This window comes from Bradysia coprophila (assembly GCF_014529535.1).
Source record: "Bradysia coprophila strain Holo2 chromosome X unlocalized genomic scaffold, BU_Bcop_v1 contig_35, whole genome shotgun sequence".
Taxonomy (NCBI): Eukaryota; Metazoa; Arthropoda; class Insecta; order Diptera; family Sciaridae; genus Bradysia; species Bradysia coprophila.
In genome coordinates this window covers 2645008-2714100 of record NW_023503325.1, presented here as the reverse complement: position 1 = coordinate 2714100, position 69093 = coordinate 2645008, and the positions used below count along the sequence as shown (strand labels likewise).

At 37.7% G+C, this 69093-nt stretch overlaps 9 protein-coding genes and 1 long non-coding RNA gene across 15 annotated transcripts in view; 5 read left to right on the top strand and 5 right to left on the bottom strand.

Annotated features, from left to right (window-relative positions):
* The window catches only part of LOC119069538 (WD repeat-containing protein 44), an 8952-nt gene extending 718 nt beyond the window's left edge, over positions 1-8234 (bottom strand). Inside the window, exons 1-6 of one of the 2 annotated variants that reach the window (XM_037173614.1) lie at positions 8039-8234; positions 7533-7677; positions 2791-2880; positions 2304-2628; positions 664-2229; positions 1-433 (exon numbers count right to left, since the gene is read on the bottom strand). The exon at positions 1-433 is cut by the window's left edge and continues 214 nt beyond it. In XM_037173614.1, coding sequence (XP_037029509.1) covers positions 1-433; positions 664-2229; positions 2304-2628; positions 2791-2880; positions 7533-7677; positions 8039-8109 — 2630 coding nt within the window. In that variant the 5' untranslated portion in view covers positions 8110-8234. The remainder of the gene's footprint in view (positions 434-663; positions 2230-2303; positions 2629-2790; positions 2881-7532; positions 7678-8038) is intronic. The other variant, XM_037173615.1, reaches the window with a different exon arrangement.
* Positions 8235-10730: 2496 nt separating this feature from the next.
* On the top strand, positions 10731-19182 carry LOC119069537. Its single transcript, XM_037173613.1, has 8 exons — positions 10731-10879; positions 11154-12523; positions 13755-15128; positions 15214-15347; positions 15420-16016; positions 16089-16171; positions 16239-16944; positions 17012-19182. The coding sequence occupies exons 2-8, from the start codon at positions 11366-11368 to the stop codon at positions 17115-17117; spliced, it is 4158 nt and encodes a 1385-aa protein (XP_037029508.1). The 5' UTR covers positions 10731-10879; positions 11154-11365; the 3' UTR covers positions 17118-19182.
* Positions 19183-22980: 3798 nt separating this feature from the next.
* LOC119069536 (interferon-related developmental regulator 2-like) lies at positions 22981-24813 on the top strand. Of its 2 annotated transcripts, XR_005086351.1 has the most exons (3): positions 22981-23144; positions 23213-24326; positions 24388-24813. XR_005086351.1 is itself a non-coding variant. In XM_037173612.1 (2 exons), exons 1-2 carry the CDS (start codon positions 23901-23903, stop codon positions 24682-24684), a joined length of 723 nt encoding a protein of 240 aa, XP_037029507.1. In that variant the 5' UTR covers positions 23696-23900; the 3' UTR covers positions 24685-24813. The 2 variants fall into 2 exon arrangements, 1 of the variants encoding a protein (XP_037029507.1); XM_037173612.1 differs by lacking the exon at positions 22981-23144 and having other exon boundaries at positions 23696-24326.
* A 1257-nt stretch (positions 24814-26070) lies between these two features.
* LOC119069535 lies at positions 26071-43543 on the top strand. The gene is made up of 3 exons (XR_005086350.1): positions 26071-26136; positions 30197-30198; positions 43531-43543. It is a non-coding gene; the product is annotated as an uncharacterized LOC119069535 (long non-coding RNA).
* On the bottom strand, positions 26680-39252 carry LOC119069526 (ankyrin-1-like). The gene is made up of 27 exons (XM_037173600.1): positions 38238-39252; positions 35541-35559; positions 35426-35466; positions 34833-34931; positions 34663-34761; positions 34381-34602; positions 34035-34148; positions 33817-33918; positions 33659-33760; positions 33492-33590; positions 33332-33430; positions 33103-33204; positions 32933-33034; positions 32757-32867; positions 32596-32694; positions 32325-32531; positions 32135-32233; positions 31934-32065; positions 31768-31866; positions 29876-29974; positions 29720-29818; positions 29393-29437; positions 28993-29327; positions 28811-28910; positions 27554-27894; positions 27249-27457; positions 26680-27035 (listed from the first exon to the last, which is right to left on the bottom strand). Exons 1-27 carry the CDS (start codon positions 38299-38301, stop codon positions 26945-26947), a joined length of 3330 nt encoding a protein of 1109 aa, XP_037029495.1. The 5' UTR covers positions 38302-39252; the 3' UTR covers positions 26680-26944.
* On the bottom strand, positions 40184-46308 carry LOC119069529 (transient receptor potential cation channel protein painless-like). Its single transcript, XM_037173604.1, has 5 exons — positions 46020-46308; positions 44135-45930; positions 42986-43511; positions 42256-42911; positions 40184-40213 (listed from the first exon to the last, which is right to left on the bottom strand). Exons 1-3 carry the CDS (start codon positions 46206-46208, stop codon positions 43034-43036), a joined length of 2463 nt encoding a protein of 820 aa, XP_037029499.1. The 5' UTR covers positions 46209-46308; the 3' UTR covers positions 40184-40213; positions 42256-42911; positions 42986-43033.
* A 3900-nt stretch (positions 46309-50208) lies between these two features.
* On the top strand, positions 50209-51807 carry LOC119069534 (trypsin beta-like). Its single transcript, XM_037173610.1, has 4 exons — positions 50209-50343; positions 50409-50978; positions 51034-51077; positions 51622-51807. Exons 1-4 carry the CDS (start codon positions 50295-50297, stop codon positions 51766-51768), a joined length of 810 nt encoding a protein of 269 aa, XP_037029505.1. The 5' UTR covers positions 50209-50294; the 3' UTR covers positions 51769-51807.
* A 1599-nt stretch (positions 51808-53406) lies between these two features.
* LOC119069527 (protein aubergine-like) lies at positions 53407-57778 on the bottom strand. The gene is made up of 10 exons (XM_037173601.1): positions 57680-57778; positions 56939-57090; positions 56727-56865; positions 56111-56625; positions 55562-56043; positions 55286-55489; positions 54943-55128; positions 54128-54871; positions 53912-54060; positions 53407-53848 (listed from the first exon to the last, which is right to left on the bottom strand). Exons 2-10 carry the CDS (start codon positions 57053-57055, stop codon positions 53733-53735), a joined length of 2652 nt encoding a protein of 883 aa, XP_037029496.1. The 5' UTR covers positions 57056-57090; positions 57680-57778; the 3' UTR covers positions 53407-53732.
* A 2559-nt stretch (positions 57779-60337) lies between these two features.
* LOC119069530 (histone-lysine N-methyltransferase SMYD3-like) lies at positions 60338-63903 on the bottom strand. 4 transcript variants are annotated; one of them, XM_037173607.1, is made up of 4 exons: positions 63728-63903; positions 62359-62496; positions 60815-61421; positions 60338-60682 (listed from the first exon to the last, which is right to left on the bottom strand). In XM_037173607.1, the coding sequence occupies exons 2-4, from the start codon at positions 62390-62392 to the stop codon at positions 60376-60378; spliced, it is 948 nt and encodes a 315-aa protein (XP_037029502.1). In that variant the 5' UTR covers positions 62393-62496; positions 63728-63903; the 3' UTR covers positions 60338-60375. The 4 variants fall into 4 exon arrangements, 3 of the variants coding, with proteins under 3 accessions (XP_037029502.1, XP_037029501.1, XP_037029500.1); XM_037173606.1 differs by lacking the exon at positions 63728-63903 and adding an exon at positions 63552-63696; XM_037173605.1 differs by lacking the exon at positions 63728-63903 and adding an exon at positions 62589-63443.
* Positions 63904-65169: 1266 nt separating this feature from the next.
* Positions 65170-68775, top strand: LOC119069533 (N-acetylglucosamine-6-phosphate deacetylase). Its single transcript, XM_037173609.1, has 5 exons — positions 65170-66173; positions 67532-67806; positions 67869-68087; positions 68159-68480; positions 68543-68775. Exons 1-5 carry the CDS (start codon positions 65972-65974, stop codon positions 68722-68724), a joined length of 1200 nt encoding a protein of 399 aa, XP_037029504.1. The 5' UTR covers positions 65170-65971; the 3' UTR covers positions 68725-68775.
* Positions 68776-69093: the final 318 nt, after the last annotated feature.

Here is a 69093-nt window from a genome sequence, read left to right as displayed (position 1 = left end):
CCCGGCATCGGTTCAATGCCACTGATTTTGCGGCCCGTTTTATTGCGACCTCGCGTCGATCGTACATGGATTTGTGTGTGATACTTCAACTGATCGGTATTGTAAAACAAGCAACGACCGTCGTACGATCCGACCACAGCGAATTTTCCATTCTGACAAAAGTTAGCTGCCGTTATTAGTTTTGTTTGTCCGTCCACCTCGTTCCACAGTGCGACCTTCTTGTCCGGTATATTCCATAACCGTAATTTACCATCGAGACTTCCGCTCAAAAAGTAACGATCGTCACGCGGATGAAATGCTATGGCTGTTACAAAATCAATGTGCTGGAAACAGCATAAGCATTCACGGCGAGAAATGTGCCACAAACGTACGGTTTTATCCATTGAGCTTGACAGGATGAAATAGTTCTTCGACCACGACACATCGAGTAAGTCTGGAAAACAAAAATGGAAAATTACAGTAAGGGGCCGTTCATAAATTACGTAACGCAAAAATCAACATTTTTCAGACCCCCCCCGGGTCTGTAACGCTAAAAGGGTCAAGTTTGACCCAATTTTGTTAGAACCGTAACGCTTGCCTCATACCCCCCCCTCCCCCCTCTAGCGTTACGTAATTTATGAACGGCCCCTAACAACCGTGGGAAGCAAAAAAAATTTCACAAACCAGATGTGTGCCCGGTGTACGAGCAAAAAGCTTTTGGCATAAACGGTCCGGATGATTGGTCGGCGGCCGTCTGTAACGCAATTGCTTCTTCCGCCGAATTGTGTGACACGAGCGATTCTTGTGAGGGCGTCGGTGACGCCTTTTGATCAGCATTGTATTTGTTGCGCATGTCTTGGAAAAACGGATAGGCGTCTTTGAGTACCCAAATTCGTAAAACCCGATCCTGACCGGCCGTAGCCAACAATCGTCCGCACGAGCTAAATTTCATGCACCACACAGCGCCGGTGTGTTCACCGGAGAGGTCTTGAACGTGTTGCAATTTCGTGAATTCATACGGTCCCTTATTTGTGCTGGACGCTTTGATTTTAATGTTTTGTTCTGGATTGACCACATCGATAATATCGGCCACATCTTCCTTATGTCGTGCATGCGATACCTCCGACGCAATGGACTTGGCTTTGTCAACGGTTTTTCTCATTGTTGACCCAATGAATCGCTTTAGTCGAGCAGTTTTCTTTCTCAATCTGCCGCCATCTTCATTGTCCCCTTCGTCCTCATCCATTTGAGGCGGTTCAGTTTCGGGTGGTATGCCAATAACACTTTCTTCATCCGATTCTTTTTCCAATGGTGGCTCCAAGTGACTAGTCAATTTATGGATGTGCAAAGACAGTGGATTCCATCCGTCTGGTGGTGGTGGCGGTTTAACGGCTGACAACGGAATCTTTTCGCCAGTATCTAAATTCTTAACCGGCACTTGTTCGAGTATTTCAAAGTCTGTCAACTGTTTTCCAGAATCGGTTCGAGTTCGCACATAAATATTCAGTTGCTTTAGTATATCTTCGTCGCCTGCAGATTTTCGTCTCTCTTTAGCTTGCTGGAAACTAGAAATAATTGGTGCATATCGCATACCACTGCCAAGACTATTCGTTCCCGTTCCAGCGAAATTTAACCGCTCCTTAGAATTCGTACCGAGTATTTCGGCTCGAATACGATCAATTCGTTCCATTTCTTCTTTTGATGGTCCTTCTGCCTTATTTGCTGCATCATCCTGTGGCTTGACCACATATTGGCCCCTGGTCGCCTTATACAGATTCAAACCTTGATTCGGATCAATTGTGCTAGCTACTCTGCCCGGCGCTGAATTACTCTTGGAGCTATTTGATGGGCTGGGTTTCGAGTAAACGGAAGTGGACGAATTCCCCAGCGAGTGAGAAATTCGACCCATCGATCCACTGGACTGACTTTTCAGCGAAAGTGTTGCCTCGGTGAAAGAATTTTCAATTTCGCGTGTCAGCGATTCAATTGCCGCTGTTGCCGGACTAACGAGCGAAGTAGTTTCAGTTGTATTGGATGCGTCATATTTGGTAGGTAATTGTACGACGAGTTTCTCTTGATTATCTACTGGGGGCAGTTTGAATCCTTCGTTTATATTAAACTGTTCCGATGAACTGGTGGATAGCTTGCGCGTTTTCTTCTTCCGACGTGGTGGAGCAATAGGACCCGCCGACGTCAAACTGTCAGTGGTTTTCGAATGAGCTAATTTTGTGCTGGCTATAACGTCCGGTTCTGAAAAGTTGAACGAAAGGAATGGTGTTTAGACAAGTCTTGTTCGTCCAGCCGATGCAAAAGCTTTTTTTTACCTTGAAATACTATGTTATTACTATCGACGGCTAATGGTACGGGTGAATCACGATTATCTTCTTTCGTCGCATTGTCATCCGGTTTCTTGGCTTCAGGTGAATTTGAACCGGTTGACGGATTCATTGACTGTGGTGCGTTTGACGATGCTGTTGACTGAGAGGATTCCTTTTCAATGCTAATATTGGACACATCCACACTTCCGGCTAGAATACGACCGACGCGACCCAACGATGTCATGCTGTGAATACTGATTGCATCATTTTCGATTATACGAAATGGATGTGTCGGTCTGGGTTGCGTGAATACACCTTCAACTGAGCTGTTCTAGAGGAGAAAAGTAAACAATGGACCAGGTGAAGTTTTGACGAGATAGTAAAAGTTTCATCGAAACGAGAAATGAAAATTTAATTTTTTTTTTGTTAAAATTTGTAAAGCAGCGCGCGCATTTCATTAACTAAACCTATAAAATGAAATCAAATCAAATACCTGCGAGTCAGGCGTCAACGTATTTCCAGGATTTTCATCCTCATCATTTTGCATGCATTGACGTAAGTCACGAAAACGTTGTCTACCGGACTAAAGATTTGAAAATTTTTTCTTGTTATAATCGACATAAAAACAAAACAAATAATCACACAACATAAGTATATAAAACAACAAAAAAACAAAAATATTTGGACTAAAATGTTAAACGTGCAATTTGGACTGTGGACGGTACATGAATGAAAAATGAATTGAACAAGAGTCTGTAACACAACAGAGCATAGAAGTTATAAAGCGTGAAAAACAAAATTGTTTATGTTTTATGAATATTCTGCATGCATATGCTACATATACGCGCGGTAATAGAAATTGGAACAAATGGAGAGTATACGGTTTTGCATTATATGACTTTAAAGTGATATTGTTATGGTAATGAGCCGTTCATTCAGATCTACAGATTGCATAGTTGTATGTATGATTGCAGAGCGAATAAATTTATTTTTATTAAAAATATATCCACCGCAGATCGCAATAACTCACGAGATATCCCTTGATATGAACCGAGTATGGTATGAACGCAAGAAAGAAAATCGAAGAAAATTCAAATTGCGAATTAGAAATTCTGTAGAAAAGAATAATCAACTGCGAATGCCACCGAATTGTATACACACAAAAAAAAACCTCTGGTTACTTACAGTGATTCGTTTTTGTTCTGTTCCTATGTTGAAAGCAGAGAGATTTCTGATCGCAAAGGCGGAAATCATAAATCATACGAGCATCATATAAATGCGAGCACAGAGGTTAATTACATCAAATGGTAAGTGAGAGATGGTTTGTATTTTAGTAACTGGAGATCCGACAGTGTTAAACAATACGGAAAATGGATGATTTTCAAACCGTTATGGATAGAACGCTTCACACAGCCGATCACGAAATCGCAGAATCAATCAGCGAGAATATTGACTCTGGAGAAGATAGAATTGTTGCTGATAGGGAATGGGAAATCAGAATTTTACAAAGTGTTTTTAATCGACGACAAAGATTATTCTACGTGAAAAATGATTCTACGGTATGTGTCCGGACTCGGAACAGGTCAGGTAGCCTTGAATGGCGGGTCGACCTCAGAATATTTGAATCTGAAGTGACCTGACCTGAATTTACATGAAATTGAAAATTAGTAACATTATTTCAGGTACAGTCAGAAGCAGTGAAATTTCAGCATAAATTTGCATCAGCTGTTTCACAAATCCACAATCAAAACGGATTTACACGGTTTATAAAGGTGCTACACGCACGCGCGTGTTAGTGGTAAAACCGTATAAACAGTGTTGATTGTTTGTGTGGATCAACTGAAAAACAGCTGAGGCAGAATTGATGAAATTAACACGTTGCTGGTTATTGTGACTTGTCAACTTTAGGCACACCGGAAAGTGCTAAGGGAGTCGAGGAATACCTCCAAATAAATTTCTAAAAATCAAATGCTCGAGCAAATTCTTTTCCCCATAAATTACCGGACTTCCTGGTAGAGATTGTATTTACCGGTTTCGGTAAATTATCGGTAAATAGCACCTGCAGGTCAAATCATGTAAATCAACCACGACAGAGTAAAATAAACCAGGCAGTAGAGGTTCATTTTCGAAAAGTCACAGAAGGGACCTAATACACTGTATAAAAATGAACTCATATGAACATTGTTATAAATTGAAAAATTTTATTCCCTTGTCAAATCAGCGCTCCTGCCTGGTTAACTTTACTCTGTCGTGAAATCAACGCACTATTGCTAATACGATTGTCATCACCTTAGTAATATCTTTCGGTGGAGTCATTGTCGTGAGGCATTATATCGCAAATGAAATATATTTTTTAGTGATCAAAATTACTGCAAAATTTACCGATAATTTTTCGATCAATTTTTCAGTAAATCTCGCCAATAAACCACATGCGATAGGATATCTCACGAAAATGACTACAGGATCTATTTAGCGAAGACGGTAAATGCAATCTCTACTTCAAGGCTATCCTCTTTTTTAGCCCCGTACGAAGTACGAAGGGGCTTATAAGATTACGATGCCGTGTGTAATTGATGGAATTCGAAGCAGACGGTAAGGGCAAAGTGTTTGCCTATGTTCATAGATGACGAATCCGCAATAAATCTGTCCGTCTGTCCATCTGCCCATCTGTCCGTCTGTCCGTCTGTCCGTCACGTCGATATCTTGAGTAAATCAAATCCGATTTCAAAAAAAAAAAAAATCCCTGAAAGATAGTCGAAATAGTGAGGCTAAGTTCGAAGGTGGGCATATTCGGGTCGGCCCTTCGTGAGTTAGGGCCACCTAAGTGATTTAAGGTCTTTTGGTGATATTTATGGCAAAATAAACGATGGAAATGTAAATGACACGGCAAATGATAGGTATTGTCAATACCAATCCAGGAAAAAAAAGTTTTTTAAAATCGGGTGAGTGGACCGTGAGTTAGGGCCTTAGAAGTGAAAAGCTACTAGGGCCCTATGTGTATTTCACATATAACTCAAGTAAATTTAATCCGTTTTTCGTAATTTTTGTGTCATTTGGAAGGTAATCAAAGGCCGAATAGAATGTTGTTGAAAAAAAAATTAAATTTGGGTCCTCGGACTAAAGCCGCTACTAGGGCCCTATGCGTATTTTACATACAACTCGAGTAAATTTCATTCGTTTTTCGTAATTTTTGTTTCATTTGAAAGATAATCGAACACCGAATAGAATGTAGTTGAAAAAAAAATTAAATTTGGGTCCTCGGACTGAGGCCGATACTAGGGCCCTATGTGTATTTTACATATAACTCGAGCAAATTTCATCCGTTTTTCGTAATTTTTGTTTCATTTGGAAGGTAATCAAAGGCCGAATAGAATGTTGTTGAAAAAAAATTAAATTTGGGTCCTTGGACTAAGGCCACTACTAGGGCCCTATGTGTATTTTACATATAACTCGAGCAAATTTCATCCGTTTTTCGTAATTTTTGTTTCATTTGGAAGGTAATCAAAGGCCGAATAGAATGTAGTTGAAAAAATTTTTATATTTGGGTCCTCGGACTGAGGCCGATACTAGGCCCTTCAAAAAAATAAAATTTTAGGGCGATTTGAAATTTTTGTTTCATTTGAAAGGGACGTCGTACGGGGTTTCGTAATTGCGCTATGTGCAATTTCTAAGATGTACACATTACATAATAATTTTACTTTAACTACATTAACCGGCGCAATAGGCTTACGGTCAAAGTAGGGTGACAGACGCACTAGGGTCACGTACGCAATAGATATACGGGTTTGTACGGGGCTCAGTCGCAGCAAACGCTCCGACTGTTCTGATGGCTCGTTTTGCTGTGGTAGACTTGTTCCACTCAGTTGAACAAAATTACTTCTTTGTCACTATCGCAGCACCAGTAATGTCAATACAATACTTTAAATGGTGATTACAGTCGGCGACTTTGAAATAAGTGGCGAATTTTGTTTCAGCTGTCTTTTAGCACAGAAGTGATTGCTTTAATCATTCTTAGTCAATATGACTTAGCTATCACGGCACGGTTGACGAAATGGTGAGTTTGCACTTAATATGAAATATCAACTCCTGTTTTGTTGAAAACAGATTTCGAGTTAAAATTTCTAACTGTCAACGAGCAATTTCTTCGACTGGATATTAAAGCAATACACCATTACAAACCCTGAATCAGTTGCCTATTTTCACAAAAACAATTATATCAATGAGCTCATTGAACACTCAATCCCTGTCATCGGTGTAAGTTGATTGGAAATAAAGAAATGATTCGGTAAAGCCAATCTGCTTAAATGAATAATATTTTCGGTTATATATATTCACACAGTGACATCATTTCGACTGCGAACCGAATGTGTGAAATTAAGTAACACAATCGATGTGTTTTCGCGTTGTTGTTGTCGTAGAAAGACGTCATGTTGGATATTTTGAATTTTCGCCGTTCGTGTAAAATGTTTTTTTGTTTTGTTTATTTGGTTTCAAGGGTTTGAGAAAACCGGGAACATTTCCCATAGCATTGTTCCTTTTGAGAAGAAGGTCCGGAATTTCTCACAAAGAGTCAGGTTTCAATGAAACACGGACATTGAAACAAACAAAACTTGAAAATTGACCTGTTTCTTGAACGAGACAGTCACGGAATGAATCGGTGATGTCTCGCGATTTCAAAATTTCTCAAAACCATCCTTGTTCATGAATGCTATATGGCATTTTTAGTGCTTTTCACTATCATACACAAGATGACTGGAAACGATTGCAACACAATTCTCTATTCAAAGCAAAATATGCAAAGTGAATCTGCGCAGGAAAATAGTTTTCTTTCGCATTACTGAACATAATCAAAACTAGTCCCAAAGAGGACATAGAGGACACCTGTTACAAATGGTCGTGTTTTGTCGGTTCGATGTGATTGATGAAAAAAGGAAGAAAAAATTCCGCAAAATTCTAAATGCCCAAATTTATGAGATGATGATGATGATGATGTGATTTTAGCAACCAAAATGATCAAATTAGAATATTGGACCCAACAAATATAACACAAACAACACTTCGTATATAACACCAAAGAAGAAGAAAAGGAGAAAAAGATTTAGCTGAATAAGCAAGTAATGAATGTAACACACAGATAAAATGAAAAAAGTACGGCGATCGGCACGGTAAGATATAGTCAGTTGCCAACCAATCCAAATAAATTTACGCCAATGATTCACACATAATTCGACATACCATTTTGGGTTCCACAAATTCATGATCCTGACTGGACTGATTTGTATGCGATCTTAATGGTTTCTGGAGTTCCACTTCATCGATTGTTTTGTTGGCATCGGGAAACACAAAACCTTCACCCAATTGAGTTTTTGGCGACCGTTTTCTGTGGCAATTTCAAAATATTTATTATTATGTGAATCGAGACATGGATATATTGTGCATGAATGTTGTGTATAATAAAGCGTAACTATAAATGTATAAAAAAAAGATAAAACACAAAAAAAATTAAGACTAAACTTTACGTACACGAAATATTTCAGAAACATTCGTTACATTAACGAATTATTGATTTCGTCGCGATAAGATAACATCTTAAAAGATAGCTAATAAATAGTTTCTGCGATAAAAGGGATTAAGGATCGTGAAAACACAGGTCAACTCAAAAGTTAATTTCAGATGATGTGAAGAAAAAAAAGACATTGTGAACGAGCAGAAAAAAAAAATTATTGGCAAAAGTAATTTACTTCATAAAACGGTTTGGCGTGTCCTCTTCTGCATCGAAAAATTCCTCCTCGGAATCGCTGGAGTTCTTCATTGTTTTAAATAATATTTTATCCGATTTGTTTACATTTATCCGATTTACATTACAATTTTAATCCTGACTATCATGTTTTCCAAGAAAATATTTCGCAACAAAACGTCAAATGTATATATACCATTTCAAATTGACACATGACATTTTAAAGTGGAAAACTAAATAATTGTACCAAATTGAAGAAATTTTATTTTTGTCAAGTTGGTTTTTCTTTGTATAATACCAAATATTACTGAGATAGTAGAGGTCGTAGAAGACAAAGTATATAAAGTGTTTACATACTTTGTCGCAGATCTGCAAAATCACGCGGATCCCTACTTTCAGGTGAATATAATTTTCATAACGTTGGACACAAGTAAAATCGAGTAAATTCACTTTGTTAGGTTGCATACTCAATACTCAACACAGACAATTTTATACCGAGCAACGCAGTTCTGACCAAGGCTGTAAACTAGCAACATTATTACGACAAACATCGCAGATGCAACATTATAAATCTTATATTCATCCGAAAATCGGGATCCGTATTTCTTGCTATTCCCTGAAGGTCTGCGGTACCTTGAACGTTTATATACTTTGGTAGAAGACGGTGCTTTCCATGAACGCTATGAATAATCACTTTACTTTATTCATATCGTTCAAAGCTGGGCAAGTTATTGTAGTATTATTGATAGACTGTTATGATCAGAGCAAGAAAACCGAAGACTAGTTATTATAACTTGCCTTGGGATACTTGTCAAAGTATTTGCTTCTCTTTCAACGTGGTACGTTGAGAGCGAGAGGACAGAAGACCAGTTTATTTTAACTTACCCTGGGGTAATTGTCAAAATCTCTTCTTCTCTTTCATCATAACACTCTATTTGGACTCGTATCAAAATTATCTCGAGTGTAACTCGGCTAAACTGTAAAATCAAATATTTTGTTGATATTCTATTGTAGACAGAGAAATGAAAGGTTGGTACGCCTGTTCAGATATATAATGACAGTTGGCACCTATGGGCGAAAATGCGAGATAATTGCATGCAAAATTGGTTCTATTCTCATGGGAATTGATTTGCTCGTAATATCTCGTTGCCACAGCCGTATCAACTTAACATTTTTCTGATTGCAGAGTAATATTTGTTAAGGCGTATTAATTGACAGTGATGATTAAGCGAGTTTCGAAGGAAACGATCAAACCTTAAAAAATTTACCTAATTTGACATTTTGCCTTCGAGCCGGAACAAAATTTAAAAAAAAATCAACTTTTATCAGTAAGGTGGCTTTCTCTTGATATAGTGAACATGTCTTTTGAGATTGTGATCTTGGTGACAAAGTATTTACATATACCTTGGTATTACCAAGTTGGCAAAATTGTCACTCTGTATATATGTTATGTATGTAGAAGCACCGAACATTCCTTTCAAAATCTTGATCGTCTCGTTTCAAGCATTGCTTAAAGCGCCACCATCTTTTGTGATTAATATTTCGAGTCATTCTGTTACTGAAAATTTCTTGACTAATGCTCGAAATCCTATGAATGTATTGTTCTAGAGATAGTGTATCAAGATTAGTACACGCAAAATGCAAGAAAAGTGAACGAAAAATATATTCATGCAAGATGATTGAAAAATGTTGACATAAAATGCATGAGCCAATGAGCCATCTGTCAAATTTATTTTTTCATGTATTTTGCATTGTCTCTTAAAGTGCGTAGACTAGCCATTAACTTAAGAATAATTTCCACTTAAGAAGAGCACTCCGTTTAGCCTCCGTCTACATGACAGTTGTAAAATAGAACAAAAGAACTGTCACGCAAACGGAGTGGAAATTGAATTTGTTTCAATTTTTTACTCCGTTCACGTGACAGTTCCTTTGTTCTATTTTACAACTGTCATGTAAACGGAGGCTAAACGGAGTGCTCATTTTAAGTGGAAACTATACTTTAGAAATGTTGTGTTGTATGTATACGAACATATTGTCATAAGCGTTTTTGTCTTTGCTATTGTTGTTTTGTTTGGTCTTGTGCGTTTTTCGACGATAGAAACACATCGCGGTTTTTATACAAAATTCACCCCCCATCTCACAAATTGTAAAATTATGCAAACAACGACTTCATTAGACGGATCAATGAACACAAGGTCTAATGGTCTAATGTCAAATTTTGTATGGAGCGGTGGAAATAGCGATTTCATATGAACAAACTCACTTTTCAATGAAAATCATTGAGGTGAGTTTGTTTATATGAAATCGCTATTCCCTTCGGCTTGTATGGATAGACCATACCTGGTTTGTACATTCATTGAGACCAATGAGGTCCCCCTCTTCTTCAACTAATTTCTTTCAATTATGTTTCTAGTACAAAATGTTTTTATTCACCGTTAGAACCCATTATAATGACATTACAACCTCATATATTTTCTATCAAATTTTTTTTTCTTACTCTGTTGCTTATAAAAGACTTTCAAATGATTTCGCCTGAATAGACGATCAATATGATATATAAATAAAAATTAAAAACTGTTGTCATTGCTGGATGGTAGCGTACATTTATGTACAACATTTTCATTGCTTAGATTCCATTCGATTCTGTACCAGCCGTACCAGACAACGTAAACAACCCAAATCATCTGTTTAGTACGATTCCAGCTGTAATCTGGTGTGCGAGAAAAACTTTTATTGACATTTTAAGCTGTACATTTTGAGCTGAACTTTGTGTCGAAGTGTCTACTAAAAATTTCTATTTTGGCTACAAAATCGAGTTATCAATTAATTCGTGGTCATCAGAATGGTGGGTATTTTAATTATTACGAGTTTACCCAGCCAATGAACGATTCTGACATTGTTGAATACGAAATTACCCCCAGTGATTCGATGTCGTTCATGAGTGAAAATATTTTGACATATTAGTTGTACAAAGATCGATTGTCTTTAATTGAAACAATGAACTAAATTTGATTTTTCTTCAATTATTATTCTCAATTTGATTGCGTTTGAGCATTGAATGTTGTTTAGCACGTACCACTCTTATCATTTCTGAACGTTCGAACATGTTTTATTTTCAGGCCAATATAGAAATTTGACCGAGGAACATTTTTCAAACAAAATGGAGTCTTTTTGGGATGATGATTACAAACACATCAATAAAACGTCGTCTACAATTGTGTGACCTTAAACACACAACAATACGAATTTCGATTTTATTCGCGTAACCTTGCGTGAAAACGTGCTAATTTTACTTGCGATAAAATCCGTAACATTGCCGTAAACAATCAAAATGGACCAATTACAGTGTCCAGTATGCACACTATTCCTACATGTGGGCATGGACCTGCAATCCCATCTGGACACCCATCCGAAAGATCAAGTGATCAAAGCATTGGTAAACATAACAATGACAAAACAAGTCACCGATCCAAATTCGACATCAGACCCACAGCACAGCAAATATGCACCGATTGCAGAAAATGCTTTTACTCAGGAAGTGAATCAATTTTTACCGGAACCGATTCCCCGTCGACCACAACAAGTTTTATTTGGTTACAGTTGTAGTACTCGCGTATTCCGAGAGGTTCCCACCCAACAATCCACGACAACACAAAAATTTGTCACAAATGCATTACCCGGCAGTCATATTGTTCCGGCCATCGCAACACAGGCATCGTTTGCAGGTCAACAAAGTCAAAAATTCCCACCACCTCCATATGGATCAATTGTAGCGAAACGTGCCATCGAACCACCCGTTCAAGCACTTTCATCGACCAATACATACAAATTGACGTCGCATCAAGTCGGTATAAGTAGTCAACGAAATGGTACCCTCTATCTTCCAGTGGAAAATGTCGATGAAGTGGAAGCGGTTGGTGAAGAGCACATCGACGACGATTACACACAGCAGGCTGATCCAAATATCGAGTACATTGAACACGCTGACGAGTATTTGGAAGACGATGGCGAGAATCAGGATGACTGCGCCACATACGAGAATGAGAACGTGGATCCGTTGCAAGACAATCGAATAATTCGACCGAATTCGGTCATTTACATCAATGACGATGAGCCCATCGATGTCAAGCCCGATGCACACAATCAGAAAAAATTCACTGAAGGCCTAAGGGTACTGAGTGACGTAAAGTTGCCAGCTCCAGTGGATATAACCAATTTGGATTGTAAATTCGGCGAATCGTTCAAATTGGACGATGTGTTGTGTACACGGCTGCAAACGGATAGTGGTCCCATCGAAGTGGATGAAAATACGGACGATGAAAGTGAACCGGTTGTGGTTGGTGTTAGTAACAGTGAATTTGAAATGTTGGGCAGTGTTGTGGATGTTAAGCCGAAATTTGACACGGCAGTGAAATGTGAAATTGATGTTGCAATGACGATAAAAAGTGAACTCGAAGGAGACAAACAATCGTACCAGAATGCCGATGAGGTGAGTGATGTAAATTTGCTGCTTACTTTCACTTCAGTTTTTTTATTTGTTTGGCTCGATTTGCTCACCAGCCAATCACTCGTCTCATACTTTATTGAAAACGAAAACCCGCTTTATAGATCCGGTCAGTTAAAGTGAATTCATTTTGGACACATTTCAATTTGACATGCCGTCGAAACGAGATGTTCCGGAAGAGCGCTTATCAATTTTTTGTGCTCTAGCGAGTTTAGCTCAAATGCAGAAAAGATCCGAAATCGTGTTCCCAATTCTATACGCATTCCCTCCGGTCGTCAGAGATCGAAATAATTGATTCCCTTATCGAAACGATCTCCATTGTTTCGCATGTCTATTGAAAATGTTCCCATTTAATCCCCTGTGTGTGACTTAATGATTTATATGGAAATATAAACAACAACAAAATCCAATCTGTTAAGTCATACAGCTGTTCATGATTCCAGGCTCTCAGTGTTTTGGGTTCTGTTTTAAATTTACAAAATGATTCATCGGCTGCACAAAACAACAAAAGATAATGTCGAACGTTTTTTAAATGCATTGGCAGACTCTGTCCCTTAGGTTAATTTGATTTGAAACCGACACATTTCCCTGTGGCCCCTGTGGTTTGTTTGGCGAAATTTTGATTTACCGATATCTAATTTTTTGACGAAAATATTTACCGGTAACTTGGTAACAGGATATCCACATTATTCCCATGACTGTTTGAAACTGAGACGAATAAGAGACTTCTTACAAGACGTACCGCAAGTGCAGGATTCGAGTTCAGAAACCTCTTTCAACGCCATATCTGAGAGTGAATTGAGATTTTAATTTAAAGTGTTCATTTTCGATGAGAAAGTCACACAGTTGGGGCCACTAAAGTTGACCGTCTTTTTCAATTCTTTTGTGTGTACACAGCGCATAAATTTACCTCCAAACAGCTTACATTGGCTGTTTTTTTCCTTCAAATCATTTTTCAAATCGCTGTGTGTTATCAGCTCGGGCAGTCGGTTGATGTGGTCTGTACAAGTAAGACGAAATATAATCCTACGTCAGTCGGCGTGGAAATATGTAAGAACACAAGTTTGGAGTTGATATTTTATTTTGAGCGGAACCTTTATACGGATTGAAAAAACTGCTGAACTTAGCTGAACAATTATCGAACAAAAAAATTTCGAGTTGAAACAGCATCAAACCAGGATTCTAAAGGCAACATTTCGGTTTCCTGTCATTTCAGGTGATCCACGAGAAAGAAATCTTAAATGCCAATCGCAGTATTATTGTCCTACCAAAATCTCCATTGCCTACAACCAGTTACAGAACGTTAGCGAAGCCTTTTAATTCGTCCGAAACGTCATCACCTTCACCTCGTCCCGAACAAAACTCTAGCTTAAGTTCAAACGATGCATCAAAAGCGGAATGTACAGCTGGCAAACAATCATCAAGCAAAGGCCTTACTCCACCTCAATCGCCAGAGCCAAATCCATGCGAGATCAGAATATCAAATGTGACGTCGATTGGCAAAACTAGTGTCATTCGATTAGCATCGCCAAAAAAACCGTCTATACCCGAAACGAACCCGAGACCACTGCTGAAAACGCCGTTCTCCAAGCAGCCAAAGAAGATAGTGGTGAAATTCAAGAAACCTTTCGTTCCAGTCGTCGAGGAAGACGCCAATCTTCAACCACCCGAAATAATTGTTCCGTCGTCACATGATGCGGTTTCGAAAGCCGCTGAAAATGACAGTTCGGAACAATCGACTTCGAAAGTCGATGAACCCGCTGACCAAACCAATCATCCGTTCAGTCCTTTGCGACAAACATTTACACCACCTCCACCAATTTATTCATTGATAATAAGGAATAGAGACGGCGATACGAATGTCGAGGAGATAGCTACATCTATTGTGGATTTATGTACAAAAGAATCAACATCAAATGTCGATGAAATCGCAGAATCGAGTGATTCGGTTGAAACCCCGACCACTGAGAAGGTAGCGAACGAGGACGACATGGACATTGATGTCACTGTAATTAACTCACACAAAGGTGATAGCGAAATCTTTACAATTGAGTTCAAAGACGACGAAAACGACATTACCGAATCCAAAGTTGACCTCGATGTCGTGCAAGTGAAAATTGACCATGATGCTATTCAAGTGAATCCAAAACCGATTTATCGAGACGATGAATCCATTCTACCCGACTGTAAGGACATTGTCGTTCTTCCCGAATCGTCCAGTACTGACTTGTCATCGTCATCCTCGCAGCCGACCACATCATCACAAACGCAAAACAACTTCAACGAAGCCGGCCCCAGTCGCATCGATTACGGCCTGTCGTCGTTTGAGGACTTTTATTCCAGCGTACGACTCTCACCGATTAACTTTACACCGGAAAACTATGCCTGGAATCAGCAATATGTTCCGTTCGACAATGAGAAAAATTCGTACATGGACTTGGACGTGTACAAAAATACCAATTCTTATGAGGAACGGGCGCCATCCACGGACAGTTTGAACATTCGAACGGATGAAAAGATGCCGGCCAAAGGGGAAATATCCGAGCAAGAAAGCAATGGTGACGTCGAGGGGTCGTCGTGGAGCCATCAGGTGATTATCGTTTTTTTTTTTTTGCAACAGCGTTTCTGCTTGGTGAATTGAATTGATTTTAAACGAAAAATTTATTTTGTCACAGATGTATCCGCTACAAGACACGTTTCCACGATATCCGAGTTCCTATGACACAACTGTTGCCAGAGAGAGTTGGAGCTTGAGTAACGATCAAAATTTGCCGAACAATTCGGATAGTCCGGTGGTTTTGCCGAAATTGTAAGTTGACCGCTTGTATAACTTGACCATCAAAACTGCGATGCATAACAACTTCCTTCCATCCCATTTCAGCACATCATTGGAATCGGCGTACACCGATGTGAAGGGAACCTCTTCCGAAAATGGTTTAACGATTGACAAGTCAAAGCAATTTCGTACGCGCAAAAAATACCGCTGCCCCGAATGTCCGAAAGTGTTCACAATGCTCAAGGACAAACGGATTCATTTAGTAGCCGATCATGATTATCAAATTCCATGCCGGACGAAGAGCAAAATAACATGCACGTCGACGAGCGTAACGGCTAGCACCAGCATTAGTACAATAACGAGCGGTAGTAATTCGTTGACGGAAATTGACTTTAAGATCAAACAAGAGAATCCACTCAATCGCGACATGCCCGAAAGCATGAATCGTTACTTGTTGAACTACAATTACAACATATTGCGGGACCGATTGTCCAATGATATAAAAACAGAGCCGGTCGTTGAGGATGCGCCGACAGTCGATGCCAATTGTTATCAGTGTATGGTTTGCAAGGAGCAATTTTTCACTATCAAATCTTATGATGCCCATATGTCCATTCATCCTGCTGAATGCTATACGTGTGGCAAGTTCTTCAATCACTGGCTGAATTTGAGCATACATCTGAAGCGGCATTTGAATATACGGTAGGCAATGCATATCGAGAATAGAGAATAGAGCGAAATAGCTAAATTTTGTTCCCCGTTCAATTATTCCAGAGATTATTGGTGCACGTACTGCAATAAGAAATTTGTGGTACGACAAAATCTGCTCGATCACATGAATACACATTCTGGAGAAGGTAAGACTGCAAGTCCCTGGCCTACACTGAATTCCTCATATATAAACAAATTCCACTTTGCCTGCAGCTCCCTTACAGTGCAAAATTTGCTCGAAGCGGTTCCGGCGATATTCGAATCTGATTCAGCATCGCAACCGTCACCACCTAAAAATTCGACCGAAAGAAAAGGATTTCATTTGTTCGTGCGGCGAAGTATTCCACTCTGAAGCGAAAATAGCCTGGCACCGTGAGACGCACGATAAAAAACCGAAATGTTGTCCGTATTGTCGAGAGCGATTCATGCACAAAAACAGTTTGTCGCGTCACGTGCGACTGTCGCATCCCGACAAGTTCGGTATATTCAAAGAGAACGCCGTCGAATGTATGATCTGCAATAAGAAATATTTGAAATCGAGCCTGAAGGCGCACATGGTACTGCATACAAAGAAACGCGAATTCGAGTGTAGCATATGCAACAAGAGCTTCACATCGAAATGGAATTTAAAGCAACACAAATGGATCCATGCGAGTCGCTCGTCAAAGCCATTTAAATGTAACCTATGTACAAAAGCATTTATCCGGGAATCGGAGTACGTGTCACATATGAATACGCATAAGGCGATCAAACCGTATACGTGCGATCATTGCGGTTGCCAGTTCGCTCGAAAGTACAATTGGCTGCGACATGCACGCGAACACGAAACGCCGAAACGGTATCGTTGCGACGATTGCGGTAAAGTATTCCATCGCGCCTATTACCTCACCGAACACAAACGGTCACATACGGGAGAGAGGTGAGTAATGTCTAGACGGAGTCGATTCAATGGCCGAATTCTAATATATTCTTTAACCGTTGTACAGACCGTTCGAATGCATCATCTGTGGTAAGACGTCAACAACAAAAACGAATCACAACAAACATGTCAAAATTCATCACGCCCGAGATCCACTAACCGCTGAAGGATAGAAACGGAGCCGCACACAACATTGTCAGATTTTTTACGTTAAATTTTTACAAAAAAAAAAAAAAAAATCGAGTAGCCGAATGAAGCGACTTGACTGGAAATGAAATTGGAATGAGTTGAAGCCAAGAAGAACACTTCGTCGATTGTTGACTGGCATTCCATTTAATGGTTGAAATGATTCTTATTCTTAATTTATTCAATTCGTTCAATGTTGCTGTGCAGTGTACACCAAAGGGATAATTAGAAAGATGACCAAATTTCATATTCAACATTCGACTTTTAGTATTGCTGGATCTCCACCGATGTGATAAGCCGTTGCCGGTTTTACAAGATCCTAATTTACGCCGTTTTGAGGCCAAAAGTTTTCGTCCATTGTTTTCGCCAGACTAATAAAACAATATCTCTTCTGAAGTTAAATGTAGACTCAGCGTCAAAGTGAGTCATAACAAAGCTCTACTGTTAGGACCTAGAAGGTTTGACCTGATCTGAAATTTTATTTTCAACAAACCCGAGTAAACTTAGTCAGCTTCAGAAAACCTTCTTGAAAATGACAATGAACCTAATGCATCTGACCCAGCACAATAGGTTCCATACTAAATCAGGAGAAGGCCAAGTCAGGCAAAGAACGTTGTCCATGTCTCCACTTTTCATTTGGATCAAATTTGATAGATTTCACAAACTCTACACTTGTCGAGAAGACAGTTACCAAAGCAGGTTGTTCAGAAGCGCAGAATCCAGTTTTCTAGCATCACAAGATTGTTACCGAATTAATGAGTTACTTAGCAACATCCAATGTACTCTGGTTTTTCCTGCCGTATGCGAAAGTTTAATATCAGGAGTGGGCGTAAAATAGATCATTTTCGCAGGGCCTATGCAATGGTCAACTTTCGCATGGAGCAGGCAATAAAACAACAATGATGTGAATTGAGAAGAAAAACTTGTATGAACAATCATCGATCTCAGTATGGTTACCTCACCATGCAACTTACCTTTTAAAAACGGCTAGTTAACAAGAATAAGCGATACGCTCCTGGCTATTATTTTCAAACGCAGTTGATAAATATATCAGACAGTTTACGAAATCTTCATGCAAAAAGCTCTTGAAGGTTACTTACAATTTCCAACTTATAAGTTGACTTATAAATTATTGCACAAACTGTCTATTTAGTATCAAACACTCTACAGTCTCCCTATACAAATGAAGTAACAGATTTAATAGTTCAGTAACTAAATGCTTGCCGTTTTTAAAAATTAACACGTGATGGTGTGTGACGACTATAAACTTATTTTTTTTCTACCTTTCAATTGTTTCGTCTGTTAAGTGGTGCCAGCGACAATCGGGAAGGTGTGAGTGCATGCATAATGTATATAGTCTACCTTAAAGCCGTTGATGATCTATGATTTTGTGCAACTGAACTTTTACACAGAAATTTTTAACTTTTTCGTTCTGTTTCGTTAACCTTTTTGTTTAAATGAGAGTGCAATAATGTTCAATCTATCGGGTAAAGTGCGATCGATTCTTTCTATTTTTGTTTTTCCTTTTTTTTAATTGAGAAATTTGTTGGTTATATTTGAAAAAAAAAAATGGGTGTAAATTCTCCAATTGACCAAACGCAATGGCTAAAAAATGGTTTAGCATCGGATGATTTGATTGGCTTTAAACGAGATATCAAAAAAATAGTAATGAAAATACAATTCTGATTGGAAAATGTTCATTATTATTGTACCGTGTGTTAAGTCAGTGTTTTGTTTTTCGATTATTTTTTATTTCCGTCATGTACATAGGATTAATCCCAAGCGACGTAATTATTTATTTATTTTTAAGGACAAATTAAATGTTGAACAGAGATTTATTAGGCATGAGAAGGACAAAAGCAAACTCGTTGTTGTTGTTTGTTGTCTTTATTCGTCTTTGTATACAAAAACGCGCACAGTACTAAATTATATTATTTATCATTTGGCTATGTAATATCCTAATTATTAAGTAATCAGTTTGGGGATAAGTTTAGCATTGTAGAGTTTAAATTTAATCAAAAAAAATATAAAGAAAACGAAAGAATGATAAAATCAAAGTGTTTCATTACCGAACATGGTTATAAGGTGGCCGCAGGTTCCTTTCAATTCGATGAAAATGTCGATCAATACCAGCAAGTCGATTTCTTCATAGACTTCTTCTTCTTGGTGACAAACAAAATTACGAGGCTACACTTTAGAGGGATTCTTTTGAAAAACAGCCAACCGAAATCTTTTTTTTTTAAATGCATTTTGCCGTTAATTTTTAGAAACCGGTAAACGGTATTACTAAAATTTGTGAGGAAATTTACCGGTAAATTACTGATAATTCAATTCATACAAGTCTGTCAATGAGTTCAATTTTCAGATACCACCAATTTTCTCTGTCGAAAGTTCAATCACTTGATCCTATTAGTGGATTTATTCATAAATTGTAACTGGTAAATCTTCATCAGTTCGTTGAGTAATACTAAATTGCAAAATTATTTTGTGGGCGTCTTACGAAAAACTTCAGTATTTTGCGTTAATCGAAATGCTGTGGACTGAAATTCTTAGACTTTTTTTTAAAGAATTCTTACATTATAACGAAAATGTCACTGTAGAAAATGAGTTAAATTTCATGCAGTTTCTATCATTAGAGAACGTTAGCTAAACGGCCGCTAACGCTAATTTCCAACGCTAAATCCCCCGCTAACGCTAATTTCCAACGCTAAATCCCCCGCTAACGCTAAAATCAACGGTAACGCCCTGTCAATAAATGGCACCATTGTGAATGCATACACATGGACGACGAAATTTTCGATTTATTTTTCATTTATTATTTTAAAAGGTCATCCGGATCAATATTTTATTACTGCAATCCGTAGATCTAATTTGCAGGAAGGTAGCGACACTGTGCTGGAAAAAATCTATTCACATTACAATGCGCTGTTCGACGACAAACATCCTCCACTACACAAAAAACACGTGGTTAACCTGCAATTGAAACACCTGAAATTAATTTTGTGATTATTGCTCCCACAATGTGATCGGATTCACATTTTATCAATGGAATTATTAGATCTGACTTGCAGGAAGCCAGCGGAATTAAGCTGGAAATGTTTTATTCACTTTCGATTGCAATAAAACGTGTTACGAATCACATTTTCCAACTGCATGTTCGTCGTGTGGAGGATACTCTTTGTAACATTAAAAAGAGAATAAAAAACGTTTCCAGCTTTATTCCGCTGGCAAAAAAACTCAAATGAAGAAAAGGTGACGCTAGTCTCGTAAAAATTAAACTTGCAAAACATTTGATATCAGTTTTGGTGACGTACGTATTCTGCGCCTAACGTAATCAATTTTAACCAAGAAAATTTTAACAAGAAAATATGTCAACAAGAATTTTACCAATGTGATTTTACAACGAAACTTCAACGAAACCAGCAACACAAAGTCATAAAATTGAAACTTCTAAGAAAAAAATTGCCAATTTCAGTGGTCCCACTAAAAATTTCCTGTCCTTCGTTAGGACATGTAGGACAATATTTTCACATGAAGAGTGATAGAACTTCTTCACAGTTCATATTTGTATTTCGGTGCCCGACCTAACTACGACATTCTACCTTTCTTGTTCCTCTTTTCTCGTACTCAGGCTTGACTTATTCGTGCTTCGAATTTTCAAAATGTAGGACAAAGTAGGAAAGTAGGACACTGTGGGAACGCTGCAATTTAGTAACTTCCTATTTACATATCTACGAGAAAAGATTCAAAAATGCCAGTCGGTACCGAAAACTCGGCTTTTAAGAATGAATTCGCCAAAACTGCGAACAGTTGGGATTCAAGCCGACGGCGATCCAATCGAGATATGGCTCAAATGAATCGTCGTTCAATTCTGAAAATATCTTGGAACAACTTTTTTCCCGAAAAAGTTTTGTCATGGCCCTTAGAAAATTTTTCTCCGAAGTGGTCGCGAAAATCGTTTTTTATCAATTACTCCAACATGCGAAATGTGAATAATGTGAAATTGTGCACGTTTATGAAGGTCAATGAGCCGCAACCCAGCCGCCGCAACAAGTGAAAAACCTCTAAAAAAACCCAAATTTTTTAGGTGGGTAGCCATTTATTTCGGTAAAACTAATTTTTTTTTGGATTAAATGGATTTAATGGATTAAATGGAATTGAATCACCCCTCGTGTCTAATACGTATATCAAACCTACATGAAACATTTCTATTAACTCGAATATGGTGACATAGCTGAAAATGTGTGAAGATGCTTCAATTTCAAGTAGTGTTTTCTCCGGATGTAGTTAACCGTTTGTAATGATCAATAGCTCGTTGAACTCGTATTGAAGAGTACTTTCATTTGAATATAATTTTTTTGATTCGGTTCAGTATGGAAAAGTTAAGATGTTCGCCTATTTATAGGTTCCTTAGTTCTCCCGTTGGTTGTTCTTTTTTCTTTTTTAGTGAAGTCAAACTAGCGTCACAGCAGGGCCTATTTTCGTGAAACCTTTTCGTGAAATTCGTGAAATTTAGTGAAATTTGAGAAATTCGTGCTTTTGTTGTCGAATTGTCGAAATAAGCTTAAAAAAAATAATAAAAAAATTAGTGAAATTCGTGAAATTTTTTGGTGAAATAATTTCACGAAAATAGGCCCTGCGTCACAGTGGTCAATCTAAAATCACGCCGGTCTAAATTATTTTTTGGACTCTCAAAATTTTGTAAACTTCTTAAGAATTTCTATAGAATTCCTTTGTTGTTTTACAAATTTCTTTGGAAATTTACAGAATTCCGAGAATCCAAAAAATAATTTAGCCGGCGTGATTGTAGATTGACCACTGTGAGCGTCACGAACCTACGCTATCGCTTCGGTTCATGATCCTCAGTTCTCCTGTTGGTTATTCTTTTTTCTTTTTTAGGGAAGTCAAACTAGCGTCACGAACCTACGCTATCGCTTCGGTTCATGATTTACCGATTTTTATTAGCCGGTTGCATTCACTAACTTTTTATATGTGCACAGAAAGGTATTCGACCCTAAAAGCCAAAACCACTTTTAAAAAAATTCATCGACGCTTGCTTGTATGACTAAGGGAAATGATCGAAAGCCAAGAAGATGCACTTTTCTTGTGCAGTTCAGAAATGCGACTATTCCGGCGAACTTCTTCCGGCTCCTCGGCAACGGAAACGCAATCAAAAAATAAAAAAGAACTGTTTTTCCTGATCGCTACTGATCTCAGCTTTACAAAAATACCAAGCATGCGTGGGTAGTGGCACGATAAATAAACCTTTGAAGTGAAAATTTAAAACTCAATTCCTTTACTCGAATATTAATATTTTTAACAAAAAATTTCTGTCTCCTTTGCCTAATCTAGTGAGTAATAAAGCCCTTTGCGCCGAAATTGGCTCAACGTTTTATGCAACAGAGGCATCTGAAGTCCGCAGTTTTCGAACATTATCACCGTCACCCAAACGCAATTTTTTTTATAACAGAGTTCATTGTAAAGTTAAGTGTTTGCGTAAGGGAGCTTTGAGCCTCACCCTTTCTGATATCAAAGCTTTTGTAAGTAAAGGACACCCTCTCCTCGTCTAAAGGTTTTCGCCTGATTGTTTAATATTTCGCCAACAATCTTAAATATTTTTTAAAAAAGTCAAAAGGATACCACCCACAATAACCGATTTTTCGTATCTTAATCCAAGCTACAAAACACAACTGCAATTTCATAATAATGTGAAAACAACTTCTATATACACACTGATGATTCAAAAGACCTACCTTCATTGATTGAACATACAAACGAAATTTAGCGACAGAGAATTATACATAAACTCAAATGTTTTTTGTACTCACGTTGCAGTTAGTTGCGGACGATTCGGAGAGCAGTCACAGATCGGTAGTAACATTTGTGACCACTCGTTCGTGATTGTTAACTTTGTTAATCTGTGATACTAACAACGAACTGTGATAATTTGTAAGCCTGTAAAATGCCGAAACACAGAGGGAAGGGTGAATATATTCGAGTGAACAAAGGAAAATGTAATTCTGTTGATGTAGTGAAAAAAGTGATGGTTTAACAATACAATCTGCAAATTTGTTTATTGCAGATGGAGCTCAAGTCCATAGAGATATATCGGAACAGTTTTCCGAAGAGCATACTGGATTCTCGCATTGCGATGAAGCACACCGTGCTAATAAAGTCAAAACATTTCCAGTCGATGCAAGAACGTCTGACAAGATTATGTTGGATGCATTTGATGAATGCAATAGCAAATCCTATCAGATACGTTTCAAGGCATTAACAAACATTTGCACTCAGTTGCAGCAAACACATAATCCTGACTTTTTACATAGACATGACGACAGACTGATTAACATTATACGAAACGCACTGGGAAACAATATTCTTTGTGAAATAGATGCGGCAGCGACAATAGTAGCAATTCAATTGCCTGATAGTCGTCGATTCGATTTTTACGAATCATTGATAGCTGCCTTGAATGACGAATATGTAAGATTCTCAACTCGATTTGCTGTATTGCACGCGGTCGGGATTCTTTCATTTTTATATAAGACGGATCGGCATCGAATTTACATTTTGTTGAGCAATTAATAGCTGTGCGGTTGGCAACATTAACTGTTTTTCAATTAGGACTAGATGAACGTTTTTGCTGTGAGGTCACGAATGCATTTGTCAAATGTTTTCAACACTCGTCTACATTTATTTCGACTAGCGCGCTGATTTGTACAGCTTTAGCATTTATTGAATTAGTTGACAATGAACACGATAATCGTATGTTCCTTGAACCTAAAATGAACCTGTTCCGGCAAATTTTCTCTGGAACCCAATCGAAACATCATAAGACATTGAAGGAAAACAGCACCCACAAGCTGTTAACCAATCTACGCACGAAAGCGTTAGAAGGTTGGGGATTACTATTAACACTATGCTCTCTGGAGGATGTTTGCATTCTTGTCAGAGACAAAATAATTGACGAATTGACTGAACTGATGATTAATGATTCAAACGCTGAAATTCGTATAGCTTGTGGTCAACTGATTTCGTTAATAATTGAACTGGGACGTCTCCGGCAAAGTAAATATTTTAAGCAAAATATGTCGGACACCTGTGTTGCTATTACGGACATCATAAATGATCGAAACAGCGGCAAACATAAATTGCAAAATTCAAGCCTACGTGAAGTCTTGAAATATGTCGAGGTAAGCAACAACCTACGAGACGAATTAAACGACAAACTAAGTGTATTTTTACCCCCTTCAGGATGGATGGAATCCGTCATTCATAGTGAGGTTTGATAACGAGGTTCACGAATTGAAAACTTGGTCGTCTATTTTCAAATATCAGAAATTTTGCCAATTCATCGGTCCGAATGCAGCTGCACGTTTTTCAGAAAATGAACGAGTTCGCGCCATCGTACCCATTGGCCTAAAATCAGTCCTGTCATTTTGGTGCTTACAACCGAGTACACAGTACATACTTAGCTGTGCTGCAACAAGGAAATCCAAAACCAAACAAACTCGACTGGATCGTGAAGTACCCAAATTTGGTTATCTGTAACGCTCATTCGATTGTGTAATTTGAGAGTAAATAGACTTTAACTCGACTCGACAATGTCATAGTTGTAGTAGTTATTAGTTTCATTCTTCGATCAGAACAGAACCTTCAACAGTTCATTGAATCGAAAGAATTCAATTTCAATATCAATGAATTGTGCACACAGAATTATGTGGTTCGATTCCATTTTCAGTAGTGCTTACGGTAGTGCTTTTCAGCAGAAGTACGCATTTGTCCGTTTTAGTATCCCACTGACTAAAACGAACAAATGCGTTCACACGAGTAATTTGCAGTTGATGAGATCGCTTTCCATTGTGATCACATATTCATCACAGGCTAAACAATGGAAGACGCATCCTCGAACACATCATAATTGCCAATCGCTTCAACACAAAATTGCTCTCGTGTTCTCGTGTATCCCATCAACTGAGCTCATGAGATAGATTCTGAGATACACACAACATGAAATTTCTATAGTTCCAACGTGCAAGTTAACGTTGCCATTAAATTTACGGGAAGTTTTTGCTGATTCTTGCTGTTTCGATGACGCTTCTGTTGGAGACGTTGTGTAACAGTGGCCTAGTAGGCAATCAAAGTTATTGCGAAAACACGACACATTTTACAGGAGTAAGATTACTTCAAATGATAGAGTATACCAGGAATTGCAGTAAGATTCTATGTTCTACGAAGACAGCAAATCTTAAACAGTGAGTTTTTTCCATACAAAAATTTTACTAGACAAGTCGATGGATGAGCCACTAGAAAAACTACAATTAATGTCGGACACATACATAATGTACCTTTGTTGAAGTTGTTGTAGCTTAATTCTGTTCTGTAGAACTTCCAATGCACAAACTAACACACAATGTCACATTCCCGTGAAGAAACGCCAAAGTCAAATCGCCAAAAAAAAATTAAGAAAATCGTCAGATTGCCGAGAGACACAAAGAATAGTAAATTTGTAGCTCCTTAGAATTGTGACGCATACTGGTGCTACGCGGTGTTTTGGAAATAAATGAAATTGTCTTTATGGCGTTTCTTCACACTTTGGCGTCTTTTCACACTCTGGCGATTCTTGGTGATGTAACAAATGAACCAAAAATTTTGATGATCTTTTTTCGATTTCAGGGAACTTATCCTTTTACGAAAGATAGCGCAAAGGCGTTCTGTTCGATGCTAATGACTCGAATCGATCCTTCTACGAAAAGGAGTTTGGTTAAGGAAACTATACGTTTATGAACGGCAACACAGAGGCATTATGTTCGATCCTAGCAAATGCAACCTTTTTCGAAAAGTAAGGCAAAGGCGTTATTTTCGATCTTATGTAATCCTTTTTCAAAAGAGAGTTTAGGATGCGTTCACTTTTCATGTGCTGGTTACAGAAGAATACAGAAGAACGATGAAAACAATGATGTTTCTTAAAATCCCGAAATCTATCTTTCTCCGACTGTAAAAGTATCTTTTTCGATCCTAGGGAATTCTTCCTTTTACGAAAGGTAACGATCCGATAGACGAAGAGTAGTTAAAGATAACCTATTTTTCACTTTGGCGTTTCTTTACACTCTGACCATTCTTCGTGACGTTACTTCACACTCTGACAATTTTTCATGGACTTTCTTCACACTATAGCGATTTGGTTGTTTTTTTTTTTGAATCAACAAGAAAAATCGCCACGTGAAGAAATGCCAAGAAAAATCGCCAAAGTGTGAAGAAACTCCAAGAAACATAAAGAATTTAGAATTAGTCCTTATAACGTTACTTCACACTCTGGTAATTTTTCTTGGCGTTTCTTGACACTTTGGCGATTTTTCTTGGTGATTTAACAAATCAACCAAAAATGGATAATCTTGGCAATTTGACTTTGACGATACTTCACGGCTATCAATGCCACCTCTTCCGTGCATTCGTAAAGTTTTAAATTGTTGCCTAGTGTTATCAATGGAAAATGCTTAGAGTATTTCGATCAGGTTGGTCCACATCAAATTGATACATTTTATTAAAAGATTTTTACAAAAGGTCAAAGTTCAAGTTTTATTAAAATTACTAGATGCATTTCAACGGGTTTTAAATAAATAAATAACTACAAATAAAGTAAAAAAAACGAAAATAAATTAAATAAAAAGAAATAAATGAAACGAATGCACTTCAATAGCGACGACTGTATACTAACCAACACAAAAATGCCAAATTTAATTTTAAAAAACGATCAGTAGAAATATGTATGTATCAAACGTAGATTAAGTACAAATTTACAATTTAAATTTTAAAGTAATCGAGAAAGCCATTTCTCCAATGAATCAAATGATGGACGCGATTCAGGATTTCGGCGCCAACATTGTTGCATTATTTCGTACCTGAAAAACATTTTCAAGGATCACAATCATGAAAATTCATTCTTCCCCAATAGGCATTATATTATTGCACTTGGGCTTCTAGCGTCACGTTATTGAAGTCGAATCTTTTCTTTAAGTCTAACTTTCGCCTAATTTCAGCCTTTGAAAATGCGCTTTCGTTCTTACCAGAAGCCCAAGCGATTTGGCTAATAAAAATATTTGAACGATACGCACATATTGTCGTTGGCATAAGCTGGCTTTTCCAAAGTATGCCCATTTTGGATGTGTCTTTTTAGCTGATAAATTTCGATGTCTTGATATGGTGTCTCACCGAATGAGAAAATTTCCCACAGTAAAACACCGAACGACCAAACGTCGGACTTCGATGTTAATATTCTGTTCTGCATTGATTCGATGGACAGCCATTGGTATTCGAGTTTGCTCTGCAGATTTTTTTTTTTTATTTTATTTTATTTGTAAAAGTAAGGAGGTTTAATGTCAGAATTTCGTTTGTATACTTTTCATCACCGGAAATTTACCTCTTTTTCGGCAATGTATGCGTCTGCTTTATACATTGCACGCGCTAATCCAAAATCGCTGATTTTCGCAATGTTTCCATCCGCAAGGAAAATTGAACGAGCCGCTAAATTTGCATGCACAATTTTTTGTGCGGACAAGAAATGCATCCCTTGAGCTACTTGATATGACCAAGACGATAAATTGTTCCGTGTCACCGAAATGGCTGTAGCGGCAATTCTACTCTTCGACACCTGCATTGCGTTGCTGTCGGTATTTTGATTTTTAACGTTTTGCCGATGCTTTTCCAGTACATCTTTTAAATTCCCGTATCGACAGTATTCCATTATTACCATTAGCTCATCTGCCATAAAAATGAAATTTTGAAAGGGTAAAAAATATGTTGGCAATAAAGTCGACCGAATTTCTAGCCCATCCTAAAGAGTTCGAAATGCTCGGAACGAGTCGAGTTCGATCTGACCGAAACCCGAACCTGATTTTAAACCAAACCAATTATGATTTCAGGTTCGACCAAAATGTCCAATTTTGGGTTCGACCCGAACCTGATCTGAGTCATGGTTTAATCTGGGTTTTCCACTTAAAATTTCAGGTTGCCCGATCCCGAAATGATACGATCTCAAGACTTTTAGGTTCATGTCAGGCTAGGCTCAAACCAGAAATCAAAATTCAGTTTCTAGTCAGGTTCGGGCTGAGCCTGTTATTGAAAATTCAGGTACAGGTCATATTCGAGTCCAACCACTCCAGATTGAAGTCAGGTATAAGTCGAATCCAAAATCGAAAATTCAGGTTCAAGCTCAACCTGAACTTAATCAGGCGTACGTTGTCTCGATGCAAAAAAAAAATATCTGAAATGTAACACGTCACCCAATAACTAATTACATTTCAAGAGAAAACCCGACACCACACAGATTTAAACTCAAGATGTGAGTCGATCACCTTTAGTGACATCATCAACCAACCGTACATTATTATTCACGTTAACTTTCACACATTTTTTTAAAATCTAATAATAATAGCGATTTAATGGGTGACGACTAGTGAAGGTCATTCAGTGATAAACATAATGTAAAATTAATTTGTGCGTGAACTACCGTTGATAAATGAATTAGAACGGTAACAGATAGTTCTTTGTCTTATACAGAAGAAAAACTACAATTTTATGGTGCCTTGAGGGCCTTACACAGTTTTCCGGCTGGTTGACGAAATGTGAAATATTTACGGAGCAATAAATTCGATCTTTTACTTCTTCTTCCACTTACGTTTAGCAATATTTTCGGCGACAATTCCCAGCAAATTGACCAAATTTAAATGTCCTCCGCACTGCATCAACAGCTTCAATTCCGATCCCAAAGACAGCATCTGGAAATGTGAAACAGATAGATCGCCATTATAGCTCTGCCGCTGCTAGTAGTAAGGTAGGTTTTTGCGTCATATATATAACCTTCTGTGCCTCAGTATGACTGTCTGCCTCTTTTCCGCTTGATTTCACTTCTTTAACAGCAACCAGCGTCTCATTCTCATGGTGTAGAATTTTATGAGCGTATCCCTTGTAAATGGTGCCAAACACGCCTTTACCGATACGCGTGCTCAACATCACTTGATTCTGCGGGAACATGTACCGTTCCAGCAGATCGGTCAATTTCAAAACAGTGTCGCCATCGGTGGCTTCTTTTCGGCACAGTTTATGGAAAAACAGCACGATAAAGATCACCAGCGGAACGAGTAATATCATAATTAAGACTATGAAAATGTGGAAGATGAGCGCTTCTTCTTTTTCTAAAACGAAAGACAAGGTTGGGTATGAAAAATTAGTGTTCGCTATAGGAACTGATTTAAATTACTCCGAACGTCATGTTTGGTCAGAAGGTTAACGGTCTCCTCGTTCTCTGAATAAAAAAAGAGAAACTTTAATTGCAAATATAATTGGCAAAACAGTCATTACGAAAGAGGTCGTTCAGTGGGCGTTGAATTCTTGAATTCAATCAGAAATCCGTTTCTCAGCATTGTACACTTGATAATTGACATCCGTAAAATCTCCACAATTTCGTACACCGGAATATAATAACTCAGCACACCCATGCGACATTTTCGGGCGATAAGTTTTCCAATAAAAAACGCCCTCTGAACGTCTCTTTCGTGCGATGCTATGAATTAGCATGAATAATTACTTTGTTGCTTTGCTACTTCTAATAGCGTTTTTTCATCGTCATCGTGTACATTCGTGTCAGCTTTGTTCCTAAGGAGTTCATCGACAACATCCGGTTTGCCTGATATATAAAAAAGTTTTAAAGCGAAAATCATATAGCCTCGTGATGCTAAAATACCATTTTCAATAGCTAACAGGATGGCTGTTTCGTTATTGCTAGTCTTTGCATTGATTTTTGCTCCATGCATCAGCAGCGTTTTTGCAATATTTACGTAACCTAAATTTTAGATAAAATGGTCGATAAATTGAAAATGTAACGTAAATCAATATGTTCCTTTGGAGAAGAGAAAGGTACTGGAGCTTTCTGTCTCGAATAAGTTTTGTGCGTATAACGTATATTAACCAATGATTGTATTTATTGATTGTAGTGATTGAAGTGCATCGACAAAGAAGATATGTTCTCTATGATGTAACCATAAACGGATTTTTCTAAAAGCAGCGGTACAACAATGCCTCTTGACATTCTAGCTCGAAGATACATTCTTCCCTACGTAACATTTGGTAGTCAATTAAAATTACCACATTTCGTTAACGGAACAGTCTTGAAAGGTCTCAATAGTATTTTACATGCTTTTTTTCCCTAGGGTCGAAAGTGGCTCATTACACACCTTGGGAAAACATGAAAATTGGTCTAGGTTTCAAAACCATGTAACAGTAAGTAGTGGTACAAGTTTTCATTACTTAGTATTGTAATGTTGTTTTTTTCAGCACTAGATCCAAGTACGAGCGGAGCGAGGAAAATTGGGTCATGTTCTGAAAAAACCTTATTACAATATCAACCGTGAATTGAAATAGACAAAAGCACAAAAAATCATAATTTTCATTGTAAACAATGACTCTTCAAATTTGATCGATTAGATTGCTTTGCATTTTCTAAAACAAATGCTGTAATAACTCATACAAATTCCATATCAACACTTCTTGGAGTGTTGAAATATCCCATCAAACTGGTAAATATTGGACACTTCAATCTAGTTATCGATGTGGAAATGAGTCGTGTTTCAATTCTCGATGGCACAAAATCCATTACATAACTCGGGATAAAAATGAAAAGCCCCGTTTTAGTGTGTTTGTTGACCTTCTTTTCATCTCTTTATCCCTTGTTTTGTAATAGTATTTTACATAACTAGGGATAAAAAGATGAAAAGTAGAGTTTTCGTGTGAATTTTGTTGATCCGGGGCGAAGCCGAGGTCAATAAACACACGAAAACGAAACTTTTCATTTTTATCCCGAGTTATGTAATGGATTTTACATGCTGAGGGCGTCGAAAGATGTGCTTAAAACATGAAAAGTACGGTTTTCGACGCATGTAGCATGTAAATAACTATAACATGACTGGGGATAAAAAGTTGAAAAGTCGAGCTTGCGTGTGTATTTTGTTGATACGAGGCGTGGACGAGGTCAATAAACAAACGAAAACAAGACTTTTCATCTTTTTATCCCGAGTTATGTAGTGGATTTTACATGCTAAGGGTGTCGGAAACATGAAAACATGAAACATTTAACCTTAACTGCAGGCAGAATCAGAAATTGGTAAAGATTTTCCGAAGTTGTTATGTTTTGAGGCTCGGGTACGGTTTTGAGAGTATAGCTTCCACAGTAAATGTTCGAGGACGTTACCTTTGACGAATTATGAAAGGTATCAATCATACCAAGTAGGGAAATCAAAGTTTATGAAAATCGGTTGAGTGTATTAGGAGATATGATCCTCGAAATGAGACCAGGTCGGGCTACTCGGTCGTAGGATGACTGTCATGGAAAAATTGTTGGAAAATGAATTTCCAGCGGATTTCATGTTAGTCAAATTGACTACCTTAATGTTGGTTCTAGTATCGGTAAAGTTTTGGGTATCGTTCAGAAGAAACACTAGGAAAAATCGTGGCTCGTGGTTCTTTTTCTGATCACTTTTTCCGTGTTAAAAAGTTTTGTTCGAATTAAGGGAAGAGTTCAAAATTTGTATTGCTGATGCCCTCACGTCGAATGTTATTCCTTTAGTGAGAATAAATTACCGTTTTCGGCAGCATAATGGAGCGGTGTGCTTTGGTTTTTGTTCTTCTTGTTTACATCACTTCCTTTCTGTATCAGCACACTAGCTGTTTTCTCGTGACCTAAATACGGGCCGATTAATACTTTCCAATTCGTTCCTTCGTTCAGTCAAAACAATGAAATTATTACCATAACGGGTGGCCAGATGAAGGGGAGTATCTCCATTCTTGTCATTAACATCGATTCCACCGATTTCACGGTTTTGTTGGTTATGTACGTCCGTCTGTAAATTGATCAACCATGCAACGAAATCCGAATTACCTTAAATGTGAAATGGAATTTTGTTAAATTGGGACGTGAAATGAAATCAAAGGAAATAGCAAAGCTGACCCCATTTCGCGGCTACATGTAGTGGTGTACGACCTTTCTCGTCAATGGCACTCACGTTCGCGCCATAGGAATGCAAAATCTTTCCAATATTCACAGAACCTACAAAACAATTGGGTCAAGTGAATTCTCACTTGTCTGTATCTGAAGATCTGCAAATTCAGCACAGGTTTTCCATCGGTCCAATACTTACCACTTTTAGCGCAAATATGAACAACCGTTTTTCCTTGGGCATCCATATCATTAAGACTGAAATCCTCGTCTTCATGTTTGATTAAGACTGTCACCACTTTCTCGTTTCCGCTAACAACCGAATAAAACAGCGGCGTCCAATAAAATCGATTTCGCACGTTCACCGTTGCATCGTATTTGTTCAAAAGCTTTACGACGTTCTCATTCCCTGTGATTCAGCAACTGAATTTAGTCAGAGGAGAGATGTCTGTATGGGAAGTTAGAAAATTCACCTGAAAGTGCAGCCAAGTGCATAGGAAATTCAAAATCATTGTTCATGGCATTGACCTCGGACCGATTGATAAGCAAAATCTTGGTCAGTTCGTAATGGCCTGTGGATTTATCATTAAACTAAGAAACCGTAGAATTTAAGTGGTTCTATCACTGTTCTTACTTCCGCGTATCGCGTAATGAAGTGGAGTATTTCCATAGTTGTCCGGTTTGTTAATAATCTCGTCTATGGGATGGTGGTTCTGAATTAACCATTCTACGATATCTGTGCGACCTTTTAATTCGAAGTTGAAGTTAGTTGGGACTTAATCTTGTTTGAGAGATATTGTATCTACCAACCATAGTTAGCAGCCGCATGAAGAATCGAACGACCGTCTCTGTCGGTGGCCTTTACGCTGGCGCCTTTCTCGAGCAGCCACTTAAAAGTGTCCATGTCTCCACCTAGAAAAATTGAACAGATGTTGGTTTTGATTGTTCCTTCAGGATGCGACCGAATTAATGGACAATACCCTTTTCGATTGACAAATGAAGCAACGACTTCCCGTCCTTTTTGGCATCATTTATATCGACGCCATTGGTCAACAATTCGAGTATTTTTGGATGTCCTAGTTCTGGTTGTAAAAGAGTTAGATTTAGAAATGGCAGAATGTGCTATAAATGATTAGGAAGCCCAGTGGTTGTGAAAGGATTGTATCCTTAAACTCTGACCGTTTCCTTAACTTTTTTGATTCAATTTACCGGCATTTACAGCATAATGCAGCGGTGTATAATGGTTTTCATCTGCCACATTGGTATTAGCACCGTTATTAATGAGCAACTCGGCAAATTCAAATTGACCTGAAATTATACGTTAGATAGTAATCGCTGCTCGACAACTAGTATCTGCAGTGTTACTAACCAAATTTTACTGCATAGTGGAGTGGTGTCTGACTCTCCAAGGTTTTTGCATTTATGTTGGCATTATTTTTGATGAAACTTTCGCCAATTTGTACATAGCCTACAGGTGAAGTGGCATGGATTTTTCAAATTAATTTTTATCAAAAAATTTAAATCTTTGTGAGCTACCAGATCTTGCTGCATAGTGAAGTGGTGTCTCACCGACCTTATTAGCATCGTTAATGCGAGCACCACCTAGGATGAGAAACTCAGCAAGCTTTGGATCGTCGCCTAAAAAATGAGTTATTTGACAATGGTCTACCTCTCAGTGCTGAGCTTATATTTACCACCAAAACGAGCTAAGAAAAATAAAGTCGTTTCACCAAGATTATTTACGTTATTCACGTCGGCGTTCTTCTTCAACAAGAGTTGAAAAACTTTTAGGCGATCTATCAAAAAGAAATATTGAAATTAGGACTGGTGCTGCCACGAGACATAGTAAAGCCTTGCCAGATTTTACTATGTCGTGGTTCTGCTACTGTGAAGTTGTCCAAATTGTTATTACCTTCTCCTGATCCGTAGGCAGCATACATTATGGGAGTATCCCCAGTTGAGTCTCTGAGATTCACATTAACACCAGCTCCCGAATCTAGCAGCAATTGCACCATGTCGGGATTACCTGATGCCATTTTTATTAAAATGAATTAAAATACAATCTCGCAAACTTTGTTAATCAATTACACAGGTACAAGACAGCGGAGCTCAGAGGCTTGGTTGTTTTACTCAAAATTTTGACAATTCAGAATTTATAAAATCAGAACAAAAAATTGTCTACCGACATTCATTGTATTTCAAAGGACATCCGGGTGCCTCTTTGCATGTAACTAAGTCAATTTTCCTTTACTACATACCTGTGGTAGCAGCATAGACGAGTGGTGTTGTATGGTCTCTTGCTACAGCATTAACAGTCACGCCTTTCCGTAATAAAATTCGAAGAATTTCGGTGTTATTCTGCTGTTTATTCATAGCCGAATAATGAAGTAAACTCATTCCCATCATGTCTGTAGCGTTAAGGTAATCAATTTTCCTATCTTCGTACTCTTGCAACAACATTCTGAAGACTTCCACATGCCCTAATTTGTCAGAAAAGAACTGAGTTTAGAGACTATCGATTTGGATGAAAGTTTTTTTACCATTTTGTGCGGCAAAAAATAGTGGGATTTTGCCATACATATCCTTAGTATCAATTTCTGCGTGACTATCTACAAGCAATCTGACAATGTTTCCAAAACCTTTATTTAAAAGAAAAATGATTTGAGTTCAGTTGTTCATTTGTTACGGAACTAGATGAAACAATTTTAACCTCTTTCGGCTGCCAGATGAAGTGGCGTCCTATCAAAGTGGTTTTTTGCATTTTTATTAGCGCCCTTACTTATCAGCTTCTTCACATTCAGAAAATTATCTAAAAATTACCGAGAATTTGGAGAATTTGTTCGCTCAATTACAGTCGACTTAAATCGAAAATGGTAACGAAATTTGAATTTAGTAGTGGCTGTTCAGAACGATGTCTGCATTTATTAGGGGAAGAGGGACGAAACGCTGCTTTTAATAACCAAGTTTTTTTTGTCTTCCGAATTAACAACTTGAACTGCTTTGATAGACCAACCAAGTTGCAGAGGTTCCAGTGTTACAAATTACATTTAATATAGAACGCTAATTAACCACTTCGTCTTCTGTTCTGAAGATATCACTTGAAATTTTTCTTGGGATGATGCAGTGAAAAACACCAACAAAGTGAAATCATAAAATCAGGTTAGTGGTCAGGGCGGTTGAGGGTCGAAAAGAGTTGTTAAAACACACGATATCGTTCATGAACAGCCTCTCTCATTTACACTGTAAGAATGAGATACAGGATACAATATTTTCGATTTAAGACAACTGCTATCATAGATTTACCATCGACTACCGCATCATGTAATGGCGAGTTCTCTCCAGATCTTTGAATAAAATAAACCAATAAACGATTGTGTTCATAACATAGAAATCATAAAATTGTGACAACATTACTCACTGGTCATTTCCATCTGATGCTGGAAGAATAAAGAAAATAAAAATACAATTTGATCATCAAGATTTTTCAATTGGGCTACAATTGGGCAATATATGCACAGAAAAAGACTGATTCTGCATACGAAAAATTGGTGAGTGATAAATTAGTAGTTCTGATCCCACAGAGACAAAATATTAAATGGACCATTTGCCGAAGGGTGTAAAGGAAGATGAAATTGAAATAAATCGACATTTAACTTTGTCCACGTAAAATTAGGATCTCAAGACGACAAAATTTCTTCAATTGGGCATAAAGTTCACATGATATAGTGGACTATATAGCAGAGCAGAAAGTTTATTGCGGCCTTGACTCAGGGCTTATTTTAAGGGAATCAATTCCCTAAAATTCCTTTTTTTAGTCATTTTTTTACTTATTTACTTCCAAGGCCACATATTGAACTTCTGGATTTTTTAACTGTTTTTGACCATATGTAAGTCAAACAACTTTGAATGAACATTCTTAAAATTCACGAACAAACATAGAGGTAGACTGCGTACAAATAAAATTTGTCAATTTTCAGGAATTTTAAGGAAATTAGGGAATTTCAATTCCCTAAAAAATGTCCTGCTTTGACGCCAGAAAGCTTGGCGCGATCAAATCATGAAATCGGATATTTCAAACTTTTGTACTGAAGTTCACATTATGACAGTGATAACTCCGCTGTCTTTGAGGAACAAGAACCAGATTTTGCTCTGTTTACTTCTTTAGTGAATAGTATCGAATCGTTAATCAATAAAACTTACAGAGAAAAATCTGATTCTTATTCTTCAAAGACCGGCGAGATCACACTGTTAGAATGGTAATTTCTATATAAATCGGATGTTCGCGGGAACCTTTCTACCATATATGCCGATGCCGCACTTAATGAATGCTCTTCAAGCAAAAGTGCTATGAGTGACAGATACCAAATTATCTATGTAAAGCTTTTCCACATTTTTTTTCAGGGCCAAAATTTGTTTGATACACTGTCAAGTTTCAGTACTCTATTTAGAGGACCACTCATGCTTGAACTGCGTTGACGAAACGCGTGGTTTGTGTGTTATAGGAAATAGTTGCGGTACAACAAATATTAAAATTAAAACGTGACAAATGTGTCAGTTGATAGGCGTATCATCAATTTAGCCTCACAAATGAAAATCTAGATTCTGTGTTTTAGTATTTCGGTGTAGGTCGTGTACGCGTATCTAGCAAAAAGTTAGAAAGTGTAGATTGTAGATTTTCATTTAATAAACGAAATTTATGAGGGAACTATTACTATGAGGGAAATCAGAAAATACGTTGGAATCATGAGTGTATGAAGGAATTTTTTAATCTGAAGGATATTCTTAATCGAATTGAAACCATGATTTGACATCCATTTATTTTTGTTTTGAAAATTCGAGGCTCAGGGGTTAGGGATCGTTTTCGTTATAAGTATGTCCCGCAAGAGATGCAAATAGTCACACTCGACATACTTTATGAATGATACCTTAGTGCCATTCAATATTTATTAGTAGAACCTTCGGCTCGGTAGATAACTTCCAAATCTTCAAAATAAACATTTTAGACAGAGGTGCATACGCTATTTTAACTCCAGTGGGCAGGCGACTGGAGGGAAACAATGATCGAATGAATGGAGAATATGAGCGAACGACATGCAAATGCGAATGGTGGGACAAGATTTTCCGTTGTTGTTTCCCCCTCGCAGATTTGCCCCAGAGAGATAAATGAAGCACGTTGAAAGTGCGAATCAGAAAAGTTACTGGACCGCTTTTTTGGCATTGCAGAGCGGCATATCTTCCTTAATATTATTTGCAAGGAAATAAATATAACTAAACCACGGCAGGAATAGTCGATTTGACGAGGGACCTGAATTCATAGGTAGACTCTTATTTTGGTGTGAAATGCTTACTATTACAAATGCATAGAACGAATGCATAATAGTATATTCAAGCACTTGTCAAATAACCACTTGGAACCTCGTAAGTACAATACTTTACGTGATTGGGAAATGTAAATGAAAATGAAACATGCCGTAACACGTAAACGATTTTAACTGATCGACGGTCCCTTTTTTGAATGTATTTGTCGTTGCCTGGTTCGAATGGGTTTCGAAAAAAGATGCGTTGAAAGATGGCGCTGCAGTCGAATTAATCCGAAAAATAGGCTAACGGAGTATATTTTTGCGGATGTAACATACATTCTATGTTTATAGATACTTCAGATATTATGGTTACACCGACCGCCCATGATCGGTCTACAAGATCTAATTGAATTGACTACAGAAGAGTTGATTGTTTATTGGCTAGTGTTATATAGAACTACTATAGAAGGAATAGTTGACGTCATCTTAAACATACAAAACATTCGCCGACAATAAAGCTTTTTCTAACGGTCCTGCTAACAGTTATATGAATACGAAGCTCTTAAATACAGCGTCAGCCACATTTAACCACTGAGGTATTAGTATTCATTACAACGCCTAACAAGTAACTAGAAAACTAAGACGAGATGTAATACTTGCAATTCTGACATCACTGCTGCTTTGTATGTTTAAGATATACGTTGATAATGTGTTGCCATTGCGGGATGAGGCACTATTTTATCACAAACCACAATTTTGGATTGAAATGTTTAGGGTGCATTTCCTTCTCTGTATGTGCTGATGTGTGTACATACCCATAAAAACCGTATGAAATGAGGTTATGTGAAGTAATACACACAAAATGATCGGCAGCTCCATTTTGTCGTTGCTTCAAACGTTCACATGTGTTCGACTTCCGTTTTGAATCAGTTTCGTGTGTATGACTCAAGTCATATAAATAAAATTACTTCGATTTCCTTAATTACTAAGGAGTCAATTCAAACTAACACATCATCCTCCTTCACTCGGATTTGATTTTTCTTTTTCTTTTGTTTTTGTTGAGTTGAAAATCTATATTGATTATCCACTCATCCGTAGTTTCCGAATGATATTTTGGTAAATACTGACTTAGAAAATTTCACCAATTTTGATTTAACAATTGAACCGAATTTAAACTTTATTGGAAAAACTAGCGCATGATTTAATTGGACAAACTTATTTTGAATAATTGTAGATCAAAAAAAAAAATTTTATCGAAATTCTATTTTGATACGAGTGACCAACGCGCTATATTACAATCAATGAACCTGTTGTCATAATACACTTAAACTGGCCAGTTAATCGACGTAATTAATCACTTAACGACACAGAACACTTCCAAAATTTGTTGAGTAATTAAAGTTTCAAAAAAAAAAATGGAAATCATTTCCTCTACCGAATGTTCAAAGACAACTTTATTCAGAGCTAAACTACGAATATTTCACACACAACTTTTAAAAACGGATTTACATAGAAAATTTTGGGACCTGTCTATATTTAATCAGCCGCTGGGTTATGTAGCGACAAAAAACTACACTCTCTGCGTGTGATCTATTTTTAAAAATGTGCAAGATCAACTAAAAAAAGAAAAATATTTACAACGACGAAAGCAAAACATTCAACGCATAGATTCTATATAATATTAATAAAAGAGAATAAATATGCGACATGTAGAAGTAAAAGTCTGGGACAAAATGTCCTACGGATGGTAGCACTGTTTTCACTCATTTAATTCGATTTTTCTTTTCTTTTCTTTTTGGTTGATTGATAGTGTGCGTATAAACGTAAAAGACGTGCGATTATTTGATTTTGATAAATGAGACTGGTTAAATCAACTGTATACCAATTAGAGGCATGCGCCATGCCAGCACGCGATCAACGTAGGATGAATATATGTAAAACGTTTAAGGGGGATCTTGTACAGAAAAATATGAATCCATGATTAATTTTCCGATGCATCGGTCCATTTGAGGAGGACTCAAGAAAACAAAAACTCCATAACATAAACCTTTCCAATAAATTGATCCCTTAAGATCTACTGATTTGTTGGTTTGGTGATTGATAAGACGATCTTAGTCTTAGTAAATGTCGTCTTACGTTATGCTCTTTTCCCCTTAAGCATCATGGAATCAGCCATATTATTATTATATGTACGTTCAACGCACATTATAATCTCTTTGATTCCATATATACTTTTCGGTGTACATACCTACGTATTTATATATTTTTAGTTAATTTAGTAATATTGTAATTATGCAAAGGCAGACAGCGACTCTTTACTCACATTTTATTTTATATAATGCCGAGAGTATAATGTGGTTTATATATGATGAATATCCGGGAAAATCACCTCCATTTGGATAATAGTCAAATAAACTTTTTCTTTTTCAATGAGCATATTTGTTACATATGGTGTATTTTCAGATAAAAAAATCGTTAAAAAAAATTTATTTCATCGAACAAAAATGAACATTTTAATGAGTAATAATGTAGACTGCTGTGCTGATTATTTAATTACTTTTTTTCGATGACGTTCAGGGACAAAACGTTCTCATTTTCGAAGTATATAGCCGTTGTGAAACGCCAAGAAAAACTGGAAATATTTTACTTGAAGCCACCATTGCATCAGCAAAACAAAAACTTTAAATATTTTACTCGGGATGTGAATGGAGACTTTTGATTTAGACATGTAAACCCATACAGTCTCCATTTTCACCCTTTGGTTAATTAATTTATTCAAAAGTTAACTTTGCTTCACGGAGCCAAAACTTTACCTCAAGTTTTTAAATAAAATACCTTACTTGACAATGGGATAAATGATGGAAATGGTACTTCTTGTGTGTTTACCGACCACGGCTACGTCTCGATTGGTAAATTTCACACAAGAAGTACCGTTTCCCTCATTTACCCCATTGATAAGTAATGTACTATTACTAGTTTACCTTAAAAAATCTTATAAATGTACTAGGGCATTTCAAGAGAAGCATACAAGAAAGAAAAAAACAAAAGAAGAAAAATATTTGTACAAGAAACCAATTGCACTTAAAACTAAAAATAAACAGGAAGACTCTGTGAAAATAAAAAGAAAAATCGAGAAATCTTTCCATTTATTTTGAAATAATTATTTGTATAAAACTATGTTACGTTTGTGAATTACATTTCATCACACTCGGATGCATAAGATGGCATTTTATTCACCTTTTTATTGCCAAAGTTTGAGGCCTTTGGTTACGTATCATGATAAGTAAGTTGGGCTGGGAAGCTCACAATCTTTACTGATTTGAGATATCAAGTTACAGTCCGAGTTTATTAGGATGGATCGATTTTAAAATTATATTTCAAAAGGTAGGTAGTGTTCAATAACCGGCCGAGATCAGCCAATCAGGGCCGAGATTGCTTTTCCGAAAAAGTTTTATTTTTATTTTAAGTTTTTAGGATGTCGCCCGAGCAATTTTTGAGTAGATATAGAGCAGAGCATGATTTATGTGTAAACGATTTTCCAAACATTTTCGATTGGTCCGATGATCTTGGTGTGGAGGACAGTCTAAAGTTGTTCAGCGAAAGTCAAATTAACCATTATTAAATCCATAATTCCATAAAACATTAGAAACAAAAGAGTTTTTGAAAATCTCTTAGAAAATGTACATTTCGTTAGATAGACAGTGAAATTTCATCATGAACTTGATTCAGCTGATCCACACATGCAATCTAAACTGTTTGTACTTGTTTATACGGTCGAAGATGCTACCCGTACGTGTGTGGTAGTGGCAAAACCGTATAAAAACATATAAACATTTTTGATTGTTTGTGTGGATCAGCTGAAGCATACTCATGCTGAAACGTCACTGCCTCTAACTGTAACCTATTATTGATGCATTACATGTCAATACGACAAATGATGAAAATTGTGGGAAGTTTACCGATTCCGAGGCGCTTAAAGTCGAGGTCGCTTAAAACACAACAGCCATTTCCACCATTTGTCCTATTGCCTTAAGTTGGGTATTTTACTCAAAGATCAAATAAATACTCTTTCCCATCAAATCAATTGGGTACATTACTTACCAATGGGGCAAATCATGAAAATGGTACTTCTTGTGTGAAATTTCCATCATTCGCCCCATTATACCTTTATACTCTTTACCATCCTCGTAAGATAAAACCCAATACAATACACTGGAAATAATGTGATATCTCGTATCACGATGAGTAAAAGCGACCGAGGGCTTCAGTCCGATACTCATCGTAATACGACATATTCATTACCCCCCTAGTAATATACTATTATTCAAAAAATTGAGGTAAAGTTCTGGCTACGTGAAGTAAATTTAACTTTACCTCACGTTTTTGAGTAAAAGTGAATTACAAACAGGGGAATAGGGGGTTTCTGAAAAAAGCCAATAATATGCGGACATTATTTATAATTTCCCGCAAAATGCATTTATTTCATAAGAAATTTTTAAAATAATGTAAAAATGTTCCAATATTTTAACACTCCAGTAAATACAAATTATACAGTTCATCCTCGTGCAATTAATGTAAACGTTATAATTGTACAGGACTATAAATGTCGATCAGTGGTTCGAAATAATGTCTTTTAGAAAATTGACAATGACCACCCCGTTCGTCAATACAAATTATTTTGATGCTAGATATAGACGAAAGCACTTTCACATTTTTTTGCGCACTCTACAGTTTAGAAAATGGAGATTTTTCATTATAAAACTACAAATAAATCATTCAAAGCTCCACCGGAACATTGACATTAGCGTTAACATCGATTTTCCGAAGGATTACTTGGTGAATAATAGTAGATTACTGTACAAGTGAAGGAATTTGTTATCTCGTATCCAGATGAGTAAAAGTATCCGAGGGCGTTAGCCCGAGGTACGTTTACTCATCGTAATACGAGATATCAAATTCATTCACGAGTACAGTATGTCGTTTTACTTTACGGGCGAGGGAAAGACTTTTCACTAGTGAGGGAATGGCCATATTCCCTCACTAGTAAAGTAAAACCACTTACGTCGTCGTTTGATTTTTTTGTGGGCATTGTATGACTGCATCCTTGCCTTCGGCACCCGCACACTTGGCGAAATAAAAAGTCCCAAACAACGACGTAATCTACTATTATGTAGGTTTATGAAGTATATTTGTGTGCAAATTGGATTAGAAGCTCGCTTTACAGTCATGAGAGATACATTACAAATAATCCGTTGGGATAAGTTTATGAATTATTTCGATTGAAATTTCTCATTTGCTTTGAAACATTTCGTAATTGCCGTTATTATCTCGACTTATAGTCCCTGTGGCAGTAAACACTCCTATATTAGTAAATCTTAAATGTAAATATAATTATCGTAAATCATTCCTTGCAAGCAACAACAATCATGCACATTCCTCACTGAAAATCCAAAGTTTATTGCTGTGACTTCGCTGTATTGGATTTTGTACTGAAAAAGAAAGAAGAAAAGAACGGATGACTCACTCAGTTTTTGGTTCGATTTTACCCTATATTTTAACTCACTCGATAGAATCGTGGAAATTGTCATTATCGATAAGTAAATTAATTGGTTCAATTTTCTAATTTTACAGTTCCGCTCAAATGCTTTGTCAGGTTCAGAATGGCCGTTTCCAATTTCTCAATTCGATGTATGCAAGTATCAATATCCAGCTTCTCTTTTTGGTCATCTTTTCGTCGGTCAATAACATTACGGGCATTTTCCACAATTTGCGGATTCATGCGATCCGTTTTGTTGAAGAAAATGCCGGCACATTTCTTCCAAAGTTTCGAACCGCATCCCTGCGACTTGTCGTCGTTGCCGTCCGTGTACGGTCCCATTTCTCCCTTCTTTGCGCTGAACAACACCTTCGATATGATTCCAACGTCACCACTTTTCGCACTATTTGACTGTGATTGGATGTGATAGAGTATCTCGTTTCCCGGGCCAATGTAAATTTTCCGATGGTTATCCTCTCGCACATTTTCCAATACATCGAACTGTGTGAGAAAGTCGAACAGTTGCATAACTATTGTGTTCTGGAAAAATTGCCTGTTGATTGGTTGAGGAGAAAATTAATTTTTTTGAATTTATTATCAGTCGAAGGGTCACACTCCAGAGGAAGCAGGATGACATTATTTTCGAAAGGTATTTACTAGAGGTGAGCAGGCGGGATTTTTTTTCGGCCATTGTCCGGGGGAAACGGACTTATACTGAACGGGTCATTTTAGTACAAACTTAGAATCACTCACTTGTACACTCTATTATAGCTGTTGCTTGGAGCAGGTCGTATTTGACCTGACCTGAACATGAAATCATCTGCCCTGAAACGCTCAGGTTTTTTTAATTTAATTTTTTTGGTCAGGTTATTTGATTTCATGTCAAATCATGTTTCATCTCAAATCATGTTTCATGTCAAATCATGTTTCAGGTCAATTCAGGTCAGGGCACAAACATTACGGGCACAATCTAGGGACGGAACGAGCACTAAAGTAACTGGTGCAGTTTAGGGACGGGTATATTTTCTAATTTCGGACAGGAAACGACCGTGTATGTGCAGCGGAAAAGGGATGCCCGCTTACCTCTAGTTTTTACAATCAAATATAATCAGCCGATTCTGAATGCAATTTGTCACCTTGCCAGCTCCAGAGGATAACTACATATTCTTATCGTACCAAAACCAATGTCTTCGATTAGTCAGTGCTTCTTCGTATTGGACTAACAGAAGGACTCGCTGTGTCAAGCAAGTCAATTCCGATTTGGACTGGATAGCCTGTGTACCGGTAACAGCAAGACTGTTCACCAAATTCATGTTGATAATGGACAGCAACGAGATCAGCACTATAAGTAGTCCCAGGAAGGTCCACTCGACGCTGGCAATTTTGTCGTCGACGTCCCGATGCCATCCGATAACAGCTTTCATCAGTGAAACAATCGAATGGGGAACATTGTCGTGATCTTCGTGATCGTCCTCGTCTCCAACGAAATTACGAATTAGAGAGATAAAGTTTATCTTAAAATGCTCCAATTGGCTGTCGGCAATATTATCTTCAGAATTAGGAACCATGAGTGCTTGTTGCAAATAATCGAAGAATTGATGCTTGTACGTATCTTCTTGGGTCTTTGGCTTATCGTTGGTTATCATTAGCCAGTAGGAAATAATGAACGAAGGAAGAAGGACAATGTACACCATTAAACTCTTCATTGAGCTCCATGCAATACTCAAGAACATGATGTAGTACAGAGAAAATGTCCAAAATATCGATCCAGCCAGGACAAACAATTCACAAGTAATTAGCAACACACACATAGCCGGAATGACACGGTTGATGTCTTCCAGATAGTGAACCAAACTCACAGAAACAATTACCTGAAACGTTTGATAGCAATGGAAGTAATTGATCAAACTCTTGCGATACTCATTGTTGCAGAACAGCAGGTGAACTATTCGTCGTATTGCTACGTAGAACGTCATGTTTCCGGTTAGGATGAAAAAAATGGCCGTTATATCTTTTGGTGCGTCGCCATAAAGTGCCAAAACATAGCACAAATTTGATAGGGCGAACAGAACGTACAGTGCACAGTCAATATTCCGAATCAATGCCAATTGACGCCATTTTAACGATATAAAGCTCCAGATCAGCGGATGCACCAAGAGGTGCTTGTAATCGACTGATTGCGATATAAATTCAATGGCAGTCATTTCGTTCGGCATTGTCAAGTCATCATTGCCATTCCGCGGTGCAATCAAGTTCTTGTAGTCGAATTCGATGTACGTCACCTTCTTATTATCTTCGCTTTGCACGAAATTTATGCAATTGTTGAAATGGGCTTCCAGTGCCGCTGGTGCAATGAACGAAACGTTCGGCGTTGAGGATCCGTTTTGCATTCCGATGTAAGTGCCCATTTCGAGGAATTGATCGACTTTCTTTGGTAAATTGGACACGTAATACATGGCCGAACGACCATGCGAATCCATGGAACTTACATCGAAATCGCTCTCGTTCAACAGTAGGTCGTAACATTTTTCAAAACTTTCACGTTGTTTCTCATCCGCACAGGCAGCTGAAATGTAGAGCTCCCGCAGCAAGGGCAGTTTATTTTCTTCTAAATCCAGATGTGGTAATAGCGTCTCCAACGATTGCCATGATCCGGTCTTACAAGCCGATAGAAATGCTGCATATTCGACTTTACCACCAAGCGATATCAACGTTTCAATGGTCAGGGTTAGATGATTCGATGCGGCTATGTTGATCAGTTCACCGCTATTTTCAATGATTTCCTTCAGTTTTGCTGGATTTTTACGTCCAATCAAGCGAATTCCCTTTATGAAGAACCGTTCGTTTGCATATAATATACACATTCGAAGACGACTGAAATCCCAAAACTTATCATCATCGCGCTGAATCGACGGTAGCATGTCACCTTTGTGCAGCAATTTTTTCACCATCATTTTCGCCTCATTGCTGAGCTATAAATCACACATGAATTACATGTTAGTCACGTTGATTTTACGAACGAAAGTAATTTTCAAATTGACAAAAAAAATAATTTATTTACCGTATTTGTGTCACAACCAGCAATCAAACATTCTTCAATGAATAGTTCGGAGATTTGTTTTGAACATGCCTCCTCGAATAAACTCGATCGTTCCTCGGTACTTTCATCTTTTGCAATGTACAATCGCCACCGAAACACTTCCAGTTCCTCCAGAAAGGAATCTAACACAAAATCTTGACATTTTTCCATTTTTCACTCTGATCAGAACTCCATGGAAAAACTAAAATAAAAACGTCGGATATTCAAGACGCTCTCGTCTCAAATACCCATTTTTATTTATAAAATGTATACTAACATGCGGCAAGTAAAAACTGTGAAAGTATCAAGCATAACACATCCGATCTCAACGGCAAGGAAGAAAACACGTATACGCGTGCAATTTTATAGTGAAAAACCACTGAGAAAGCTGTGACGCTAGGATGTATAAATAGATTCCAAAAATATAATTTGGTGCCAAAGTAAGTAGAATATAAAATAAAAATGTGGATTAAGAGAGTGTGTTGTGGTGTGTATGGTAAGATTATAAAGATATTATAGAATGTAGGTGCGGTACATGTTAAATTATATCGAATTTGGATGTAAAGAAGAAGTAATATACAAATGAAAATTCAAAAGGCGACCACTAGTTGACTTTCAAGCGCTGTGGGATTCACATTTATTATTAAATCAAATAAGACATGCGCCTTTTGACATCGATATTTTTATTTTACAGCTACAAACACACTGGAAAACAGAACATTTTTTATGATTGTATGTGGTTTTGTCTTTGTTTTAGGGACTTAAATGTGGGCTGTGCCAGGCTTCCAGGTAATTACCGCTTAAACTTTTATCTGTATCGCAGAGGATTTTTCTTTATTCTAAATTACATTGACACACCTTTTTTTCTGCCTAAAACAACGCACTTCAGGCAAAATCTGCCAAATAGAGTACTATCAATACCCTCTCTAGCAACCTAACTACATTCATTAAGGTGGTAAAAATGCAATGTAGCCTTTACATTTTACATGTAAAAATTAGAAATTAACATATGCATGATTCTACAACCAAAGTAATAAGGTGGTATTTTGGCAGCGTCAAAACGAAGTTTGTTTGCTAGAGAGGCTATTGGTTTATTTTACATGTTACAGTGTCGAGTTTGAGTACTCTATTTAGAGTACCACTCAAGCTTGAAATGCGTTAAAAATTATTAAAAATTATTAATTATAGTTTGGATATACTTTATGTACTGTAGTGCGTAAATATTCATTTCGCGTGCGTAAATATTCATTCAATTAAAACATTTCCATTTAGGCACATGTTAGCAAAATTGTTATTAATATTGTAATCTTCTAAATCATACGAACGGAATTTTGAAAGCCAACACATTTTCTGTTTCTGTTTTGATTTCTCCATATAAATAGACATGCAAAATTCACAAGAAGTCAGTAAGGCAGAAAATAGAAAAGTGTTGGTTCTCAATAGTCCGTGTGTAAGATGAACGTAAGATGTGACAAAAGTATACAGCATGGTAAATGTCATAGGTATCAGAGTATTGCTTTATGTAATTGACTTTTCGGTTTCATGACGTCAAACCGACATTCCTAAGAGACATTGCCAAATGTTTAATAAGTATGACCAAATCACCTGTCATAGTAATGCAGTATTTGGGGTGTCTCAATGGATAGGATAAGTAGGCTGATCTGATAAGTAGACATGAACCTTTACGACGATTGGGCCTGTTCCCTGTTGTGTGACAACACTACTCTTTTTTCATTTCCTCAAGTGGCCGAAGCCCCCTGACTAATTACAATCAATTATAATCATGGTATACAATTTAATGAAAATTAAATTTTTAAATTAAAACTTTATATGTGGATTATACCATGGATTTTTTTTTAATTTAATTTTTTTTTAGCTTAATAGAGGCATTGAAAAAAAAACGAAATAAATGTATGAAAGTACCATTTCTCAACTATTTTGCACTCTAAACCTCCGGGAGTTGACCTTGACCAAAGCACCAAGCAGGGCAATAGAAAAAATAGTAATTCATTCTAAGTATGCGAATATTGTCATTGCAAAATTACCATTAAGGCTACTAATTATTGGCAGTGCCGCATTTTCACAGGGACCAATTGGTAAATGGGGCGCTGGAATACGCTGATGTTTTCTCATCGAATTCATAAATATTCAGTCAGTAAAAAAATTATAGATCTTGCTTGGAAACAAGAAAAAATGCGCTGCGCGGCACTTCTGCCCTAATTCTTTTGTCTTAACCGGTTTGTATTTTTTTTATGATTTGTAGGCCAGCATTGTAACTTCTTCATCATTCCATAGGTCATATAGATTAGTTCTAAGGTTAGTAAGTAAATAGATATTAAGATTTTACTGTTTTTTAGTTTTGATACTAAAGAAAAAATTAAGAAAATCTGCAGAAAACACAATTATACTAGCTATAATTGCCCTAGCTCATGTTTCAGCCAAGGGATTTTTGTAAACTTTTTCTTCTGTTCGTTATCGGCAAGACCATATTCTAAGAACTATTGTTATAACGTTGAAAAATCATTTCCAATTCAAATGACTTTTTTCGGCCATTTATCTAGATCTATGTGAACGAAGTTTTTTGTCAGTATAAACTTTAAAGCAAATGAATCAGATATTTATGATCCGGAGAAAAAGTAAATGTCGTAGCTTTACCATTATAAATTGACCAAATTTAGGCAGCGAATTATTCCAATTATTCCCTATCTTTTAATCTGATATAATCTTCTAAAAATCTTCTAAATTTTCTAAAAAACATCGAAAAAAAATTAAATAAAAAAAAAACAGAAAAACCGAATTTTTATCGATTTTTATGGCAAGGAAGTGTCGATGTTGAGGCACTGAGCGAAGAAATAATCTACATAGTTCCCTGATTAAAAATTGTGTCTATATATGGGGTCGTTCGATGAATAAGTATTCAAAATGTAGCGTAAGATTTTTTACGAAACTTGATATATCGGACCAAAATTGAGGACTGATGACAACTTCGTTCATTTTGTGCAAAATGATTCCAAGAAACTATTTTTTCAAGTATATTGATACTATTATTTGCTCGAGGAATAATTATTGTATGGTTGACAAAGATTTTATTCCATGTAGATAATTAGGACGCAACGTCGCGCAGTACTGGTTATGACTGAAAGCTGAAATATCTGATTGTTCGTAAAGCCGTTCTACCTTTGTTATCATTTCTAGATAATATAGTATACAAAAAAACCAGCTCTGTAGATAAAATTTGTCTGTGTCGCAATTCTCGAAATTTTTTCCTTAGCTTCCTTTTAATTCCCTTAGCTGACCATCGTCAATGAATATCCCCTAATTATATCAGGTGTAATGAAATAGGACACTGATTATTGGTATCAAAATACTGCTCTATTTCAGGTGGTAAAACCTCTACCAGACCTGAAACAGCCTAAACTTCCTTTAGGCCTTTCGTGGACACAGGTTGTTCTGCGACCCCTCGACTATTATAGGAAAATAGTGATAGGAAAATGTGCAAACACAGATGATTTTCATTGCAAAAATCCCTGCAAGAAGAAATATTTTAAAGTAAATATTGGCGAATTTTAATCGGCTGAGAGCAATTTCTGCTGTGAATCGATTATCTGTCGGGAGCGTTGATAAACAGAACGGTGGTACACTTCATGACAGGACCTATTTTTAAAGGAATTAAATTCCCTAAAAATCCATAACTTTTTAGACGTTTTCTTGCCTTTATTAACTTCTATCTAAATAATAAAAAACCTATGAATTTTCAATTGTTTCTGATCTGCGCTAAGCCAGACAATTAAATTTAAATGATATTTCTTAAGAATTAAGATCTTAACTCCTTTAATTCCTAATAAACCGTGCTTAGTGCTAACAACTACCATTTGTACTAATATACATTCGAAGTCGCATGGCGAAGAAATGATCAGATTTTATAAATTAATCGTTACAGCAGACATGCGAAAAAAGCCCTGTTCTGCAGGAAGAAGTCAGTTCGGCGATAATCTAAAATAGCTTCTATTTATATGGCTACATCTTTCGGTTGTTAGATAATAATTGGCCACAGTAAATGTTTCTTGTGATAAGCATATACTTTACCTATGTTATTTATGTTTCTCGATATTGAATGTGTGTTTGTACGTCAATGTATTCTAAAATCTTAGCCTGTAATCTGTGAAAAAACACAGTTTAATAATGATAAGAGCACTATCAGTGCCGTCCCATATATATAAATCACCACCTCAGTAGCCAAAACTTTCAGTATCAAGGATGAAATTAATCGTTGTATTCGCTGCTATTGTAGCAGGAGCTTTCTCTGGTAAGTCTATATAGTTGTCATATCGCTGTTGAGGAAAGAAGCCACTGAGCTCTCGTTACATGTAGCTGAGAATGTTCCTTTCTCTGGAAACGGTCTTGCTGCTATGCTCGCTAAGTACGGTGGCTTAGCGCCAATGCGACAAGGACGTATTATTGGCGGAGATGCTGTCAGTATCAATTCATTCCCATGGACGCTTTCCTTACGTCGTTTGGGATCTCACCGTTGCGGAGCTGTAATCATTTCCGCAAATAGGGCTTTGTCCGCTGCTCATTGTACCGATGGTATTGACGGTAATGGATTCGAAGTTCGTGCTGGATCAACTCAACATGGCAGTGGTGGTCAACTTATTTCAACCAGTGACGTTATCAACCATCCGCAATTCAATTCAGAAACTTTAATCAATGACATCTGTGTTATTTGGCTAAGCAGTTCTTTGAACTTGGAACCTGCTGGTGTTTCCATTGTTGCTATGCACACGCAAGGTGCTGGTGTAGCTGCTGGAACCACAGTTACTGTAGCTGGTTGGGGTGCCACTTGTGAAGGTTGCGATGACGTAGCAAGCTTACGTGCCGTTAGCAAACCGGTAGTTTCCAACGCTCAGTGTAATGCCTTCTATGGTGGTGGCATTGCTGCCGGTAACAGAATTCTCAAAATGTCCCATAAATCGTCTGTAACTATTCTCTATTTAAGGTATGCTGTGCGCTGGATTTCCTGCTGGAGGTCGTGACGCTTGCGTAAGTTTTTAATGTCTTTCGACGACAAGTTTTTAAGCTTGTAAAGCCGTTTGTAACATTGTGAACTGACATACCCGATTTCTGGTGTAAATCTATTAATTCTAGAGAGATATCGATGCCCGCTACGAAAAAAAAACCCTGATGATAACTTGAGCAAATCTTATCCGTTTTGATAATTTTTCCGCGAAAGATAATTGAAATTGTAGATTCGAGTTCGAACGTGAGACACATCCGAGGAAAATCGGTCAAGTAGTTACTGAGATAGCGTCACGTTTGAATTTCTCTGCATTTATATCTACCAAAATATAAGTACGAAATCACGAGACAGTTTATAAATTAGACTGTGAAAGTTAACAAATGATACCAAGCTGCTACGGAGACTAGCAAGTGATACAGATGCCAAAATAGAAAGCTTTTAAGACAATGCTACAATTCGGATTTTCTTTAGTTACTTTGGAGTTCTGGACTTCACTTGTAGAGCAGTTTGCAACAATTGGGCCCGTTTAAAAATATTCGTTACAACTGTTATCCTTTACTTTCACAGGATGGCGACCAAGGTGGACCTCTGACGATGGGAAATACATTAGTCGGTATTGTATCTTGGGACCGTCTCGAATGCGCTCGACCCAACCGTCCTGGCATTTATGCTCGTGTTGCTCATTACAGAACCTGGATCAACTCAAATATGTAACATGTATCCGTTAAATCAATTATAAATGTTTGTTGAGTATACGAACAATTTGGTTTTTATCAAAGAGGCAGATAATGTGACTATTCAAAAAATGTAAAAAAAAAATCCCTCTCAGCGTTCGTATTTATTCTCCCTCAAAAGTAACATTATGCATCAGCTCGGAGAGGGAGTTTGGGTCTATCTTGCATCTACACATTATAAATGATGTGCACAAATGTTCAAATGTTTATTTTGATGAGTTGGATTATGATTCGCGCCTTCGGCTTAGGATCACAATCACCATCTCGTCCAAACAAACATTTCCAAACAGGTGCCTAATATTTGTTCTTTCTCAAATTAGTGCTAATTCGATCCACATTCTAATTTAAAGGATCGATTGCACAAGTTGTTTTTAAATTCTCCTGTTCGACATCAATTGTTAGATCAACTTTTCACAAACTCTCTTCTTTTAGTTTCACATACAATCTTAAACATACTCCTGCTATATAAAATGGAACGCTAGTCAGAACTCATTGATTGATTACTTCTATCATATTTGTTTGATATTTGCAGGATGGCTAGAATTACAATTACCATCACCAAACTAAAGCTCAATGAATCCGAAAAAGAAGATTCCCCAAGACTGAGACAATTCTGTTAAGTCGATGCTGATTCGTAAAAGTGAAAAAGTAGCTATCTAACCTGAGGAGGGCGTAAACTGTCCTTAATATGCTGTTTCGGACTTGTTTGAAAAGTTTTCTTAACTCTGACGATAACGCACGGATATAATTTCGCGACCCACTAGCCGCCGAAATTTGGTGTTCTTCATAAAAAATGCTATTGCCCGCGACCATAAAACTTTCATTACGGGCTTAAAAGTCAGATGCAGTTAATAATTAAACTTTAGAAAGAGAGAAACTTTAGCATGAAAGAGTAAAACTTATTCCAAATTTGTTTCTAAGGCAAGGAAATCGGTAAAAGAAAAAAAATCTTCATTTGCGAGTCATCACCAAGTAACTCCAAACCTCGAGACAAATTGAGCAGAAAAATGGCAAGTGAAAAATCGTATCGTTCATCTACACTTTGTCGATGTGACACTTCGGATGTGTAGTATTGAGCCTATTGAACCTGCGGCTATTTAATGTGTCATCGACAGCAAGACATGGTATGCGACTAATGTGTCTCCAACCCCAAATGTCTTATACGTTTTTTAACACTACCAGACGCGCGTATGACTATTTAACCTCGTACAGACACGTATAAACAGCAAATTGAAATTTAGAATCTTCCGCCGGAAGGATCTCTTGCCAATTGCTATTTCTTCGTCGTACGAATTAAAAAAAATATTCCCAATCCTCAGTGAACCAATGTTTCAATTTCAAGCCATTTTCGTTGACATTGCTCTCTGTACTTACGCAGGCTCACCTCAGAAAGGACCCTTTTGCGGTACTTCATCCTAGGAGCTGGATCGAGTTTGCGTTCAACTTTGAATTCTCTCCATGGATATCTACTTCCAGTCTTTATTCTTTGTACGAATGGACACAATGTCTCTTACCTTGTTCTCCTTTTACTTTAACTTAGGCCAGCTTGTGGCATCTGATTTCACTTTACACTCTAAACGGAATGTGATGGTAGCACCAAATGAAAAGATTTCCAAAATATTTGTCACAAAGAAAGTCTATTGCTCGATTGAGCTATTAAGTCTTGCTTAATTGCAGAGCCTAGTTCATAGGCTAGTTGTTATCTCTTACAAAAGTATTGCTACAAAAAAAAGTTTGTTCAATTCACACAAGTCTGGCTTGATATGGAATGGTAACCATCAATCTTATGATTGAGCTTTTAAAAAGTTAAAAAAATAATTCAATTGGCTCTTTGAATGGTCATGGCGGCCATACCCAATTTAACGAAAAATTAATAAAATGTAAAAAAAAAACGATTTTTTGTCCAAATCTTACGCCTTGCACGTCCACAAAGTGAAAATTGCTTTACAGGAAGTACAGCTGCTTCTCGAGTATGTTCGACGGCGACTGATGAATGAAGTTGCCAACCAAAAATGCCAACTTGTGGGCATACTGACATACGGCTGGTACAGCCAACGTACCTAATGTGTGAACAAAATACAAATGTAATTCCAATCCACCTAGAGTGCACAGTGCATACGTACCGGACCAATTGTAGTACAGATGAGTCATTTTGTAGGAGAGAATCTGAAGACGATCGGGTGACAAACCACTTGTATCGTAAAGAACGTTGTAATTGGTTGGTGAAACAGTGCCATTTCGCACGTATTGCGAATTCAAGAAGAAGTCGAATCTGCAGATTAACGAATGTTGTCGCTGAGTAACAACACACTTACTTGAACAAAATCAAAACGCATTACCTTTCTGGCAGTGTGACAATATCGTCAACAACCGTGCCCGGATTCGGATTGATGCCGCCTTTGAAGAATCTCGTGTTGATACGCTTCGAAACGACGATAAAGGAGAATTTCAACTCCTTCGCTGCGCTGCCATAATGTTCGTTCAGTTTACTGAGGATGTTCTTGACTTCGTGTTCAAAGACATAGTTGGTCTGGCCCTCACCGACACCATCTCGGTAGATGACAATTCGCTCCGGTAGAGCGTTGTGCTGCCCTTTGAAGCACATCAACGCTTTCACAATATTCAGGGCGAGTTGATTGCTCAATTCCTCGCCATTTTTGTGTGGTGTAACGGCAGAGAAATAATTCTGTGCCTTCTTCATGTCCATCGAAGCGACTAACGCCCCGTACGATTTCGATTTATCCTTAGCGTCGTGGCACACGTCAAAACCAACGACCATGAGACCTGGAATTGGCATTTCTACCATCCATGGTGCCCCACCCAACTTGCTATTTATTTGTATGGCAACCTTCGTTCCAACGGACATCAGAGAACCAAGTTCTTTGCCCTGTTTTGGAGTTATCGTCTTCACAACCATGACTTGAGACGGAATAGCCCGTTCCACACAGCATTTCTTCTTGATTAGGCTGTACTTGTCTCCATTGTTGTTCAACACAATACACATGACCAGTTGAGGATCTCCCCGGAATGCTTGGTCCAGAGCGTTGGAATAAGTCTGGCCTCGATCATCCGGAATGTCAATGCTGAAAGAAGATTGAAGATTCGGAATTGATTGCAAGGTTCGATTTCCCCCACGCCCAAACGTTTAACTCACATTTGTGGTTTTACCACTTCGTATCGCATTCCACTTCCCGCTCTCTGCAGAATTCCAATGAAATCTTCTGCCTCGCGCCGCTTCCGTTGTGGTACAATTACCACCCAGTTTTTCAAATGCTGAGAGGTGTACATCGAGATGTTTCTAAATTCGCGAGACCAGTCCGCTTCATGGTTGGTCACCGCCCTGTTAAAATGGGTTTGAAAAATATTTTGAGATTTCTGACAGAGTTTGGTCGTATTCACTGTATGTCAAACTGACACGCTATTGTTCAGTTGCTTGCTAGTCTATCGTATTTCCGAACGAAAGGTGCAACCGAATCGAAATTAGATTGGATACTCACGTCTTATTGTTTCCGAAAACAATCTTTTCATTAGCCAACTGGCGACCATTCACCTGAACCATGTTCTTGTCCAAAGTGAAGTTCCACTCTTTGAGATTCAGCGTACTTTCGGCAGTGTTCTGAAGGCGTTGATTGAACGCATTTAGTCGATCGATTCTAGCTTTTGGCGCTAGTCTTGTATAAACTGCCACTGCCGACATCAGTCTGTAATGAACGGTAAATCATCATAAGCCGTTTCATGTGCAACAATTCAATCAAAGGAAAGAATAAACTTACCGATGGTCACCTCGCATATTGTCGGTCAAACCGGTTGCTCGACATAATTCCGGAACCAATAAAATCAATTCGGGCTCTCCGCCTCTACGATCGCGCTCTTTTGATTTCGAAACCAGTAACGGCTGATTGGCATCACGAATCGACAAGTGGTACTTGTCCTTGTAGTATTGTACAAAGGAAATCTTACCGCCATCGCGTGTGTCAAATGTCTCTTTCGGGGACATTTTGAAGTCGATGCCATCAATCCGGTACGTTTTGTTATTGTACGCTGTGAGTACCGTCATACCAAGAACTGCGGTTTCGTACGCAATCTGAAAGTTTGACCGCTCGTTCTGGACGCAGTTTTGCAGGATGTCGTACAATGTTTCTGTACGCATCACTTTGTTGGTAACTTCAGCGCATAACATGATGTCGTTTTCGTGCTGTCGAATAGAAGTGAGATAGCCAGGCCAGAGCTGCAACTGATGTTGAGGAATATCGACCTGATTTACGAAAAAAAAGAAAAATTGAAATGTAACCCGATTGGAGTGTTCCCACAAACGATCTTACTTTTGCAACTGCGTCAAAGAAGTTTCGGCCAACCAATTGCAGCTTTAATGCTTCCATACTTCGCCGCAATATCAAATTCAATATCTGCACGGAAACGGCTGCAGTCATATCGATGGGATTGATGTATTTGACCGTCGTCTGGATCGGTTCGCCCTCGCGATTTTTGGACATAAACTCAGTCACTTCATTCGGCAGCTTTACCGAAAGGAACAACATCGTTCCGTCGAACAAGTATCCACCCAACGTAGGTTTTTGTTCGTAAATAAGTCGATTACGCAGTCCGCGGAGCTCAATCTGTGGGCTGAAGTCCACTCGGTATTGATACAGCTGCCAGTTGGGCTGCTTCAGCAGGCGAAAGTGATTCGTTAATAGTGCTACCGGTTGACCTGACGTTCCCTTTTTCGACTGAATGTTTTGCGGCTTCGTTTGGATAATATCCGTGATGATATTTCTAGCTCGAACGGAACCACGATCCACTTTTCCGACACCGCCGCCATTCCCACCGTTTCCACCACCTTGGACATAAACAAAAACTGTTAGAACATTGCCGAAGTGACAAGATACACACAATGAACTTTGGCTTTGAAAAAAATTAATAAAAAATTAGGTTACTTACGTGATGCGGGTGCTTGTGGTGGCTCTGCAGACTGTTGTGGCGGTGGTTGTTGCACAACCACATGAGGTCGGCCTCTGCCTTTTGATTCTCCAGATCCTCGTGAAGCTGGCGGAACGAATGGTGCAGGAGCCGGTTGAGTCTGTTTGGTAAAAGAAAATTATTGTTGCTATAAACACAGCAAACATTAATCAAAAAGACAAAAAGAAAATTACCGGAACAGGAGCCAGTGGGGTTTGTTGTGGCCGTCCACGGCCAGCACCAGTACGTGGCTGTGCTTCGTCAGCATGGTGCAATCCTGGCGTTCCACGAGATCGACCACGCCCTGTCATGTTGTTGTTGTATATTTAATTCGATTTAATTTTATCTGAAAGAAGAATGGGAAATTCTAACGAGCGTAAAACTCTGAAACGACATAACAACAAAATGATCGTATAGATTCCATGTGAACTTTGTTGCTTAAGTAAAATTCTAATTGTCACGCGAAACAGTTTTTACTTTCTTTGCTATTCAACTCATTTGGCGGTCAGACATGTAACAAAGGTTCTTTTGTTCTCTGTTGTTTTGTCCATTGTTTGCGTTGTCGCATCAAGTGCGCATTTTTTTAGGTTAGCTTGGAGTCGCTTGGACTTTTTAATTTTATCACTTTTTCCAGTTAAGATCTACAAAACTTTTACTGATATTAATTTTTCGTAGAAATCAGAGCACAAGCGTGGGCTGAATCCAATAAGAAAATACAATTTTCAATGAGAATAACCACCGTTACCAACGCACTGTCAGTGCTTTGCCGTTACCGAATCACATTTTGTAATTTGACTTTTTTTGAGCATTTAATTTCACGATTTTGAACGACCAAAACATTTATGTTACCAATGCCATTCAATTAGAAACGACAAATTGAACACTTTTGATAATGACGAATCAGAAGAAAAATCGAAAAGAAAAAAGATACTCACAAGTTCAAATTGGACCTGTCTCTTCGACGATTAAACTCAGAATGAGCTTTATAGGTTGTATCCTACCACACAAAGCGTCGTGCGTTTGCGACGTTTGCAGCATGTCGCACATTGTTGCGTACTTTGTCTCACAGGTTGTTTCACATCATTTGGTAGCTGAAGAGGTAGCCATGTGAGAACAAATAACTTTAATTCAAAAACGTGAGGTAAAGTCGAGCTACGCCTCGATCGGTAAATTTCACAGAAGAAGTACCATTTCCATCATTGGTAAGTAATCTCCTATTCTCTGACTTTTTAAAGTAGGTGTAAAGAAATCAAAAAAGCTACACAAATAATGATTGACCAACCTTGTATGAAAATGACGCTGCGTGAAAAAGACTTACATGAGAAAGTTTTTGAATTTCGACCACACTTACGGCGTGAATGTTATTTCATGCTTCGGGGCCAAAAATGAGGGTAATTTTTCAAATTTTCTCGGGTTTTCTGCCCTTTGCATGAAAAGTCACATTGTACCAGTTTGGGACGGTTGATTTAAGCCACTACCGCGAAATTGCCTAAAATCAATCGTACAAAACAGGTACACAAATGACTATTGTGCCACCGAGAATTGAAATACGACGGATTTCAATATCGATAACTAGATTGAAATGTCCAAAATTACAACACCCGTTTTCATGGCTTATTACAACACTCAAACCAGTGTTGAAATGAAATTCGTATGAGTTATTACAGCATTCGTTTTAAAAAAATGCAAAGCAACGTGATCGATCAAATTCGAAGAGTGATTGTTTACAATGAAAATTCTGAATTTTTGTGCATTTGTCTATTTCAATTCTCGGTTGGCACAAAGCATGATGTGTTACACGTATTGTAATGAGATTTTTTCAGCACACGACCCAATTTTCCTTACTCGCTCCGCTCGTAAGGAAAACTTGGGTCTAGTGCTGAAAAAATCAACATTACAATACTTGTAACACAACATACTATTGCGTATCTAGTTTTGGGCAACTGATTCAAATCTCGTTACGATTTTCGAGACGAGACAGTAGTACACTATTACGAATGTATCTTGCAATATTGATTCTAGGCAATGTCACGAGTTAATTTAATGTTATTAATTTTATTTTAATTGAAATTTATGTCAAAGTTTTGCCTGAATGTAGTGAAGAAGCCTAAAATTAACTGTCCCAGACACATATACGTATGTAAACTTTCATGTAAAGTGACGAAAACTCGAAAAAAAATATGTAAAATTGTGGGCTGTCACTTTCAGCCTGTGGGTTTACACTTTTTTCTTTCGTCCCGCAGTAGGAAGCATATAAAAATTCATGTGAGGGTCGAAAACCCGAGTTTCTGGCCCCGAAACATAAAAACCTCATTGGAATGCTGATATGTAATTGTTAAGATTCGGTGTTCTAAAAACCTGCTGGATCCTGAATTCGATGCAAAGAGGACTTTTTATAGTTTTAGATTAAAAAGATTTTCATTTTTTGGTGTTCGAATTGACTGTTTTATTTATCACTTTTGTCTGTTCACAATTTTCCTCAAAAAAACTTCTTATGTACTATATTCACGCCGTAATTATGCCTAAAATTTGAATTTGAAGTAAACGAGTCGATGAAAAAGTGAACTGAAATAGTATCCCAGGAATAAGTGAACACAATTCGATTTCGTAAAGAGTCACACGAGTCACGAGTCACACAGAAAATACATCGATTAGCGAGGCTACGTTCACTTATTCTTGAATCGTACCTAGGACTAAAAGTCTTAGGTCTACAATCGAATACGCTAAAAAGAGTTAGTCCGTGGTACGAATAATATTTTTCATATTCGACGGAGAAACAGAGCGACGAAGTTGCACTTTTCGGGTCCTAGGTATGAAATAGTATTTTTCATGTGTCGGGGCCGAAAATGAGGGAGTTTCGAGATTTTTCTCGGGTTTTCGACCGCTTACATGAAATTTTTTTTGAGTATCTGTTTTGGACGATTGATTTTAGGCAATTTTGCGAGTTGTAGCCCGAACGAAGTGCACATACTTTTCATCATTTTTCGGTTTGTGTGAGAAAGCCAGTACCTGCGCAATGATGCAATATTTCAGAATATTAGAGTAAGAAACTCGTGTGAAAAACGGCGCTCTAACGGTTCGATGGCAACGAATAATTTTTGTAGGTCAGTTGATAAATGGATGACAAGACGAAGCTGTAAACTTCCACTTTTCTTATATCACGCAACGACGTAACAGGGAAGAAATTATTCTTAAAATAAACACCTACTACAATGTGATGAATTCAAGTTCATTCGTCAAAATTTTGAAAATCCCGGTAGGAATTATTACTCAACTTCTCAAGGGAACAAGCGTTACGGACGTTGTATGAATCTCAGTGTAAAGTACTTAATTAGACTCACGATGTGTATTACGACACACGTCCTCGTGTCATAATTACACATCTAGAGCCTAATAAAGTACTTTGCATTGAGTTGCATACAACGTTTTATGCCACAGAAGCATCTAAAGTTTGCAAATTTGCATACTCGTCACTATTATTGATCTAGAAGGGCCCGTTTTAAATGCAATGTTGAAGCAATTATAATGCAATCAAATTTCACTGCTTCTGCAGTAGTAATGGTAATGTTCTCCAATATTAAATGTGTACAACGTGCTTCGTATTTGGTTAAGATTTATTAACAAACAAAAATCAAAATATGAACGGTTCAGTCTTAGCAATGGCTACTAACAGGTACACATTTCTCATCATTATCAAACACAGCTCCGAATGCGAGTAGACATGTTGCTTTTTCACGATTTTCAAACAGTTTCTGGTAAATTCCTCCTTCCATTCGCTCACTTCCGACGATTCTTTCACCACTAACGGAATGCCAGTCCAGGGATAAATGGCAGCAGTGGGATAGTCTCCGGCACAAGCCTCACAACAGCATACGAAACCATACTCATCCTTCAAGTTCTGTTGGCGTATTTCCCGTGGTATATCCAGGAAGAGAGCCCTTTCGAACCGAAATTGAGAGGAAACCAAATGAAAGTGAAAATGAAACTGTGGCAAGGAAAAAACAATAAGATACACTCGACAGTGTTGTACCGCTTCGAGTGTAACTTAAATGCATTAAAAACAACTTTACCCGTAACTGACAAACAATTGTTGTCCGCTCTGAATCGGTCGCCGTACGAAGAACACGAATTTATTGCCAACAAATATCCGGTCTACATTCGGTGTACATGAATGGTTTATCAACGATCCGAACAGACACAGTGCATCGCCAGCCAGTTTTGTGACAATTGTGTCCTTGGTAAAATCGCGCGGCCGGGCCGGTACCACCCACTCAATGCCAAATGAATTAACGGTTAATATGCGATAGCAACGCAACAGGAATCGTTGTGCAATTTCCTTATCATGTCCGTCTTCTATGGAATTCAAAATGGGATGACGCGACAGGTACGAAACCACTTCATCCGAAACCGTCGCAATCTGGGAAAGTGACATAATTGACATGAGCAAATTGTATTTGTAAAGCGGATGTTGTGGATTTTTTAGGTCAAAATCGAAAACAGTCGATTGTCTGAAATCGGTTGCGTCCATCAGTTGATTCAGTTTATCGAAACTGCCACCACAAATGGCTAATGCCTCAAAAAGCATTCTTTGCTTGATATCGTGCATCTTAAGCATATTTTCAGCACGGAAGAAGTTATTTGTTGCTACTTCAATGCACTCCTTAGAGCAGAACATTGCTAAGAAATTAAAAGAAATTTGTTAGTGGATGGTTTATAGGCTACACGCAGTTTTTATTAGGACGAAATAAGAGATTTTCGCGAAAGGATTTAAGGCAGACCTAGACTGGCCATACTGAGCTTTTGTAGTTTTTGTAGGAAATTTTCAATTTTTCGGGCTGTTCGAAACTTTTTTGCATACATTGTCCAGTGTGTCCCCTGGTAGTCAGTCCGGAGATAAGGCAGCTTGATAATGGACAGTTATCCATATACATAATGTTAAAGCACGACAATGAGCATTGACTAACGTTCATTAACCTTTTACGAACGGTGATCCCTGTTACCGACTGACTAATGCCGTGTCTCATATAGATGTTAAAACTAATTTGATCTGATTAATCTGCTTTTGCACAAACATGTGGAACTTCGCAAAAGATTCTGAAATCAATGTGATTAAGGCTCGGAACAGGCTCGGTTTAATCTGTTTCAATTCAGATCCATGACCGAGACCTGAACTTGATCTGAATCTGTAATGGTTCGACCCGAATTTGACCTGAGCCTGAATTTTGATAGACATTGAAGTCTTCAACGTTTTCGATACCTGATATATCAAAACTACCACTCCTAGTTCTTGATGTGTCAGGACTTGAGGTCGTGTAAGGTGGTATATATCAAGACTTGAGAGCTCGAATTTTCTGCTAACTACATATATCAAGACTTGAGATTGATGACTCGAATCATGTTATTGTTCTTTGGCTTTCTTCAGAGAAAGAATTGTTCGGCTTTGGTGGTTGTGGTTGCCGTTTAAAGGAAATTTATTTGTTGTTCTGATAAAAACTTTCAGAAAGCTGCAGAAAACTGCAGAGCTTGCCCGATAGGCAATCTACTTGAACACTAGGCGTTTTATTCGATAAAACGACAGAAATTCAGAGAATAAATTCGGAGAAGAAAAATTTACCTGTTTGGCTGGCCGTGCTAGGAATCAAATTCATTTTGTTCGATTTCAAACAATTTGTACATCGTGTGTGAGCTGCTTCGATGGTCACTGTCCTGAAAAACGGTTCCTCGATAGCAATAATATCGCCCGGCTGTAAGTCTGTGGACGGAGCAAATAGTATAATGTGAACAAGAGGAATCAACGAAGTAAAGTAATTCGAAACATAATGGCAATGGACAGCCAATTTTGACCTTGGTTCGTGATAATAAATCGACCAAAATCTTTGCTCTCATGCAATTCAAGGCAATCAACGATAAATGAAATTTTATCGTTTGCTTGATATGAGAGTTTGAAAAAGCTGGACGGATCAGCGTCGATGTTACGCTGGTCATATCCCATCAACTCTTCGCACATTTTTTTACGTTCACCGAGACTTTCTGTCCTAGCATTGTCTTCACAACAACTAAGAGCTGATTGGACGTTATCTAAACACAATTCGTATTCCTTCACTCGAAAATACACAGCACTTCGGCGTTCGTACGCTAATGAACTGTCACGAGAATTTAATTCCGCCCAAGATAAACTTTTATTGTAACACTCGAGCGCTTCGAACAGTTTCCCATCTTCGAACAGTGAATCCCCCTCGATTCTGAATTTCATGGACACACTTTGCCCATTCGATGCGGAGAATTTTTCCAGAGACGATCGGGATACTGTCACTGATTTCATAGTTTCGTTTCCGTAATCTCTTGGTCGAAATTTGTTTTGTTAACAAGCAAAAAATTGGATGTTAGTTGATGACTTTCTTACACTCGAGTCATTACGAAATGCGAAAAAAAGAAGTGCGCAGTGCGATGATAATGAAATTATCTGACATAGTCAATATCAACAACACAAGCTTATGTTTAGTTAGATAATTAGGTGTACGAGCCAACAATTTTTATTTATTTGAAGTTACAGCACCGAAATGGGGTGCGTGGTGAAAATTGCGTTTTAGGTAACTTATGGTACCTGCGCTAGGATTGTGTTGACATATCACAATAGTTATTTACGGATCTGTTTGGAACGATTGATTTTAGTCAATTTCGCATGTTGTAGCCCGAACTTATTAACGGCTATATGAGAAAGTGCCTAATATCAACCGTCCCGAACCCGATACGTTTACAACTTTACAAAGGGACGAAATCACGGGAAAAATTTCAAAATTGCATCACTTTCGTCCCTGATGCATGTGTAAATGGTGCTTTTGTTTGTATACGAATAATTATCGATTTTGTTCTTCGAATCGGGAAAACACCGGTAAAACCCAAACGTCGATAACTACACAATGTCACAGTCTTTCTAGAAGGATTTATTTTTAACTTGGTTCTGTGCATAAAATTTGAATTACCATTCAATTATCGCTTTCTGATTCGATGTCATTGTAGCCAGCTACTGACAACTGTCACGAAACACTGACATTAATAAGTGATATTCCAAGTATCGCACATTCAACAGATTGATACCCATTATTAAGGCAGAGAGTCCGTGTATTTTAATCCTTTATTTTACCACACTTCTTTGACTGTTTTTTGTATAGCACACACAAAACATACTTGCACCAAAACATTGCAATTTTGACAGGAGAATTCACCGTACATTAACAAGTTGACCCAGACGATCAACACTGAATTATTGAGTGCGTTTAATTTCTTAGCTACAGTTTTTAAATACCTATTTTACTCAACTAAATTTTCGTTGGCTTTTTTGAGAAAAACGTTGTATGCAACTCGGTGATAAATGATTTAACATCAGCATCATAATGTGCAAAATTTGCAAACTTGTTACTTAAATCTCGGTGCGGCCTCATGTCATAATTACACATCTAGAGTCTAATAAAGTACTTTGCACTCGGTGTCATGTCATAAATAACCATTATATGTATGTACAGTAATGCGATCAAGTGAAGTGAAGTTTGTCCAAACGGTGATCCCACTTCTGTACATAAAATCTTGTTCTGAACTTGTGCCTAAAGTAGAATATTGTTTTCAACCTCAACCTCGCATCGGTTTGAACATATTCATACACATTGCGCAAAATTTCCATTTTCACCATTCTTAGCTTTCCCGCCCTATGTAGGTAATACATTAATAAAGTAAAGAGAAAGACAGCTCTCTAGCAGCTGCATATAAATAGTTTACACAATTAGGAGGCCGAAAATCTAATAGTGTCCGCTTGTAATAGTAATTTTCTTGCTACATGCGTCGAAAACCGTAATTTTCGACATCTTTCGACGCCCTCAGCATGTACAATCCATTACATAACGCGGGATAAAAATGAAAAGTCTCGTTTTAGTGTGTTCATTGACCTCGGCTTCGCCTCGGATCAACAAAATTCACACGAAAACTCTACTTTTCATCTTTTTATCCCTAGTCAAGTAATATTATTTTACATAACTAGGGATAAAAAGATGAAAAGTAGAGTTTTCGCGTGAATTTTGTTGATCCGATGCGAAGTCGAGGTCAGTAAACACACGAAAACAAGATTTTTCATTTTTATCCCGAGTTATGTAATGGATTTTACATGCTGAGGGCATCGAAAGAAGTGCTTGAAACATGAAAAGTACGGTTTTCGCCGCATGTAGCATGTAAAATACTATTTCCTAACGGATGCTAAAAGGCTGGTAGGAATTTGAATCTGTTGCACAGACCTATTAATCATCGAATAAAGCAACAATGACGAATGAGCTAATCCGACATTTTTAAATTCAAATTGCTGCACTTTTCAAAAAGTGATTTAATGCTATGCGATATCAGAAACAGCTGGGTGTTATGAATGGATAACATGGATAATGTTTTGCTGTGTATGTTTATAATGTGATGTGCTTTTTTGGGCAATATACGTGTATAGCAAAATTGTTGTTTACTTCCAAAGTTCAAAATTGCATGCCCTTACCTCGACAAAATACATTTTAAAACGAAATTGATTCAAAGATAAAAGCTGAGAATGTTGTTCTTAAACTCTATTTATAGTTATCGAATGGACAAATAAACAAAAATTTAAATGAAATGAAAACGAGTCGTATCCAATGTAAAATTATCTAATGTCAGTACAAAGTAGGGGTTTTGAAACAGAAACCGCTTTAATATTTTCGGTCTACGCAGGCAATAAATGTGATAAAAATTTGTTTCAACAAATTCCACAAATGCTATCAACATCCGATAGAACAGCTGACCGCTGCTTAAATTTCTTCCGTAATTAAAACCTGTTGTATGTATACAAGAGCGATGTTATTATAAGATAAGAGAAAAAACCTCTTCCCAGCCATTCTTTTCATGTTAAACCAAAATAGACGAGAAAAAAAACTCCAATAAAATTTGGTCAGTGTAAATCTAATCAGCTCGGTTGGTTGGCCACCCAACGATAAAACATAATAAAACTTTATCAATGAAAAAACGAAGACGCGAGCAATATTTAATAATCATAAATAAATGTACTCGACTTAGTCTCGTTCCGATCACACAAAGGCCAACATTCGTATCGCGTCAGTTGTAAATTATTCCCGTAATCGCAACATTGTTAATTCTTGTTCTTGTGTTCCATATTGTGTGTCAACGAAAAGTTAATTTCATTTTGTTAATCGGAAGAAACAACGATGACCGAAACAGCATTAATTCAGTTTAAAAATTGCCATCTAGTTCGCAACCATCAGATAGTCACCGATGACCTGTGGGTACGAAATGGTAAAATTGTCGATCCGGAGAAGGTGTTTTTTGATGAGAAAAAAACAGCCGACACTGTCATCGATTGCCAAAATGCAATCATTGCACCGGGATTCATTGACATACAAATAAATGGTAAGTGGGATTTAACTAGATTGTTGAAACACATTATTGCAACTATATTGCGGAAGGTTCACAATTTAAAAAAAATGTTCTAATTCTACCAAAGTGTATACAAGTATTTTAAGTTGACTTTCAAACGAGTACCCGAACACTAAAGTGTTGTTATTAAACAAGTTGATTAAACAGATTAAGGTTATCACAGAAACAGCAAGTTGAATATTTTGGGCACATTATTGAAATTGAAGCCGAATTACAAACATTCAAATTTCATAACATGCAACCGCAAAGATTGATTAGACCAGCTAACACTCTTTGAATTGCTAAATCCAGGCCGCCCACACTCCGTCCGAATTTCTTTATTTTACGAACTTATTTTACTCTTCTCCTTAAAGTTTCGACGGAACTTATTGATTTGCTTGTGTGTTGGCTAGCGCACAAATGGTGCGTTGGATATGTTTTGGTGTCCTGAGTCACGCATGCGTTGGTTCCAAGGACGATTGTAGTTCCAAGGACGTTTGTGGTTCCAAGTACGGTTGTAGTTCCAAGGACGATTGTGGTTCCAAGGACGATTGTGGTTCCAAGGACGTTTGTGGTTCCAAGGACGTTTGTGGTTCCATGGACGTTTGTGGTTTCACTGCAATCGTTTCACAAAAAAATAAATAAAAATTAATGGGAAACGGAACAGTTAATGGTGCAGCGGGTATTTGGGGTGCCATGAGTTCCAATAACCAATCCAAAGATCACCACTACATATCGTTAGTACACTATCGAAGGAAGACCAAACTTACTCAGACATGTCCTGAATGTTTATAACATCGTTTGCGTGAGGGGATGTACCTGATCCTATTAAGTCAAGTATAATATTCGTACATCTGATGAGTATAAAAGATAGAGACGACTTCCGCAAATACAAATCTTAAAATCGTTTCTGTGGGATTTGCCTGGTTACCCAGGGATCCTGATGAGTATAATAAAACGCCGAACGGAGACTTCGTTGTCAATCAACGCTTTATTAGGAACTAAAATCATTACAATAAAACAGTCTTTTATACACTTAACTTTTCTGATATTATGCAAGTGGTACTCATGTTACACTTTCATGTTTAAAAACTCTTTTCACGGAAGTTTAACATTGTAATTAATAATATTCGTTTATGTTGCACTTTCGTGTTCTCATTACTTCATAATCAAAATAGTGTCATTGTCTGACTTACTTTATGCAATAGTCATTCTAGGCCATATACCACATTTCCATTCCTTGTTTCTGAAATCCTAGAATTTGAAGCCCAAGATGGGTCGTTTAGCTGTGTCACTAATAAATTCCGATTTCTTCCTGCCGTGCAATGATCATTTTATTTTATTTTTTTAAGGTGGCTATGGCATAGATTTTGCTCACAACACTACTGACACTGAAACCGGCGTTAGCTTGGTTGCTAAAAATATTCTGGCTCATGGCGTAACATCATTCTGTCCGACACTAGTTACGTCGCCGGTTTCCACATATCATCAGGTACTACCGAATATACCAAAAAAAGCAGGTGGAAAACATGGAGCCACGATTCTAGGGGTTCATTTAGAAGGACCATTTATCAGTTTGGAGAAGAAGGGTGCACATCCAGCTGAATGTATAAAGGACTTGAATGAGGTTGCACCTGGAATGGTTTCGTTGTTATGGAGGTTTTTTCATCAAAGTATTTTGACAAATAGGGAGCCAAAACGGCCAATGACACATATGGACCATTGGATAATGTAGCGATTATCACGTTAGCACCCGAAAAAGTTGGAGCTTTGGATACTATCGAGGATTTGTCCAAGAAAGGTATCACAATGGCAGTCGGTCACTCGACAGCAAATCTGTGCGACGGCGAGAAGGCCGTACAAAAAGGTTCCAATTTGATCACTCATTTGTTCAATGCAATGCTGCCAGTAAGTTTAATTCCACCCCCACACAGTTCTCAATAAAAACAAATCTTTTTTTTGCAATTTATGGAAATTAGTTTCATCATCGTGATCCCGGCCTAGTTGGTCTGTTGACATCGGATGCGATTCCCGATGGTCGTACCGTATACTTTGGTATAATATCGGACGGCGTTCACACTCATCCAGCCGCATTGCGTATTGCTTTCCGAGCGCATCCGGATGGTTTGATTCTGGTCACCGATGCAATTTCGGCAATGGGTTTAGAAGATGGAACCCACTTTATCGGTCAACTAACGGTCGATGTACGCAATAAGAAAGCGTACATTGCCAACACAAACACATTGTGTGGAAGCATTGCCCCGATGGACGAGTGTGTTCGAATTTTTCAAAAATCAACCAGTAATCCCAAAACCAGCGCAGTAACATGAACATGTGTTTTAATGTGTCCGATTCACTTACAGACTGTTCACTCGTTTATGCTCTGGAAGCGGCATCACTACATCCAGCCAAGTGTTTGAATATCGAGCAATCGAAAGGAACTTTGAATTATGGTGCTGATGCGGACTTTCTGATGCTGGGCAGAGATTTGTCCGTTTGGGCCACATGGATAGCAGGTGAATGTGTTTACGAGAAACAGAGATAAGGAGTGCTTACGATGTCCGCGAATTGAGAAATACATTTTTATAAAGCAAAATTTCGATGTCTTTGTTACGACGACTCCATAATGACTCATCCTTGTTTGTTGCTTCTTCTATTAATTTAAGTTAATTGGTTGGTTACATTTGTAAGTTGTTTTTTTGCCTACTTGCGGCCAAAGTTATTCTTGTTGGGTCCATTTTTATATTAGTTTTATTCAAAGGCTTACGCACGCATCTGCAATTACATTCACAAAAATACCATCGGGAGAAATTTCATTGGGCCAACCAGACAGAACCTAAAACCACTCAGGCCCATAGTTCCACGATCATCCATCCCTCTCAATCTCGATTATCCATATGTTATTTACAAGAAA

Excerpts from the sequence above, each read along its gene's own strand:
- LOC119069534 (XM_037173610.1), top strand. The coding sequence starts at position 50,295 with ATGAAATTAATCGTTGTATTCGCTGCTATTGTAGCAGGAGCTTTCTCT. Across the intron at positions 50,344-50,408 it reads TGTAGCAGGAGCTTTCTCTG|CTGAGAATGTTCCTTTCTCT; the intron begins GTAAGTCTATAT and ends CGTTACATGTAG. Across the intron at positions 50,979-51,033 it reads TGGTGGTGGCATTGCTGCCG|GTATGCTGTGCGCTGGATTT; the intron begins GTAACAGAATTC and ends TCTCTATTTAAG.
- LOC119069533 (XM_037173609.1), top strand. The coding sequence starts at position 65,972 with ATGACCGAAACAGCATTAATTCAGTTTAAAAATTGCCATCTAGTTCGC. Across the intron at positions 66,174-67,531 it reads CATTGACATACAAATAAATG|GTGGCTATGGCATAGATTTT; the intron begins GTAAGTGGGATT and ends TATTTTTTTAAG. Across the intron at positions 67,807-67,868 it reads GTATAAAGGACTTGAATGAG|GGAGCCAAAACGGCCAATGA; the intron begins GTTGCACCTGGA and ends TTTGACAAATAG.
- LOC119069530 (XM_037173605.1), bottom strand. The coding sequence starts at position 63,066 with ATGAAATCAGTGACAGTATCCCGATCGTCTCTGGAAAAATTCTCCGCA. Across the intron at positions 62,497-62,588 it reads ATTTATTATCACGAACCAAG|ACTTACAGCCGGGCGATATT; the intron begins GTCAAAATTGGC and ends CTCCGTCCACAG. Across the intron at positions 60,683-60,814 it reads CAATTGTTTGTCAGTTACGG|GGCTCTCTTCCTGGATATAC; the intron begins GTAAAGTTGTTT and ends TCGGTTCGAAAG.
- LOC119069526 (XM_037173600.1), bottom strand. The coding sequence starts at position 38,301 with ATGGAGCTGCCGATCATTTTGTGTGTATTACTTCACATAACCTCATTT. Across the intron at positions 34,149-34,380 it reads CGTCTATGCTGCTACCACAG|GTAATCCCGACATGGTGCAA; the intron begins GTATGTAGTAAA and ends AAATGGCATCAG. Across the intron at positions 32,234-32,324 it reads TCATATTTGCGCTAAAAGTG|GTTCTGTGAATATTGGAAAG; the intron begins GTAAGTATTGGA and ends ATTGTTTTGTAG.
- LOC119069529 (XM_037173604.1), bottom strand. The coding sequence starts at position 46,208 with ATGGAAAAATGTCAAGATTTTGTGTTAGATTCCTTTCTGGAGGAACTG. Across the intron at positions 45,931-46,019 it reads CTGGTTGTGACACAAATACG|CTCAGCAATGAGGCGAAAAT; the intron begins GTAAATAAATTA and ends TGTGATTTATAG. Across the intron at positions 43,512-44,134 it reads AATCGAAGACATTGGTTTTG|GCAATTTTTCCAGAACACAA; the intron begins GTACGATAAGAA and ends ACCAATCAACAG.
- LOC119069536 (XM_037173612.1), top strand. The coding sequence starts at position 23,901 with ATGTTCCTTGAACCTAAAATGAACCTGTTCCGGCAAATTTTCTCTGGA. Across the intron at positions 24,327-24,387 it reads AAGTCTTGAAATATGTCGAG|GATGGATGGAATCCGTCATT; the intron begins GTAAGCAACAAC and ends TACCCCCTTCAG.
- LOC119069527 (XM_037173601.1), bottom strand. The coding sequence starts at position 57,055 with ATGACAGGGCGTGGTCGATCTCGTGGAACGCCAGGATTGCACCATGCT. Across the intron at positions 55,129-55,285 it reads GTTTTCGGAAACAATAAGAC|GGCGGTGACCAACCATGAAG; the intron begins GTGAGTATCCAA and ends CCATTTTAACAG. Across the intron at positions 54,061-54,127 it reads ATTGTCACACTGCCAGAAAG|ATTCGACTTCTTCTTGAATT; the intron begins GTAATGCGTTTT and ends GTTAATCTGCAG.
- LOC119069537 (XM_037173613.1), top strand. The coding sequence starts at position 11,366 with ATGGACCAATTACAGTGTCCAGTATGCACACTATTCCTACATGTGGGC. Across the intron at positions 15,129-15,213 it reads GGTCGTCGTGGAGCCATCAG|ATGTATCCGCTACAAGACAC; the intron begins GTGATTATCGTT and ends ATTTTGTCACAG. Across the intron at positions 15,348-15,419 it reads CCGGTGGTTTTGCCGAAATT|CACATCATTGGAATCGGCGT; the intron begins GTAAGTTGACCG and ends ATCCCATTTCAG.